We start from the raw sequence: 59,889 nt of genomic DNA, 5'->3' as shown, positions 1-59,889 counted from the left end.
TGAGGAAGACTTACTTCCAATTTTCTGAGAAACCGCCATACTGATTTCCAGAGTGGCTGTACAAGTTTGTACTCCCACCAACAGTGTAGGAGTGTTCCCCTTGCTTCACATCCTCTCCAACATAAGCTGTTATTAGTGTTTTTGACATCTAGGTGTAAGATGGTATCTCAGAGTTGTTTTGATTTTAATTTGCCTGGTGACTAAGGACGTTGAGCATTTCCTTAAATGTCTTTCGGCCATTTGAGATTCTTCTCTTGAGAATCTCTGTTTAGCTCTGTAGCCCATTTTTTAACTGGATTGTTCAGTATTTTGATGTTTAGTTTCTTATATTCTTTATATATTTTGGAGATCTTGCCTTTGTCAGATGTGAGATTGGTGAAGATCTTTTCCCACTCTGCATGCTGTCGGTTTTTCCTATTTACTGTGTCCTTTGCCTTACAGAAGATTCTCAGTTTCAAGAGGTCCCTTTTATTAATTGTTGCTCTCAGTGTCTGTGCTACTGGTGTTACATTTTAGGAAGTAGTCTCCAGTGCCAATGCATTCAAGACTACTTGCCACTTTCTCTTCTATCAGGTTTAGTGTAACTGGTTATATATTGAGGTCTTTGATTCACTGGTACTTGAGTTTTGTGCATGGTGACAGATATGGGTCTATTTATAATCTTGTACATGTTGACATCCAGTTATGCCAGCACCATTTGTTGAAGATGCTTTCTTTTTTCCACTGTAAAGTTTTGGCTTCTTTGCCAAAAATCAGTTGTTTATTGGTGTGTGGGTTAATGTCAGGGTCTTCAATTCGATTCCATTGGTCCACATGTCGGTTCTTCTGCCAATACCAAGTTGTTTTTATTACTATACCTCTATAGTAGAGCTTGAGGTCAGGAATGGTGATGCCTCCAGAGGTGGCTTTATTGTGCAGGATTGTTTTAGCTATCCTGGGTTTTGGTTTTTCCATATGAAGTTGAGTATTGTTCTTTCCATCTCTGTGAAGAATTGTGTTGGGATTTTGACGGGGATTGCATTGAATCTGTAGATTGCTTTTGGTAAGATTGCCATTTTTACTATGTTAATCATACCTATCTATGAGCATGGGAGATCTTTCCATTTTCTGATATCTTCTTCAGTTTCTTTTTTCAGGGATTTAAAGTTCTTGTCATACAGGTCTTTCGCTTGCTTAGTGAGAGTTATTACAAGATATATTGTGTTATTTGTGAGTGTTGTAAAGGGTGATATTTCTGTGATTTATTTCTCAGCCCATATATCATTTTTATACAGGAGGGATACTGATTTTTAAATTAATCTTGTATCCTGCCACATTATTGAAGGTATTTATCAGTTATAGGAGTTCCCTGGTAGAATTTTTGGGGTCACTAATGTATACTATCAATCATATCATCTGCAAATAGTGAAAATTAGACTTCTTCCTTTCCAATTTGTATCCCCTTGATCTCCTTTTGTTGTTTTATAGCTCTAGCTAGGACTTCAAGTACTATATTGAATAAACATGGGGAGAGTGGACAGTCTTGTCTTGTTCCTGATTTTAGTGGAATCACTTTGAGTTTCTCTCTATTTAATTTGATATTGGCTGTTGGCTTGCTGTAATTTGCCTTCATTATATTTAAGTATGATCTTGTATTCTTGTTCTCTCCAAGATCTTTATCATGAAGTGGTGTTGGATTTTGTCAATGGCATTTACAGCATCTAATGACATAATCATTTTTCTTTGAGTTGGTTTATATTGTGTATTACACTGACAGGGTTTCATATGTTGAACCATCCTTGCCTCTCTGGGATGAAGCCTCCTTGGTCATGGTGGATAAATTTTTTGATATGTTGTTGGATATGGTTTGTAAATATTTTCTTGAGTATTTTTGCATCAATGATCACAAGAGAGATTGGTCTGTAATTCTCTTTCTTTGTAACATTTTTGTGTCGTGTGAGTATCACAGTAACTGTAGCCTCATAAAAGGAGTTTGGTAATTTTCCTTTTCTTTCTATTATGTGGAACTATTTGAAGAGTATTAGTATTTTCAAAGAATATCTTCTTTGAGAATCTGGTAGAATTCTGTGCTGAAACCATCTGGTCCTAGACTTTTTTTGGTTGGGAGGCTTTTAATAACTGTTTCTATTTCCCTAGGGGTTATTGGTCTATTTAAATTTTTTATCTGGTCTTGATTTAACTGTAGTATGTGGTACCTATTGTCCATTTCTTTCAGATTTTCCAATTTTGTGGAGTACAGGTTTTTGAAATATGACCTGATGATTCCCTGTGTTTCCTCATTGTCTGTTGCTATGTCTCCTTTTTAATTTCTGATTTCGTTAATTTAGAAATTGTGGTGGTATCGTGTTCCCCGAAATATTGTGCACCCTAATAAACTTATCTGGGGTCAGAGACAGAACAGCCACAATATTAAACATAGAGGACAGGCAGTGGTAGCACACGCCTTTAATCCTAGCATTCCAGAGGCAGAGATCCATGTGTTCAAGGATACAGACAGGCATGGTGACTCATCATGCCTTTAATCCCAGAAAGCCAGCCTTTAATCCCAGAGAGTGGTGGTAGAAAGCAGAAAGATATATAAGGCGTGGAGACCAGAAACTAGAAGCATTTTGCTGGTTAAACATTTGGCGGGTTAAGCATTCAGGATTTTGAGCAGCAATTCAGCTGAGACCCATTCTGGATGAGGACTCAGAGGCCTCCAGTCTGAGGAAACAAGACTAGCTGAGGATCTGGCAAGGTGAGGTAGCTGTGGCTTGTTCTGGTTCTCTGATCTTCCAGTTCTCCCCAATACATGGCTCAGGTTTGATTTTATTGATAAGAACTTTTAAGATTCATGCTACAGGAAATTCTCTCTGCCTTTTGGTTAGTTTGGATAAGGACTTGTCTATAATGTTGACTTCCTCAAAGAACCAGTTCTTTGTTTCATTGATTTTTTTGTGTTGTTCTCTTTATTTCTATTTTATTGATTTCAGCTCTCAATTTGATTATTTCTTGGCATCTATTCCTTCTGGGTAAATTTGCTTCTTTTTGTTCTAGAGCTTTCAGGTGTGCTGTTAAGTCACTAGTGTGAGATTTCTCCAACTTCTTTATATGGCCATTTTCCTCTTAACACTGCTTTCATGGTCTCCCAGAAGTGTGAGTATGTACTATATTCATTTTCATTGAATTCTAGGAAGTCTTTATTTTTTATTTCTTCCTTGATCCATTGGCGATTCAGTTGAGCATTATTCAGTTTCCATGAGATTGTAGGCTTTCTGTAATTTTTATTGTTGAAATTTAAATTTAAGTTACTGTGGTCTGATAAAGTACAGGAAGTTATTACAAATTTTTGTATCTGTTGAGATATGCTTTGTGACTGAGTATATGGTCAATTTTAGAGAAGGTTCCATGGCATGGTGAGAAGAAGATGTATTCTTTTTTTTGTTAGGGTGGAATGTTCTGTACATATGTATTAAGTCCATTTGAGTCATAACATTTGTTAATTCCTTTATTTCTCTGTTAAATTTCAGTCTGGTAGGTCTATCCATTGGTGAGAGTGGGGTGTGAAGTCTTCCACTATTAATGTGTGGAATTTGATGTATGATTTTGCCCGGTCCCGTGGGCCAGGTTATTTGATGAGACTCGAGGAGGCACCTCCTGAAAGATCAATGGGGGCGAGAGAGAAAGGAGACCAGGCGCGTAAAGGAAAGACAGAGTCAGTCTGAGTTGCTTCGAGGTCTCATTTATTGACTGGGTGTTGAGGCTTATAAACAGGGCTTCAGGCAGGGTGGGGGAGCAGGGGAAGCACGGAGAGAAGAATGGAAAATTCCTAAGGAAGGGTGAGGTCACTTTGGTCCCAGGTCCCTGCAGCTGGCTGATTAGCAGGTACTCCAGGAAGTTGTACAGCCCAAGGTTAGGCCAGGAACTTCCTGCTTTTGTAAGGTTTGATAAAGTAAGGACACCGCTGTCCGGAATCGGTCCCCAACAGTTCCCCCTCTTTTCTCAAAAATGGACCAAGTCCATGTGATTGGGGTGGTCCGAGAGAGTCCCTGTCTTAGGCTACACAGGGGGCTTCCCACGCTTGGCAGCGTGCTGTGTTGAGCCGGTCTCGGGCGACCTCTGTACGCTGTTGTCTCCGGCGTGGGCCCTGTACTATTCCCATCATTGAGTACCCTCTAGCAGGACCATGGGGACGTTAGGGCCTTAGGACACTGAATCTGAGTCCTTGATGGGGCTCCTGGCCGGCCTCCTTGGAATCTACTCTGTGATAATGAATCGAGACGTGTAGTGGTAAGGCCGAATCAATCTGATTTTTGATAAACCGAGTCAACTGCTGAAAGGCCCAGGGACCAAAGGTCAAACCACCCATGCTGATTTTTAAACTCCCTTTTTCTTTGAGCCAGCCTTTCCCTTAATTTTTCCATTGATTCCCTGACAATACCGGTATGGTCGGCATAAAAGCAGCATTCTCCCTTCAAGGCTGCACTTAATCCCCCCTCCTTTAAAAAATAGTAAATCCAGACCTCTTATGAGCGAGGTTAAAGATTTCTCCAGAGCAGAAATGGATCTTTCTATGGCCTCTAGGTCAGTAGTCATAGCCATTTGTAACTGCATAAGTTGGTTGCTCTGCACGAGAGCAGTAGTTCCTGTACCAATTCCTGCAGTGATGTCCCAATACCTAACAAGAGGGCAATAGTCATAGACACAGGGTCTCGAGTGTATCTGCCTCTCTGCTCAAAGAATTCCATATCAGAGACTAATTGGACCAGAACATAAGAGTTTTTCCATTATCAATGGCAAAGCGAGCTTCCCCTTATTTAGTTTTTGCCATCTGCAAGTGTGTCATGGGTTCAGAGGTGGATATTGGAATTCTAGCATCCTCAGTTTAGTGGTACCCAGACATGAATCATCATTTAGTTAAGACATCAGTGATATAAGAGCCAACAGCCAAAAGCCTTGTGATGGCTGACAGAGTTCCTTATCCTCAAGGAACTTGGAACTTTATCTCAGGTTCCCTATGACAAGAAATTCCCTTTTGATCTAACATTCCAGGGTAGGGGGGGAAACAGGGGCGATGTTTTCTCTCTTCTGTAATTACTTCCTGCTGACATTGGGACATTGTTATCAAGGCCCTGGAAAGCCAGAATGTTAGTCAAAGACAAGAGGGAACGTTTTATTGACCAGCTGAAGAGATGGTATGCGTATCGGCTGAATTGGTCCATATCAGATTTCAGCAAGTTCAGGGCTCATAGTCATTTGCAGTAGGTTGTCACCAGCAAATGATGCTTGGATGTATCTGTCAGCCAAGTGGAAACCTGTTGAGACAGATATAAACTAGGAACAGGAGTTAAAACTTATGAACTTATTTGGAACTTTTAGACCCATAGTCTTAGTAATTGTAGTACTATCAATTTGCCCTGAAATCCATAGTGTCTTTTTTATCTAGAGAACCAAATATAGATTGGACTGAAATTTCCTTGGCCCAATGAAAAACATCTGTAAGTCTATATTTAGAACCTGTTTATCTTTTCTAAAGAGACTTATTAGCTTTAATTAATTAATCCATTGATCAATCAATTACTAAGCTGAGAAAGCTATAGCTAGTCCAGTCATCAATGTCATCAAAGATCTGAGAAGGATAAACTTTACCTGAGTGCAGACTTTTAAGTCTATTTAAAAAACAACATAGACTATCCATTACCCAGACTGCCATCATCCCAGGCTCCTATAGTCTTCATAGTGTTGGCAGGACAGGTGTCAGGACAGCATCAGTCTTGGCTGCTGGGCCCATAATGTGAAATTCTCCCTTATCTTGTCAGTGTCTCATAGGCCAGATCCCTGGCAGCAGGTGTTGAGTCAGAGTGTCTTGCCCAGTGGTCGGTGTTGTCCACAATTCAGGTGGCATCTTCTTGTCGTTGTTCCATATCTTCTTTGGAGACCTTGGGAGTCATTGCTAGGAGCTGGGAAGCTCGGAGTCTCTGTTTGCTATAGTAAGCTTTTTATCAAATAATGTAAATGCCATATTCATCAGACCTTGTACAGGTTTGAGGACCATTATCTATTAAATGTATCTGAGCCAAACAAATCTAGGCCTAATCTTGAAAATATCTCTAAGTTTGGTAACAATAACCAGGCCAATTTGTTCTCCTATAGATATATTAGTCAAATATACCTCTTAGTTTTTTTTTTATTTAAATAGAACAGTTTATGCTTTAAACTAGTATCTGAATAGCCAGATGACTAGTATTAACTTGTATTTCTTAACACAAAGGACATACAAACTCAGACATTCAAAACCAAACATACATGTGGCCACATTTTTCATTCATACCTGTAGAGTAGACAGACGTTTTTACAACTATGACCCTTTGGAGTCTCAATGTAACAGCAAAATAGCAAGACAAAGAAATCTGAAACATGTTTCATTCTTTTTTATATATATCTCAAGTCATTTTTTATAAAAACATTATTTTTTATCTTAACCAGCAATAATTTGAAACCAAGTCTCTTAAATGATGCAAGTATTTGTAACCCACTGAACTCAAATGACCAAAACCCATTGTTATGCCCAGATCGCCCCCAAAGAAGCCATTGGGAGACTTAGGTACAGAATGCAAAAAGCAAGGTTTATTCAGATGAAGTAAGTTTACAAGCCTCGGCAGGGGGCTCGTTCCAAATCTCTCACGCACAGCAAGGAGATTGGAAGGAGCGCCCCTTTCTTAGTGAGGCTAGTTCTTAAAGGCACAGACCACATAATTCATCTCTCACAGCCTGCCTTCCTTCTGGTTCACATCAGTAATTTTTCATATTATCTTTATTTCTTGTTTGTTAAACAACTGTGTCTAGGAGTTTTATGAGCTGTCTCTGGGGTTCGAGAAGTTTGGGATGTTTTATGACCACTTAGCCTCTGCCAGATGGTCATATATTCTGACTCTGTGTTTTTCTAAGTTTCTGTAGCTGATAAAGCCACCTGGGAAAAAGGGGTCTAACTTCTTATCTACACTTAGGAATCCTGGTTTAGGCTCCTCTTTGTCTGTAGGGGATAGAGGAAGGGGGGTTATTGAGGTTTCACACCATGTAAATTTTTATTTTTCCTGTGGAAACAAAAGCATAATTTTCCCAGTATCTTGAACTGGTAATTTAACATTTCTTTTTAAGCAATATCAGGACAGAGAAGGGTTAACAAGAGAAGCTGCTGGCCGGCAGAAGAGACCTTGAAGTTATCACAGTAAAGGAAGGGAGGGTCAGATTCTCTCTTTAGTGTTCACACAGTTTTTGTCAATTGCAGGCAGTTCCCCATTGCCTTGTCCAGAGCTCCCGTCTTTGCCCGCCTGTACCGAGAGCATGCACCCCCACCCTCGTGAGAGCAGCCAGCTGGCTGCAGTCCTGATAGCAAGAGAGCTACGGAGGGAGGGAGGTGGCCTTTGCTATGCCTCTCTCTCCTCCTCTTCCTCTAGGAAAATAAGGGAGGTTAGTAGACAGAAACAAATAACATTTACACAGACAATCCAAGAACCAGAACATCAGCACTGAGACAACAGCCTCATTCACAGCCAGCAAGCCCCTCTTGAAGTATGTAAGCCCCACCTGGCAGGAGCTACCTGTTTATCTCAGTTCAATCGGGGAGTGGGGGTGGGGAACCCAGTTCCCTCTATTGTGGCTCACACATCCTTCCAGTGGGCTAGGCAAAGGTCTAGTAGAGAAGAAGGGAACTGTCCCATAGCGTCCGTCACAATCAAGTCAACAATGAGAACAATTAATACATTACACACAAGACCAAGGGCACATGAAAAAACTTTGCCCCAACGAGACAACCAACAAAGCTCCAAGAACAATGACAGCCTGATGTGCTCTGGGGGGAGTGACCCTCCAGGCTCAATCACACCAAAAACAATCCAGACTGGAAGATCTCTGTCCTTAATCAAACAGACATCAGGGGCTTCCACATCCCTGTCAGTCAGACATGCACCTTTTTTTCTTGGAAGAGAAGGAGAGAGTAAAGTAACAATGATCACAACAAAACATACAAAAAAACCCACAAAATGGCTCTGACAAATTCCCGGGACAAAATACAAAGTGGCACTTCCTCCCACCATGGGGGAAGATACCCAAAGATGCTCCTAAACCAAATGGTCACCTCTGAGGTGGCCTTAGGGCTCTGGGACATCTCCCTTCGCCGCCAGGTTCACTGTCCAGACACGTCTGCCCCAGTGAGCCTGCAAAGTACAAATCGATCGACTGGTACAAAACAAAAGTAACATGACAGAGAGACACAGACAGGACAGAGAGCGCTCTTACCAGTAGATGTCAATAAACCTCTGGACCCTTGGGTGTCAGGCAGGGGGAGTTTGAGAGAAAATCCTCTCCAAGGGCTAGTAAATGTGAAACACGCCCATCTCCCTCTGCTTCCTTTAGAACATCTCTAATCACACCATAAAAACTAAAAAAGGCATTGGGGACATTTTCCCTGTCTCTGAGTAATTTGTTAATATTTTTTCCAACCTTGTTCCAAGTCAGAGGGTGAATTCCTGGTCCATTAATCACTAACCAGGGACATTTCTCCTCCGCATATTGGAAGAATTTTATCAAATCCTTTTTCTTAACTCTTATTCCTCTCTCCCTAAGATTACCTTTTCATCTCCTTTAGAAAAACAGCCTCTTTAGATAAATTTTTGCCCATGATCGATGGGACGACACACTTACCTCAAGACTCTCCTGCGTTGCACGAGTGATGCGGTCCGGGTGTCTCTACCCTGATCCTCTCCAGGGCCCCTTCTGTTGTCTGTCGTCCGGCAGGTCACCGTGCCTCGAGCCCCACGTTCGGGTGCCACTTGCCTGGTCCCACGGGTCAGGTTATTTGATGAGACTCGAGGATGCACCTCCTGAAAGATCAATGGGGGCGAGAGAGAAAGGAGACCAGGCGCGTAAAGGAAAGACATAGTCAGTCTGAGTTGCATCGAGGTCTCATTTATTGAGTGGGTGTTGAGGCTTATAAACAGGGCTTCAGGCAGGGTGGGGGAGCAGGGGAAGCACGGAGAGAAGAATAGAAAATTCCTAAGGGAGGGTGAGGTCACTTTGGTCCCAGGCCCCTGCAGCTGGCTGATTAGCAGGTACTCCAGGAAGTTGTACAGCCCAAGGTTAGGCCAGGAACTTCCTGCTTTTGTAAGGTTTGATAAAGTAAGGACACCGCTGTCTGGAATCGGTCCCCAACAGATTTAAGCTTTAGTAATATTTCTTTTACATATGTGGTACCCTTGTATTTGGGAGCATGAATATTCAGAACTGAGATTTCAACTCAGTTGATCTTTCCTGTGATGAATATGTAATATCCTTCCCAATCTCTTTTGACTGATTTTAGTTTGAAGTCTATTTTTTTTTTTTTTTTTTTTTTTTTAGAAACTAGGATAGTTACACCTGTTTGCTTCTTAAGTCCATTTGATTGGAAAGTCTTTTCATACCGTTTTACTCTGAGGTAGTGTCTGTCTTTGAAGTTGAGGTGTATTTCTTCTATGCAGCAGACAGATGGATCCTGATTTTGGATCCATTAGTTAGCCTGTATCTTTGTATAGGCAAACTGAGTCATTTATATTAAGGGATATTAATGAACAATGATTGTTAATTTCTTTTATCTTTTTGTGGTAGTGTCTGTGTATTTCCCTTCTTTGGGATTTATTGCTATGTAGTTATCTATTGCCTCTGCTTTTGTGGGTGCATCTGATTTCTTTAGGTTGGAATTTTCCTTCTGTTGCTTTCTGTAGGGCTGGATTTGTGGATAGGCATTGTTTTAATCTGGTTTTGTCTTGGAATGTCTTGTCTTTCCTCAATTTCTTTAAGGGGATTTTTCATTTCTTCTTTAAAGGCTTCTATCATCTTCATAAAGTTATTTTTAAGGTTGCTTACTTCTGCTTCTTTTACATTGTGATGTTTAGGTCTTGCTGTTGTAGAACTGCTAGTTTCTGGTGATGCCATATTGCTCTTTATGTTGTATGTATTTTTACACTGGCTTCTACCCATCTCTTTCTCCAATAGGTGCAAGAAATGCCTGTTTCTGAGTGAGTTGCTCTTAGTCCAATCTGTGCTTGCTGTGTCTGTGTCTCAGGGGCCACACTGAGTTCAAGCTTAGCTCTTGGTCTAATTGGAGCTGGTGGATTCTGTGTCTCAGGAAGCCTCTCTTGGTCCAATCCAAGCTGGCAGATTCTGTGTCTCAGGAAGCCTCTGTTGGTCCAATGAGAGCTCTTGGTCCAATGAGAGCTGGCAGATTCTGTGTCTCAGGAAGCCACTGGCATCACAGAGGAATGGGTATGTTTGGAATAGGGCATGGGTTTTTTAGATTGCAGGGTCTGATGGGGGGTTGTGGTGGGGGAGCCTGCCTGCTTGAATCTTCCCTGCTGGTGGGCAATTGGGCCAGCGATGGATGGAGGTTCTCAGGGACTGGTTGTGTCCCAGAGGCTAGGTCCTAGAGGCATGACTCTGGGTGGGAGAAGAGTCACTCATTTCTTAGTCCAATGAGAGCTGGCAGATTCTGTGTCTCAGGAAGCCACTGGGGTTACAGGAGGCTGGGTATGTTTGGAGTAGGGCATGAGTCTTGTAGATTGCAGGGTCCAATTGGGAGTTTTAATAGGGGAGACTGCTTACAGGATTATTCCTTCTGGTTGGCATTGGAGCAGTGATGGGTGGGGGTTCCAAGGGACTGGTTACATCCTCTAGTTAAATTTAAGTAGTAATTAAACTTTACCAGGTATCTTAACACCATATGCTATTTTTTAAATTTATATTCTTATTTTATTTTCTAGTCTAGTTAAATTTGAAGTATTTATTTCTGAGATTTTATTTCATTCACCAGAAGATTTTACATTCTTGCCATATATCAATTTACAAAAAAAAATAAAAGAACTAATAGAACTTCCCTAGTTTGAAGGTACAATAATAATTAAGCACATCATACAAATCAATTTCAAATTACTACAGTACATATGAAAAATGGATGCTAATATTAATGAAATATTTGCTTTCTACTTCTTTATTCTATTATTTCATTAGCATCCATTATTTACTATTTTTGTTTTATTTATTTATTGGCTTTTTCAGACAAGATCTTTCTACAAAGTCCTGGCTATTCTGGAACTCACTGTGTAGAGAGCAGGACACCCTTAAATTCACAAAGATCCACCTGCTTCTGCTTCCCAAATGATGGAAATAAAGGCACATATCAATAAGACTGGCTTATTAGCAACTATTAATTGAACAGAATAATAGGTTTCGTTGTCACATCTCACATGTATATATAATATTTCTTGATCACCTTCAATCCCCAATTGTCATCATATCCTGTATCCCTTCCACTATTTGCATTCCTTTACTTTCAAACTCTAACTAATTTCATGCATTATCCCTCTTGTTTTTTTTCTTTTTTCTAACTTATTATTATGGTGTGCATATAGACGTAGACATATATAAATACAAGCACTAAGTTCATATTTGAGTCTATAACTTTGCAGAGCTGACAATTTGGCATTGCGTAAGCACTTGGAGGCAAATACTTGGGAAAGACTGATTCTGTCTCCCTCTCCACAGCCTTAATTATCTGTTGTTCCTCATCTACAGGTGAGACCTTACAAGATTCCCCCCCCCCCCATGTACTGACAAGGCAATTGGTGTTGTCGTTGTTCTGGTCTTGTTTAGATAACCATATTGAGATTTTATGAGTAAAACTTCCCTGCCACACATATAAGACACAGTCTGTAAGCAGATGTCCTTGTCTTCTGGCTCTTGTAATTTGTAAGACTGTAGTTACACTGCTAGACTGAAGGGGTAGGAAATAAAGAGATGCCCGTCTTTCCAATTATTGACCATAAGCAAAAGAAAAAATCTGCATAAGCAGAGAAAGGGAAAACAAAACTTTATCTCCAAATTCCAAAGACCTGGAGAGCAACATAACTCTATGGGTGAGGAACAGGTGCTGACCTGCTGTGGAGGCTTATAGTCTGACCACAAGTAAGATGGAAATAGACAGCCATGTCATGGGTAGTTCCATATCAGAGCTCAGCCATTGAAATCCAAAGGGGAAAAGTGGAATGTCCCCACACATTTGTCAACTCCGAGCTGAAAGTCTGAAAAGTAAGCTGAAGAAACACTCCATGTTGGCGACTGAACAATTCCGTTAGAATAGATTTTGTTATTGCCTTATGATCTGAGGACAAGACCAACTTTGCTCAAAAGTAAAATTTATGGGGATCAACAAGAAACCTCACTTGCTCTCTTAGTGGTCTCTAGATGCCACTGACTGACCAACAGTGCCAATAATGCCACAGGCTCAGCAGATGCATGCTATGAGCCAGAGAAATATGAAGTAGGAACTCAGCTGGCATTGACAAGGTTGACCCATTAGAGCTAAGGCCTCTGGTGGAGGTTGAAGCCACATCATAAGGTGTTTTAGTGTTATTGCCTTTTAATGTATTAGTTGTTTCCTGTAGTGAATTTCCTATGTGCTCTGGTAGTCTTCCCATTTGATTCTTTCCCCAAGAACTTCTAATACTCTGAGTGATTATTTATGGGGCACAACTTTCCCTATACATTTCGGGGACATGGATAATTTCCCTTTCGTCATATGTGAAAATACTCATGCAAGCAAAAACCTATTTCCTACAACCAGGCCTTTGTTCCTTTCTCCAACGTAAACTTGGAGGTCTGCTTTCCTTCAATTATCCTTATTGGCAGACATTTGGTCAGTGTTAAGAGTCCAGGCAAAAGTATCTCATTTGAGACAATCTCAGACACCCAAGGACATAGATTTACAACGTCTGTGTTTGTTGAGTCATAGCCTTTAGATAGATAGGGAACAAGCATGCCCTGCGCTCACCCTGCCTTGCAGATAAGAATGTGCTGCCCCAAGCTAACCTCACAGTAATGAATTCTTAACACTTTGTACTTATTTTCACCTTGGTTTGACTAATTAGTTTGTTATCTAATAATACTTAGGAATGCAGTATTACACACAGATTCCCCATTTCCCCTTCTTAGATTTCCTTAATTGGTTTAAGTTCTCTCTCTCACTCACTTGACCCTGTCCCCTTTGATAGTTCACTGAGGCTTTTATAAGTCATCCCACTCCTTGAGTCATAATGAAAGCCTGACAGTCACTGCCTGGTGTAAACTCTTAACTGTTCTTATGGCCCTGAAATAATTCAATCTTTGCGACCTTGCTTTGGCCAGAGAATTTCTGATTGTATGTGTATAAAAACTGGAAACGTCAAAAGACATAGGATAGAACTAAGGTTGAACAAAGGGAGAAGAGCAGAGAAATGGATAGGTAGTCAGGCAAAAGAGGAGCTAAGTATGTGAGCTGAAAAGAAGCTGTAGATTTAGCAGAACTTAGAACCAAAGTGTGCTGTGGGATAATGCTGGTACACTGGTTTAATAAAACACTGATTGGCCAGTAGCCAGCCAGTCAGTATAAGCGGGACGAGGAGACAAGGAGAATTCTGTCAAGAGGAAGGCTGAGTCAGGAGTTGCCAGCCAGACACAGAAGAAGCAAGATATGAAGGCAGAAGTGACAAAAGGTACCAAACTATGTGGCTAAACGTAGACAAGAATTATGGATTAATTGATGTGTAAGAGCTAGTCAGTAATAAACTTGAGCTAATGACTATACAGTTCATACATAATACAAGCTTCTGTGTGTTTACTTGGGTCCAAGCATATGCAGTACAGGCGGGTGAGAGAGATTTGTCCTGATGGTGGGCCAGGAAGGACAGAAGAACACATTCATCTATAAAAGTGGATGGACTGAAAGAGCATGGTGTGGATAGATTTATTCATGCCCTCAAATAAGTAGTGATTTCCTAGCTGGTTGTAGATCTTTCCATTGACTCTAGGAGTAAGCTTTCGGGGCATGACCCTAATAGCTTTCACTAGCTGCCAGGAGGAGTTCCTGTGTGGGGATAAGGGGATGTGTCCTTTAATAGACTCTCTAGGGCCCTCTGGCTCACCCTTGTGCTGCAGGGGCACCCTCCACATCCTTACAGCCTTGTGTTCCTGCAGTTAACTTACCTGGGATGTCTGGCTCATGAGGTCATGGGAAAGTACCAGGTAATGGCAACCACTCTGGAGGAGAAATGGAAGTTAAAGGCCAAGATCCACTATCCGAAAAAGCAGCTCATTGAGGCTACAGAAACAGGCAGAAAAGAACATGGAGAAGAAAATCAGCAAGTTCACAGAGGTCCTCAAGAACAATGGATTCCTGGTGGGATCACAATAAAGATGGTTTGTGCCAAAAAAAAAAAAAAAGAAGAGAAAAGAAAAGAGAATAAAGAAAGAAAAGAAAAACATCGTCATTTGCAATTGAATTCATTGATTACTAGTTCACCAAGAGAAAAAGAAGGTCATCATTCTGGATGATATGACAACAAAATGTGTGGTGACAGAAATAAACCAAGATGTTTTCCAGGCCTTCACTTTTATTGATGTCTATGAGGGGGAGACCGCTGAAGTAAATCAAATTTTATTGCATATAAGAATCTCGAGACTATGCCTGATCATCACTTGTACTAATATCTGCATTTTCTCACATGTTCTAGAGATGGATATATTTATACATTGGTGACCTATTTGGGAAAATTGTCTCCAAGTTTAAAATAAGATATTTTTGTGTTAGCTTTAAGTTTCCTTGGAGATCAGTAAATACCAGATAGTTATCCTTTAATTAGAGAAATGGTAAACAAATCACAGGGAATTGAAATTTTAAGTGTTACTCATATTCAATCCACATTGTGATGTGCTCAGTGAAAAGTCGTATGGAACATGGAGAATGACTCTGGGCTGCTGAGAGTAAATAAGATGTAAATAAGATGAATCATATCTATGACATGGCACATGATACAATATCAGGACTGCTATTGCAACTGACATGGACTGGAAAAACAGGAAAAATTCAGAGCAGCCAAAGATCTATGAACCATATTGGTATGACTCATGAGTCATGGCTATAGAATAGTTACTAATATTTAAACAATGTACATTGCATTTTCACTGGCATAAGAGCAGGAGGGAATACATGTACATAGGATGCATCTACAGGGATCCAAACTGTGGACTCAAACGTGGGACTGCTGATATAAACCAGGGTTACAACTAACAACACAATGTTCATGTTCATGGGGAGACCTGGTTCTCTAAAGCTCTAGACATAGGCTTTGGCTTAGAGGAATAAATTGGATCTGACATAAACAATGCATCTGCAGCTTTGGGTACATAGGAAGACTGGACATGAAATCACTAAAGCATGATGGACATATCTAAAGTATGCTGACTTGGTGGTGGTCAAAACACAAATGTCAGATATATTACCACCTCTGGCCCCATCAGTTCAGTTGTCCTATACACATACATAGATCAATCTATCTGCTCAACACATGCAACTACACGTCAGGGACATCAGGAAAGTTTTCTAGTGTATGCATTGTTCCTATTAGAGGCAAGATAAGCACTACTGTGAGCCCACATGGCAACTCTTCCCTTGTTATATTGTTAATGAATTTTCAGCCAAAGTTGCTTTGGCATAACTTCTATCAGTTACTGTCTGTGTCCCATGTACTGCTTAATTCAACCAGGCCTTTTTCCTTTAATTGGTTTCATCTATGGCTTCTTTCTCAGGGATGTTGTTTCTCATAACTCTGCTGCTGCCATCTATGCTTACTGAAGGAAAGGTAAGTTTAAAATGATAATCATCTCAGATCTACCTGATAACTATGTGAAATGGTACACTACTTGAGAGTAGAGCAATCCAGAGGGCCTGGTATGTAACAGCATTTGCATGGGGTCTAGTATCACTAAACAGGGTTATGAAGATAAAAGGTAAGGCTGCACTCTCCACCACTGGCATGTATAGTACCCATCAGTGACATATGAAACAGGACACTTAAGGGAGGTGCACTACAAGGATGTGGTCCAAACCAGACATCAAATTGCACATTAAGGGAATTGGGATGTATGTCAGTCAGTGCAGCGTGAAGAGTGAGTTCAGATATGAAGATTGTCTTCAATTGGAATGTTCCCATTGTGAAATATGAGGTGGAGGCAGAGGAACCCAGCAGCTAACAATGGACCTTGTATCAAATAAAGTTGGATCTGAGGACCAACAGCCTAAACCATTTATTAAACTCTATAAAGTATGAAGATTGCCTCACTCTCAAGAGATATATAACCCCTCCTCATTCTGTAACATAAAGATGGTTCCTAATTAAGTTTGATGACATACTGTCCACTCAACCTGAACTCTTAAGATGTATTTTCTACATTATTCTCAATAACTTTTTAAATTTCGGGACTCCTAGCATAAGCTCCAAAAATACCCATTAGAAAACATCTACATTTTTTCAGAATACGTTTTATATACAAAACAGGATAGCATAAGAAGCAGAAAATTACCTTTACTTTTTCTCCTAAGAAAACTCATTTTTGAGTTTTGAAATGAATTTTCTTTATTCTTGGTTTTGAGTTTAATTGAAATAGGATGGGAGTGATAGCTTTTGTTTAGATAAAATACTGTGATTCACTGTTTTAGATGGTTAGCATGTGCATTTGTTCTACAAGGAATTGTTAAGTGTGTTGGTTCTGTTTGTTCAAGCACTCACTAATGCTCTTCTTCCTGGGAAAATAAAATAAGAGATAGATACACACAGAGAGTAGACAATTGCCATACTCTATGGTGAGGTCTATGAGGCTAAATCCCCAAGAATCTAAAGAAATCAATCTTTTGTTATGATGGAGTGAATAACTCACAAGAAATATCAGAGAAAATACATAATGACACTGTGTCTGTTTACATGTGCTTAAAATATAGCTCTCAGCCATAGGCAACCATACTGCTGTGTAAATCCAACTTACATCTTGTTCCAATAACTCGCAATCACTGTTCTACTCTTGCACTTGATGCTCACATACACACATCTACAGATAATGTGTAAGTCTGGACCAGTGCTAATAGCTCATCGGTTGCATTTCTACCACTAACCTGAACAAAATGAGAATCCCTTCGGTAGATCAATTTACTCTCCCCAAATAAAATGAAAGAATTTCAATGAGTTAATATCTGAAAGTTGGGTGTTGAGCAGTCCTGAAAAATGTACTCCAAATATGTGAAATACTCCTAGTACTGCATGGAAACTCTGCCCTTGCCCTGAGCCAAACTCTCTAAATGTAGATGATATGGAGGCAAGTATTCCCTGTAAAATCTAGGGTATTCCATGAGCATCCAGCTGATCCCATCTTACTGAATCTGGTGCACATGCAAAGGTTAGGCCTTATATTTCTTACTATAATTCTTGTGAGAGAAGTCATTTCTACTTCAGGTTTCTGACAGACTCAGAGATAATCTATCCTATCTGCCAAAGACAAGACAAATGTCAAGGCTGTCTTGAACAAGGTTGATGACAAAGGCACAGGAAATATCTTAGAGGTATTGAAGATGATGTTCTTGGGGGTTCTACTAAAACTAAACATCATTGGAAACCTGACCAATGTTACTCAACACATGATAGACTGTCTTGACTGCCCTGAGAAAACATTGTGCTCATGAGCATCAAGTCCACCCAATAAGTTTCAAGAGTGTGGCCATTAGGTTTCAATGAACCAGAGCTAGACACCTTCAAGACAGTTTGATTTCCACATTCATTAACTGGAGGCAGTGGTGGCCTGTGTCTTTAATCAGAGGACTCTGGAGGCAAAGGTAGGTGGATCTCTGTGAATTCACGGTCAGTCTGGTCTACAGAGTGAGTTCCAGGACAGCCTAGGCTGTTACACAGAGAAACCCTTTCTGGAAAAGCCACAAAAACAAAACAAAACAGAACAAAACAAAATATAACAAATGTTCAGGAATTCTTAGTAAGTACTGTATTGATTTCCAGATGTTAACTAGGAGCCACTTGGTGTCCTATTCACTGTGCCCATTATTATGTTCTCATTCAAGTCCTATACACTATTTAGTTAAATACTAGGGGAACGGAGACTGAAAATAAATATAATAAACTAAACTAATCAGTCTCTGTGCCTATAGGCATTGAAAAGTTGTTCTGAACAAGTTGTGGATGGAACAGGCATCTCGGAATTAGCATCTCTTCAGAACTCATGGTCTAACTTTTCTTTTCTTAAATCAGTAGTTCTCAGCTTTCCTAATGCTGCAATCCTTTAATATAGTTCCTCATGTTGTGGTGAACCCCAACTATAAAGTTATTTTCCTTGCTAACTCATAACTGTAATTTTGCTACTGTTAAAAAACATAATATAAATATCTGATATGAAGGATAGCTGATATGCAAACCCTATGAAAGCGTCGTTCAAATCCTGAAGGACTTTGACCAACAAGTTGAGAACCACTGTCTTAAATGTACATTTCATTTCATGGCATGATTCCCAGTAAAATTATCATGGGCCTCCCATTCTTCCTAACTGTAGTCTGATCACACTTAAATGGAAATGCTTTATGCATCAGACTATGAACATTGTGATTACAAACAGTATCTATAATGTGTTTTCTGTTATTTTTGGTAATTTCATACAAGTATTGATACATTTTTATTATGCTCAGATCTCAGATTCTCTTTTTTCCTCTATCTCCCATGAACTATAAACTCACTTCTCAATACACTCTCCTGCTTCGTGTCTCATGCTCTTTTTGAGCTCACTGGATTTAACCAGGGCTACACACATGATCATGTGTATAAAGTGATCCCGGGAGCAGAGGTAATCACCAATGGCTAAGCCACTTAAGACAATGATTTCCCCTACTCCAGCAGCTTTCAACTGCCAATGCCTTCCTAGAGAGCACTCAGTTCCTATGAGGCCCTCCCCCATCTATTACTAAATGTTTACAATCTCTGTCTTGTCGAGGTCTTGCAGTGACAAATATATGTCCCTTTCTTCCTGTTGAAAAGAAGAGTAAGTCTGAGCTGTAGCAAAGTCTTTGGGAGTACCTGTTCCAAGACTGCACCCGTGGTATGAAAAAAAATCCCCAATGTCAGCAAGAACCAAACTTCTATCTGATGGGTATTAGGCAAGAAACACATGCGTTTTGATGGTATCTTTTTTTTTATACTTCATTGTGTAAAATCTAATCTCTTTTTTGTTTTTGTCTTTACACAGTTCTATGTATTCCAAACAGAAAGCTTACATTTGAGGGTCATGTTTCATTTATGGAATAAGTAATAAGAAGTAGCCATTCTGATAACACACATGAAATCACATGGTTTTTCCTGGATTGAAATGTTACACTGCCCATAATCATGCCAATGCTTGGCTGTCAAGCTCCCTGGTGAGCCAGCAGGATGCACATAGCACTCAAGTTGTCCACATTTTCTTGAGGGACAGTGACCTTAAAAGCATCCCAGGGCCTAAAGAATAAATAGTTAGTTGGCTGAACTTTGAATCTTCTATCATAAAACTGAGATTTAGGAGTTCATGCAGAGAGTCAATTGTTGAGAGAATATGTTCAGGGAGTTATGTCTTTAATGTTATCAGCCAGAGTTTCTCAAGGGAAGAACTGGCCCTAAATTTGCTTTATGCCTGACCTTGGGTCAAAAACCAGACACCTGGGAATCTGTCCTTGTGCAATTCATTTGCACAGGCAACTAGTCTATTTTGAATTTGCTCTGAATCTTTAATCAGCTAATTGTGTAATAACCTGTCACTGTAGCTGAGTATAGTGTTATTTCCCTGTCAGCGTGAGCTATCAAAAATATCCTAATATTATTTCTATTCATCAAAATTATACAGCTTAAGAAGAAATCATCTTTAGACAGTCCACAGAATAAATGCCCAAGATTGAGATGTAATCATGAGAGTACATGTACACATTCCATGAAAATGCATGGTAATGGGGAGTTTCCATGACTGTTTTTGCACATGAGAAGTTACAGACAGAAGCAAGCAGTTTTCAGAGTCTGTGTCCTCGTAAGCCTTGCTTCATAAGGTTCTTCCATCAGAGAATTGCTCATCTGGTGGGTTGACCTTATGAATATAAGTTGTCATCTACTATAATATGCCATGGACCATGGCATATTGGTTCATATTCATTCAAGTCATTTAAGCATTTAGGAAATACAGATAAGGGACTGGTGAAATACTTGTTCTGAAGACAGGCCTTTGTAAAGAGAATAGCATTCACTCTTATATTTCGAAATTGCTGGACACCCCACCACCAACAACTTCTGGAGGTCTGGTAGGGATATTTCACCCTAAATTTTCACTGTTCATACCAAGTAGAGTACTTGAAGGAAAGCTATGAAAGTGTTGAGGTCTTCCTCAGAGAATGGATCTCCTTGACAGTCTTTTCCACAGAAGTCCTCAAAGCAGATGAAAGATTCCATAGTCTGGTACTGCTTCCCATGCAGCTTTGATGGTGGGCATTTGCTGTTTGAATTTGTTATCAACTATATCTTGTACCCAATTCTGATTTGTCATGATGTAGTGATTGTTGTGCCCCATGCAAGAGACCCCCAAAGAGACCACCAGAGACACAAACTAACCGAAATGCAAAAGCAAGGTTTATTTCAATTCAAGCCATGGTGGGGACCTTGGTCGAGTACCCCGACACAGCAGAAGCTGGAGGAGGTGCCTGCCCCTCTGCAAGCTCAGTTTTTAAAGGCAAAAACTACAAGGTTACATCATTTAGGGGTGCTAGTATGGGTACAATTCTGATTGGCTCAAGTTTTAGGGGCTTTCCAGAATTTCTGTGTTAACTTGCTTTGTAGTTTTAACTGGTTGTTTGTCAAACTTTATACATTACCTCTGGTATTGGGGCATTCTGTGGATAATCAATTATTACTAGATAGTCATTCAAACATTGTGACTTTGTCCTGGGACCTATGTCAGCAGTTCTGAGAATCTTGAAACTCAGGCCTGTTTCAAGCTGGGGTGAGGGGCTTGTTTGAAATGGGGGTGCTTTGGTTCTTCAGTGATTTTTAAGTTTGCTTGTGTTTTTTTTTTTCAATTTGGCAGGGCAGAGTATCAGCTACTAAACCTTATTATACAGAGGAAGACAGCAAAATCTGCTTTTAATTTTGTAATTTAAACTGTAGTTTCAAACACATTTTAAAATTCTAAACATAGACATCCACATATTGTTTCATGATAGGAAAGAAGGGAAAATAATGTCAAGGAGTATAAATCTGCTAATGCTGGCTTTTCTGTGAATAAACATGAAGCAAAACAAGTTTGGTCAGCAGCATTAGGTTACACCAGGTACTTCTCATTCTATAGCGTAACTCACACTCTCTAGACTGTACAAATCCTTCATCTTTTGTCTAAATACAACTCAGCCTCACCACCTTCCACTTCAATAACAGCAGGATAGTCTGAGGAACTCTTTTTAATAAAATTCTTTGTATTCCTCTCTTCCTTGAGCACATGAGCTACATCAATTCTCTCCTGTGGAAATATTTTGTTACCTCTTCCTGTGTCCGTTCTTTGTTGCTTAAAACCAAAGTCTAGTATTTAGTATAATTCTGAACCACTGGGTTTTGTTTTATCATTGAAATGTTTTCTGCTTTTATTTTTAATTCATTTTGAGTTGGTAATCAAGGAGCACCAGTCAGACTTTTTTCACCAGGACAAATAACCAACAACATTTTAGAAGCTATCAATTAATCTTTATTTGTGCTTATGGTTTTAGGAGCTTCAGTCCAGTTCTGTTACAATGGCAGTGTGAACTGCATCCCTCTATTGAAGGGAAGAAGCAGAAGGCAAAATTTGCAATTCTTCCCCCACTTTTTCTCTATTCATTCCTCACATTACCACTGTTGCCACGGACTAGGCCCTACTGGAAGACACTCCCCATTGTAAAGACCTGTTTTTCCACACAGTCATTCCCCTGAGGGCCTCTGTTTTGCAAGTAGTAATTCTCTTCATTTACAAATTAATACATAGACCAAGTGACTCTCTACTTTCCTGTGAACATTAAAACCATTTCTGCCCATACTACTCATGAGGAAGAGAATGACAAATAACATATTCTCCAGTAAAATGATACCTAGTTATAAACTTATTCAAATAGACTGGAACAGTTCACACACAAGAGAGTATTCAAAACATGTCAGGATAACAAAGGCAAAGACTTTAAGATCTGCAAGAGCAGAGCAACCTTACCTGGTTGCCATGAATAGGAGACAGCATTGAGATGTAGGTGGTCCCAGCCCATGTGGATTTCAAGAGACAGAAATGCAGAGAATTCCAGATTCTCCTAGAGAGTCTAGCTCACCTTATTTCCACTGCTAGCATGGCCTATTACACATGTCGAATCATCCACTCACCCATTGGTCTATCCAGATCTGACCTTTCTCACCTCTGGAGCTGAACTGATCTTTGGGGTCAGGTCAACCCTTTAGCACTTGGTTTAGCAACATCAAGACCTACAAAAATCTAGACATTTTTACAGGACTAAAGTTAGAGCAAGAAGCATCCATATAATCAGATTTTGTTATTTTGACATTCATGTAATGGAATGCAGCCTGTGATCATTTTAACTTAGTAGAATTTTACCAGGGAACCCACCTCATAGCATAAACAGCCTATGTTATCTTTGACCCCTCTGCCCAGTCTTTTGTTCTTCTGGGTGGTTACTGCCTCTCACTTCTATGACTCCAAGTTCCTGTATCTCACTTTGTCTCAGCTCTGATGCCTGGTTCAGTGCACTGACTTTGTGATTGATTCTGGAGTGGAATATCTCTCCATCTGGAATCATTAATACCTCATCTAAATATGGCAGTGGATCTCTTTTAGCAACACAATATTAGCCATAAGAATCAAGAGTATCAGATTATTTGAACCCCTTTAACTGCTGGGGCTTCCTTAGCTCTCTTTTGACCATGAGGTGTTTTGTGTGTGTGTGTGTGTGTGTGTGTGTGTGTGTGTGTGTGTGTGTGTGTGTATGTGTGATAGAATATACATAAAAAAGAGAGAAAAGTAATCTATGGTATCTAATACCTGATATAAAAATTATGTTAGTTACTGCTTTGGAATTATTTTTTTTTTGTTTTCAGTTCTCCTGACTACAATTTCCCCTTCTTCCTCTCCTCTCAGTCCCTCCCACCTCCTCTCTCTCCCAGAGCTACTCCTACTCTGTTTACTTTCAGAGAACAGTAGGCCTCCCAGACATATCCTCTCCATCTTCCATGGAGTTTCATGAGCTCCAAGGGGAGGGATCTGGTGGACATCTCCAATTTGGGCTCTCTCTCTCTGCCTCATGTTTGGGTGTGAGTCTCTGTATCTGCTTCCATCTCCTGCCAGAGGAAGCATCTTTGATGACCCCTGGGCTAGACAACAATCTATCAGTATATAAAGATGTCAGTAGGAATCATTTTACTGATTTTTTTCTGTCATAGGTCTCTGGGCTATCCACACTCCAGTTCCTGGTGTTCCAGGCAGTGTCAAGTATGGGATCCTTCTCATGGGATTCTTCTCATGGTCTGGGATTCAAATTAAACCAGTCATTGTTTTGCCATCCCACAAGTTCTGTTCCTCTATTGCCACACTATGTCTTGCAGGGAGGACAGATTACAGAAAAAATGCTTTGTGTCTTGGTTGGAGTTGAAGTCCCATCTCTGAAAGCCTTGCCTTTTTACACTAAACGGCTGGTTCAAGCTCTGAATCCTCTATTATCAGGAGTCCTCACTAGGGTCACTTTCGTAAAAACTTGAGAGTTTATACTGGACTTGATTTCCAATTCGCCTACCAAGTGCCCCCGAATTGCCACTCTCCATATTCTCCCTTTCTATTCCTCACTCAACCTGATCACTCCTGTTTCTGTTCCCACCCACACCCATTCTACTCATACAATTACCCTTTCCAAGGAGATCCACACATCCCCCTTAGATCCCTTCTTGTTACTTAGCTGAGCAAGCTAGCCACATCTTACTTCCAAAAAACCCTCAGCCAAAGAGAGAGCTACTTCCAGTATACTCATGCTTATATATCTTTCTGTGCCCTGCCATCTTATTTCTTTTTTGGCCCAACTTCATCACTTCCTCTTTCTGCCCAGCTCTATCACTTCCTGTCTGCCTGTCCAGACCTCCAGACCTCATGATTAACTAGCACTGGGATTAAAGGCATGTGCCACCAAAACTGGCTTTGTTCCCAGTGTGGTCTTGAACTCACAGAGATCCACATGGATCTCTGCCTACTAAATGCTAGGATTAAAAGTTTGTGCTACCACTGCCTAACCTCTATGTTCAAGATACTGGATGTTTTTTTTCCTCTGATCCCCAGATAAGCTTTATTGGGGTGCACAAATAAAATATCCCCACACAAAAACTCTCAGGGTCTGTGAATTGTAGCATGATTATCACTGACTTAACAGCTAATATTAACTTATAAGTGCATATAATCCATGTTTGATTTACTGGTCTGGGTTACCTCACTCAGGATGATTCTTTCATGATGGAATCTCAAAGTAGTTTTGATTTGCATTTTTCTGATGACTAAAGCTATTGACCCTTTCTTTAAGTATTTCTTGGCCATTTTTTTTTTTTACTTCTATTGAGAATTTTCTGTTTAGATCTGTACCATATTTTTGAATTGGGTTGTTCAGCTTTTTGAAAACAAGTTTCTTTAGTTGTTTATATATTTTGTATGTATTTATTTCTTCTCTCAGACATGGAGTTGGAGAAAATATTTTTTCATTCTGTAGGCTGTCACTTTTTCCAAATGATGGTGTCCTTTACAGAAATCTTTCAGTTTTGTAGCTGGGCAGTGATGCAGTTTTGTGAATTACCATCTATTAATTGTTGATCTTAATGCCTATGCTATGGTTGTTCTGTTCAGGAAGTCTTCTCCTGTGTTTCTCCTGTGAATCCAATGGTATTCCCTAGTATCTCTTCTATCAGGTTTAGTGTATCTGATTTTGTATTGAGGTCTTTGATCCTTTTGGAGTTGAGTTTTCTGCAAGTTGGTAGATATGGATATATTTGCTTTTTTCTGCATGCAGCCATAAAGTTTGAAGAACAACATTTATTGAAATTGCAGTCTTTTTTCTAGTGTGTATTTCTGGTTTCTTAATAAAAACTCATTTTTGCATCAATGTTCATAAAGGAAACTGGTTTGCAATATTCTTTGATTGTTGATTCTTTGTGTGGTTTTGGTATCAGGGTCACTGTCAACTTTCTTTTTTAAAATTTATTTAAAAGTTTTTCTTACATTTTACATACAACCACAGCACAGCTCCCCCCCCCCCGCCTTCTCTTACTCTCCTCCATCACCCCCAATCCACTCTTCATAGGGGGTAGGGTAAGGCTTCCTTTGCTGAGTCAACACAGGCTGGCATACCAAGTTGGAGCAGGACCAGGTCCCTCCCTACTGCATCAAAGCTGAGGAAGGTATCCTACCACAGAAAATGGGCTCTAAAAAGCCACTTCATATACCAGGGATAAGACCTGGTCCCACTGCTAGGGGCCCCACAAACATATCAAGCCACACAACTGTCACTCACATTCAGAGGGTCTAGTACAGTCCCATGCAGGTTCCCCAGCTGTCAGTCCAGAGTCCATGAGCTCCCACTACCTCAAGTCAGCTGTCTGTGTGGTTTTCTCCACCATAATCTTGAACCCACTTGCTCCTAAAATCCCCCCTTGCTCTCTTCAACTGAATTCCAGGAGCTCGGCCCAGTGCTTGGCTATGGGTCTCTGAATCTGCTTCCGTCAGTTGCTAGATGTGGTTCTGTGTTGACAATTAGAGTAGTCACCAATATGATTGTAGGGGAAAGCTAGTTCAGGCACCCTCTACACTATTGCTAGGAGTCTTAGCTGGGGTCATCTTTGTGGGTTCCTTGGAATTTCCCTAGCACCAGGTTTCTCCCTAACCTCACAATGGCTTCTTCTGTTAAGCTATCTTTTACATTGCTCTCCCTCTCTGTCTCTCCCCCAACTCAACCATCTTGATCCCTCTCCTGTAGCTCCTCCCAGTTTATCAAAGAGATCTTAACTATTTCCCATCCTGGGGCAATCCATGTATGTCCCTCTTAGGATCCTCCTTTTTACCTAGCTTCTCTGGAGTTGTGGATTGCAGCCAGGTTATCCTTGACTTTGTGTCTAATATCTACTTCTGAGTAAAAAGATAACAAGTTTACCTTTCTGAGTCTTGGTTACCTCACTCACAATGATTTTTTTACTAGTTCTATACATTTGCCTACAAATTTCATGATGTCATTGTTTTTTTACTCCTGAGTAATATTCCATTGTGTAAATGTACCAAATTTTCTTTACATTTACATTTGAAGGATATCTACGTTGTTTCCAGTTCTAGCTATTATGAATAATGCTGTAATGAACATAGTTGAGCAAGTGTCCTTGTGATATGTTTGAGCATCTTTTGGGTATGTACCTAATAGTTGTATTGCTGGTACTTGAGGTTGATTGATTTCCAACTTTCTAAGTAACCACCATACTGGTTTCTAGAGTGGCTGTACAAGATTACACTTCCACCAGCAGTAGAAGTCTACATACTCTCCAATTTAGGCATAAGATGGTATATCAGAGTCATTTTGATTTGCATTTCTCTGACTGTAGACTGAAGTTTTTCTGTATCCCACAGCTGCGTGGTCCCAAGTAAATACTCAGAGACTTACATTAATTACAAACTGTTTGGCCTATGGCTCAGGCTTATTATTATTACCTAGCTCTTACAACTTAATCCAGCCCATCTCTATTAAACTGTGTTTTGCCACATGGCTTTGTGGTATTACCTGTTCAACCGCATCTCTCAGTGTATCCTCTGACCCTGCCTATACCTTGTCTCTCTGCTTGGATTCCATGCATTGCTCTATTCTGCCTTGCCATAGGACATAGCAGCTTCTTTATTAACCAATGGTAGTATCTTCAGCCTATAGACCTAGAGTGTCTGGCAGACTTTTCAGTTAAGAAGAAAATTTAAAGAACTGCTCTGCCTAATGGCAAAGTTGATCAGTTGCTTTTCTCTGTGTCCTACAGAATGTCTGGCTGTTTTTTCTCTGAAGCAGAAACCCGAAATACCATCTCACCTTGTTTTGGCAAATGTTCATTGGTCACCTTCCTATGGGTCCTGCATGTCCAGTTCATCAAGCAGTCCAGACAAGAGCAGTTCCTTGCCCAAACATCTAGACTTTTCCACATTGTAAGCAAACTCTATAATGAGTTTCTTCTTTTTTTATTTTATAATTTAATTTAATTTTACATATCAGCCACAGATTCCTCTGTCCTCTCTCCTCCTGCTACCCCTCCCCCCTAGCCCACCCCCTGTCCCATCTCCCCATCATCCTTTCTGAAGTAATTTGTGCTGTCTAGAAAAGTCTAAGTTTTTAAACATTTTAAATACCATATTATGTAGGTCTTTGAAGTGTTTGAAGATTTCCTACCTAATTAGAATATATCTTTGTATATCTAGAAAACTTAACTAACAAGAGCATAAGTTTGATTATGATAGTTGACTAATAATTAATGCCTATTTCTTAATTATACATTATAATTTTAAATAAATTGCATAAATATAATACCTTAAACAAGAGTAGAAATACACATCCAGTATAACAGACTTGACCTTAAATTTATATCAATAAACCAAATTTATATCAATGTAAAGTATTTTGAGATTAACAGTTGAGTGGATACAGCCCCACTTCCTCCTTCAGTTTCATTACTTAAAAAATAAAATCATTTGTGTAGTGGTTTTAAGATTCACTGACTTGTTCTCTCCTGCCCTCAAAATATTGATGGTCTCAGATGTTCTGGGAAAGGAAATGTGTTGAATAAATTTATTGAAAAAAAAAACCTACGCATTTGAAAGTATTAATATTGATGAAATTGCTGAACAGAATGTTCCCACTACACCATGGAAATAGAGAAGAAGATCAAGATTGGGAAAGAAAAAAAACCTCAAAAATAAGTTTGGGAACATTTTCTGCTAATTTTGTAGGGAATATATTAGTGCTTTTATAGATATAAAATAAAAATATAAAAACTAAGAGTCAAGAAAAAGGATATGACTTCAAATTATGAGTTAATCATTAAAAGATTATAATAAGAAAGATAGGAATGTTGCAGAAATTATATAGATGTATAAATTAGGATATATATAAAGGTTTAAAATAGACTTTAACATAATTTGATAAGAAATTTTGTTTTGTATATTGTAGGTTAAGAATTAGCCTTTTAGATCCTAATTGTCTGGCAAGAGTAATCATGAAGAAACATTAAAGGCCTCTCAACCCCCACCTAGTTAAACTTTGTGTACTTGCTCAAAGGAACTGTGACCATTGAATTTTATGATTATGACTTTTTAAGGACATTTTGGTTCATGATGGGAAAATAGTCACGTAGTTGATATTTTTTGAAGTGCAAATATAGACTGGTGTAATCATTGTAGGATATAAAAATAAATTCTGTGTCCCTGAGAAGAGACAGACATATATTCTCTTTTATACACTGCCTCCTGAGCACAGTATCAAATAAAATATTCCTAGAGACTCAGAAAAGATTCAACTGCTGTCTGGCACAAGTTATTTATACTGCCTGCTCCATCCACGCTTCTTCAGTCCTGATCTCTGCTGCAGCTGGTCCCCAGCATAAGTGGCACCTGAACAGGAGACTTGAAGTAGGATAAGTATTAATAAGGTGTTTCTGGTGTAGTGAGAATCCCACAAGGGTGCTTCAGACTCTCTGTCAAAGAGATGGGCTGGGTGAGAGTGGTTAATAAGAAAGAATTAATAAAATTCTCCTGGTCATTGAATAGGGCTGAAGAGAGTATGTAAGAGAAAAGAAAAATTAGTACAATGGGACAGGTGGAGTCTAAGGAAAGGAGGCTTTTTGTTGATTTTTTTAAACATTCTTTAAAAAAGAATAGAATAAAAGTTGATGACAATCAAGTTTGTGAGTTTTTATAGTTTGTACATGAGATTTTTCCTTGGTTTCCTGATCAAGGCTCCCTAGATATTGATAATTGGGATAAAGTAGGTGAAGATATTATTTTTTGGTACTAATCCATTGGACCACCAGGCATGCCTGTAGATGTTTTAGTTTATTGGTCATTAATAAAGCAGGCTGTGGTGCCTATGGAAGTTGGGGATTTACCTAAATGTAAAAAATCTACAGAAACCTCTCCTCAAAATAAGTCAAACTGCTCCTCTTTTATTTAGAGATCCACTAGCAAAGGAGGTTAGTAATGAGGAGAAAAGATATAAGAAGAATGAAGAGTCCTTTCAAACAGAAAGTGACTGAGAGGAAGAGGAAATTAAAGTTTTAAGGAGCATTGGCCACTCAGCATCTCCTTTTCAAAAGGAACCTAAAAAGAGACCAAAAGTTGAAAAGGAGCCTGTAGGTTTTGCTGCTGCAGTTAGAGAAGGTGACAGAGCAAGGGAACCTTTGCTCAGGTGTTATCCTGTAATGTTTGATACAAATATTCAAGAGGTGCATGTGTTGGAACTCCTTGTGCAATTTACATAGTGAATCCATTGGTTCTTTATATATTTTTGAGAATAACAATGGTTCATTTAAAATAATGTGTAAGCATTGCTTTCTTTCTAATTGTATTCTTTCTTTATTATTATTACAAAATTTTCTGTTATCTTTACATACCAACCATAGATCCCCCCTCCTCCTACTTCCCGCCCCCAGCCTTCCCCACCCTACCCATCCTCCATCCCCATCTCTTCCAAGTAAGGTCTCCCATGGGCATAAACAGAGTTCCATTGAGAAAGATCCCAAATGTATTTCTTCTAATGTAACAGATGAGGCTTTTGTTATATTAGGCCAATCACGTTATATCTTATTTCCTGTTAATAATGCTGGAACTTGGTATGCTAATTCTGGTTTACAGGTTATGAATAATGTTGTACATTCTTTTTGCAGAGGTAACTATTATAAGGGAACTTTAGGAGTTACTGCATTAATTGCTATTGCAGCTCGTTTTGTTTTTTTCTACTGCTGCTTTGGTTAGACAAATTCATGCAGCTCAACATGTGAATCAATTATCAAAAACTGTTTCTATTGCCCTTATGATTCAGGAACACATGTATAGAAGTATTCAGGAAAGACTTAATGCTTTGGAAGAAGCAGTGCTTCATATATGAAATCAAATTCAAAATATTAAGGTTAGACTATCAATAGACTGTCACTCACAGTTCCACTGGATTTGTGTTACTCCTTTATCACACAATGCTTCAGAACATTCTTGGGACAGGATTCAACTTCACCTTAAGGGAGTTTGGGATTATTCAAACTTTTCTTTGGATTTTTGTAATCTACCTGAAAAAATTTCTGATATATGTAAAACTCATACTGATTCTTCTAAAGTGGAAAAAGTCTCAACTTCTTTTCTTAAGGCTATTAGGAAATATATAGGTTCCACTATTGTTTGGCCATTTTTTTTTATTAATTTGGCATTGATAATTTTTATTTTCTTACTTATTATTTTTCTTTTTCCAGTCATCTTTCATTGACTAGCATGAAGCATCAAAACACTGTCAGTGAAATTTCAAATGGATCAACTGAAAAATAAAAAAGGGGAAGATGATGGCACCACTCACCATTTAGCTAAAGAGACTGTATGACTGTTATTTGGCTAAGGAAACTGTGTGACAAAGTCCAGTTTCTGGTTGAGTGGATACAGCCCCACTTTCTCCTTTAGTTTTATTACTTAAAAAATAAAATCATTTGTATAGTGGTTTTAGGATTCATTGACTTGTTCCCTTATCCCCTCAAAATATTGATGGTCTGAGATGGTCTGGAAAAGGAAATGAGATGAGTAAATTTATTGAAAAAAGTAGTATAAAACCAATGCATTTGAAGTATTAATATTGATGAAATGGCCGAACATTATGTTCTAACTAAACTGTGGAGATGGAGATGAAGACCAAGATTGGGAAAGTCCAAAAACAAAACAAAACAAAACAAAAAACAACCCACAAATGAGTTTGGGAACATTTTCTGCCTTTTTTTTTTTTTTTTTTACTTATAAACTGAATGGCCATGGCAGGCTTCTTGGCTTCTTGCTATCTGTTCTTATATCTTAAATTAACCCATTTCTATAAATCTTTACCTTGCTATGTGGCTTGTGGCTTACTGGTGTCTTACATCATGCTTTTCCTCACAGCGGCTGGCTGCATCACTCTGACTCTGCCCTCTTGTTCCCCAAATTCTCTTCTCTGCCAGTCTTGCCTATACTTCCTTCCTGGCTACCGGCCAATCAGCGTTTTATGTATCAATCAATCATAACAACATATATTTACAGCATACAGGACATCCCACAACACTTCCCCTTATATGTTTTTTCAGTAAGGAATATTTTAACTTTAACATATTAAAATTACATATAACAAAACATTTAACAAGCAAGAATTACAGTTACAATATCTAGTCTATTTATAATATCCAGTCTATTTGTATTTGGCACAATGAAAGAAGATATCCTATATTTGTGAGCCTAAAGTTTCATATCTAACTTATCTTTTATCATAAATAAGGAATTTATAACTATCTTGTCTTCAACTACATCAAAGAACCCAGAAGGGTATACTATTACCTGAGAAATGGGAGAAGGACACAAGCAACTTTTGGGAGTCTTGTGAGAGTAGACTGAGACAGCTGGCAGCCTGGACAGTCATTCAAAGTTCCTTTGTAAAGTTGGGGCATCTCTCTTCAGCCCATAGGCCTAGAGTCTCTCAGTCACTTCTCTCTGTGTCCTGTAGAATGTCTGGCAGTTTCCTCTGTAAAACAGGAACCTGAAGGACCATTTTGCCATGCAAAGTTCAGTGGTCATCTTCCTATGGGTCCTGCATGTCGTGTTGGTCAAGCAGTCCAGGCAAGAACAGATTCTTGCCCAAATGGCTATTTTTGCCAAGAAGAAGACAAACTCCATATGGAGTGTCTTCAACGCCCATCCTCCTCTCTGAAGTAAATTGGTGCTACCAGGAGCAGACATGTCTCACTGTCCAGAAAGTCTAAATTTTTAAAAATATTATAAATGCCATATTCCATAGGTCTTTGAAGTGTTTGAGGATTACCTACTTAACTGAATTATATCTATATGTACCTAGAAAACTTAACTAACATGACTACAAGTGTGATTATCATAGATGACTAATCATTAATCTATTTCTTAATTATCTATTACAATTTAATTTGAGTTACATAAATATAATACCTCAAATGAGAGTAGAAATATATATACAGTATAAAAAATTAAGTTTAAACTTGTATCAATAAACTAAAACCTATACCAATGTAAAATATTTCATAAAAATTGTTGCTCTTTAAAAGTAGGTTCAACAATTTACCCTTTTATCCTATCATATCTATATCCTATATATCTACATCCTATCCCCTTTTCTTCTTTTAGAAAGACATTGTATTTATAATTAACCTGCTTTAAATAAAAATATTGTTTTTTCTCCGTCCCACACCAGAGGAGGGGTCTTCTGATATGGGACAGAAGAATCTCTTAACCTTTTCTTTAAACAGTATGCTTGGATTTAGAGAAGGAGTGAGCAAATTCCATCTCCAAAGCCAGCTTGGTATATTTGGGAATGTGGGCATAGCTTCTCATACTACTTCCTGCTGGACGAGGGTGCAGTGTCTTATGGGGACACAAAGAAAATTTTAAGCTTATGAGGTAGTCCGTGAGGGTGTATTGTCTGAGCCAGTTGCCTTGAAACCATTCTGGATGTTGGATCATCTGGGTCATCATGTCTTTGGAGACCTTTCAGGGGGTCTTGGATGGTCAAACCTGATGTATCTTAATCTAGAACAAACCCATAGCCTCTTGCTTTCTGTGAAAACAAAAGCAGAGTCTCCATTCCAAAGCAACATACCCTTAGATGCAAATTTTGAAGTCAAGGTATATATATATAATGTTTAATTTAGCTGCCTATACAATCAAATATCTATCTGCAGTTAAAAATTCCAAAGATAACACAATCCAAATTCTCTGTGTGATATCCATTTTTACATGGCTTATTTTTTATATTATTTTTTTTTAAATTTATTTTATAATTTAATTTTACATATCAGCCACAGATTCCCCTGTCCTCCCTCCTCCAGCCCCTGCTCTGGCCTCCCCCCTGCCCACCCCATTCCCATCTCCTCCAGGGCAAGGTCTCACCTGGGGATTCAGCTTAGCCTAGTAGATTCAATCAAGGTGTGTCCAGTCCCCTCCTCCCTTCACCCAGGCTGAGCAAAGTGTCCCTGCACAGGCTCCAGGTTCTAAACAGCCAGCTCATGCACTAAGGACAGGTCCTGGTCCCATTGCCTGGGGGCTTCCCAAACTGTTCAAGTTAATCAACTGTCTCGCTTATCCAGAGGGCCTGATCTAGTTGGGGGCTCCTTAGCTATTGGTTCATAGTTCATGTGTTTCCATTAGTTTGGCTATTTGTCCCTGTGCTTTTTCCAATCATGGTCTCAACAATTCTTGCTCATACAATATCTCCTCTTTCTTGCCATTTGGACTCCCAGAGCTCCACCTGGAGCCGGGCAATGGAACTCTGTATCCACTTCCATCAGTCATTGGTTGAGAGTTCTAGCATGATAGGGTATTTGGCCATCTGATCACCAGAGTAGATCAGTTCCAGCTTTCTCTCAACCATTGCCAGCAGTCTATTGTGGGGGTATCTTTGTGGATTTCTGGGGACCTCTCTAGCACTTTGCTTCTTCCTATTCCCATAGGGTCTTCATTTATCATGGTGTCTTTTTCCTTGTTCTTCCACTCTGTTCCTGATCCAGTTGGGATCTCCTGCTCTCCTAAGATCTCTTTCCCTCGACCCTTGCCTTTCATTATGCCCCCTCACATCCAGTTTGCTCATGTATATCTCATCCATTTCTTTGTCATTGGACGATCCCTGTGTCTTTCTTAGGGTCTTGTTTTCTAGGTAGCCTCCCTGAAGTTGTGAGTAGCAGTCTAGTCATCCTTTGTTTTATGTCTAGTATCCTCCTATGAGTGAGTACATACCATGTTTATCTTTCTGAGTCTGGGTTACCTTACTCAGGATGATTTTTTTTCTAGATCCATCCATTTGCCTGCAAACCTCATGATGTCATTGTTTTCTCTGCTGAGTAGTACTCCATTGTTTATATGTACCACATTTTGTTTATCCATTCTTCAGTTGAAGGGCATCTAGGTTGTTTCCATGTTCTGGCTATTACAAATAATGCTACTATGAACTTAGCTGAGCATGTGTCCTTGTGGTATGATTCAGCATTCCTTGGGAATATGTCCAAGAGTGGTATAGCTGGGTCCTGGGGGAGACTGATTCCCAGTTTTCTAAGAAAGTGCCATATTGATTTCCAAAGTGGCTATACAAGCTTGCATTCCCACCAACAGTGGAGAAGAGTTCCCCTTGCTCCACATCCTCTCCAACATAAGCTGTCTTCAGTGTTTTTTATCTTAGCCATTTTGACAGGTGTAAGGTGATATCTCAGAGTCATTTTGATTTGCATTTCCCTGATGATTAGGGATGTTGAGCAGTTCCTTAAATGTCTTTCAGCCATTTGAGTTTCCTCTGTTGAGAATTCTCTGTTTAGCTCTATAGCCCTTTTCTTAATTGGAGTGTTGGGCATTTTGATGTCTAATTTCTTTAGTTCTTTATGTATTCTGGATATCAGCCCTCTGTCAGATGTGGTGTTGGTGAAGATCTTTTCCCATTCTGTAGGCTGTCGCTTTGCCTTGTTGACCATATCCTTTGCTCTACAAAAGCTTCTCAGTTTCAAGAGGTCCCATTAATTGCTTGTTTCTCTCAGTGTCTGTGCTACTGGTGTTATATTTAGGAAGTAGTCTCTGGTGCCAATGTGCTCAAGACTACTTACTAGTTTCTCTTCTATCAGGTTCAGAGTAACTGGATTTATGTTGAGGTCTTTGATCCACTTGGACCTATGTTTTGTGCATGGTGACAGATATGGATAGTGAAGATAATCCTTTTATAGATACAAAATAAAAATTTGAAAACTAAGAATCAAGAAAAAGGATATGATTTCATATTATGAGTCAATCATTAAAAGATTATAAAAATAAGAAAGATAAGAATGTTGTAGAAATTATATAGATATATAAGTTAGAAGATATATATATATACATATATATATATATATATAATGGTTTAAAATAGATTGTAGTATAATTTGAAAAGAAATTAGTTTTACTTATTATAAGTTAAGAATTAACCCTTTAGATTCTAATTGTCTGGGAACAGTGACGATGAGGAAACATTAAAGACATCTCCTAATTTGCCCAGTTAAACTTTGTCTACTTGCTCCAGGAACTGTGATCATTGAATTTTATGATTATATCTTTAAAGAATGTTTTGGTTCATGTTGGGAAAATAGTCATGTATTAGATATTTTTTGAAATGCAAATATAGAATGATATAATCATTGTTGTAGTATATAAAAATAATCTCTGTGGCTCTGGGATACAGATATACATATATTTTCTTCTATACACTGCCTCCTGAACATGGTATCATATAAAATATTGGTAGATCCTCAGAAAAAACGTAAACTGTTGCCTAGTGCAACTTTTTTGTATTGCCTGCTGCATTCACTGTTCTCCAGTCTGATCTCTGCTGGAGCTTTTCCTCAGCAGGGCATGGGTAAGCTTTACTCATACCACAGTAGTTCTGTACAATTTGTACAGTTGGTGCTTTTTCAAAGTAGGAATTTTACTGGTCTAGTAAAGCGATGGTAAATTCTTCTGTAAGACCCATGACCTAACTAGCCCTGGGTAGTTGGCTAGGTTTCTAGTACCAAGCATAATGTACCCCTTATTGAGGGGTCTTTAAGTATAATTAGATGTTGTTCATTACATCCAATATAAGACTGCTACTATTGAACCTTTGAGGCTATCTTACCATGCTTGTCATTATTGTGGTTTATAGGCATAACAGCTGATTAGGACTACTGATTGCTATTCTCCACTGGCATCTTGCACAGCAACTTCAAGAAGGAAGCTGTAAAATGAGAGCAGTGAGACAGAGCTCTGTATTTAAAGTATGTGGTGTCTTCAGAAACCTACTTACCGCTAGGCAGTGGTGGCGCACGCCTTTAATCCCAGCACTCGGGAGGCAGAGCCAAGCGGATCTCTGTGAGTTCGAGGCCAGCCTGGGCTACCAAGTGAGTTCCAGGAGAGGCGCAAAGCTACACAGAGAAACCCCTTGTCCTGAAAAACCAAAAAAAAAAAAAAAAGTAACCTACTTACCTTTAACTTCTGGGTTGCATTGAAAGGCAACCACAAAAAGGCTATATTTGTTTTAAGAGTCACATGAACTCCCCTAAACAAAAATTCATCAGAAATTTCTAATGCCAGGTACTAGAGTTTTTGTCAAATAGTCTATGGCTCTTAGAGGGAGTATTGTTAGCCTCACTGGCAGAATTAAGTTTTATATACATATGTATGTATTTATACACACATATATGTAAGTTTGTGTGTGTATATGAGTATATATGTGTATGCATGTATATACACATATGCTTGTATGTATTATATGTAATTATAGAAAAATATCAAAAAACATGATTCATTAGAGTTTTTTTAAATATCCTTTCTGTTATTTGTCCCTCCTCCCTCCTTGTTCTTCTAAACTGGCCTACTTCTCCCTCTACTTTTTTCTCATTTCCTCTTGACTTAAATATTCAATAATTCAATATGCATTATTGAAAAAAAATTTTGTGCTCAGCTTTGGATATGATAAAGGGTGAGTCAAGTATAAGATAAATGTCTTAACCATTCAACATCACCTTTGTGATATATTCTTTTGTAACACTGCAAATGTCACACTATGGTAGACTCTATTTGTGTATCCCAAAGGGATTACACAGAACATAAGGAAGAAGAACTCTGAGAAGACTGTGTTCTCAACTGTTGTATGTGTTGGCTAGAAGGGTTGACTTCTGGCCATGATCAAGTGATTTCCTTGGGTCAACAAGTGCCACCTTCCCAGGAAGTCTCATCATCCTGTGGAAGACATGCCTACACACTGATATTTATTGTGACTTATTATAGTTTTAAAATTTTCTTTTCTCATCATAGATGAGAAAAATATCAATATGGCATGGTTTACTCATTCAGGTATGTATTTCTTAATGAACGTATGAGCTGTGCTTACATGGTTTCATTAAACAGCCAGCTGACTGGACCTTATCTATCCAGAAAGTAGCATTTGTTTTCTTCAGTGAACTTAATGTTCTTCCTGCCAGTTTTAAAACTAACACAAAAGAGAGCTTAAGGCCATAAAAGTTAAGGTCAAAGATTAGCAAACAAGTTACAAAATGCACAAAACCATGGGTCTTTATTTTCTTTAAATAGTTAAAAGCAATCATCTATGCAATAAAAAAAGTACAGAAAAAGAAATATCATTTGTACTGAGGCTATCTATACAGATTTGCAAACTGAGGGAAAATGATAGAAGGTGATTTAGTGGTATAGGCGCTTACGCCGATCTTGTTTCTTGAATCACTTATCCCCCAACAAGGGAAAAGACTTATCTCTGAGTCTGCTTAATGAGTATAATTTAATGGATTAAAAAACTGTAAATATGAAAATTATTTCTTCATCATTTAGATTATATATTAAGCCAATACATGAAATTGCTCTGACTCACTGTAACTCAATGATTCATAATGAGCAAAATGAGAAATGTGATGAAACTATGGAAGAAAATCCACTGAATATTTATATATTAAGAAAAATGCTATTATTCTCAGATTATACATATTAGATTGCCCGGCTGGACATGTCTTAGCTGCTGAGTAACAGAATTGTGAAATAATTCCTGTCATTTAATTACCTGTTCTATTTAGTAGCTAGATTGTCTTTTGTTGCGATTATGTCTCAGTATACCAAATATTTATTGTAATGCCACAGAATCTCTGTTTAAATATATTTATTAAATGTACAATATTTGATTAAGAGAAAAATCAATTTGAATTTAGAACAACTATCAAAGGCAATGGTGTAATGTTGAAGAAGTTTAGAGAGCATGACCTAAAACATAGACATGAATAATATGCTCTGATGTCTTATGGCATACAAAGGGATCAACATGATGACTGGCTATAGATATTAAAATAACTAGGAGATACAAACTACAAGTTAAAAGCATGAAGTCATAATAATAAAGAAAAAAATTGCTAACTCCCTTGATTTTATTATCTCACATTGTACACATGAATTGAGTTATGATGCATTATCCCATAGACCTGTAAATCTAGAAGACATTTTAAAGGGGTTGTCTAGAACATTAACCATTTTGATTCACATAAACTAGACCACCAAAATACATATTGTTTTCTAGATTTTTAACATTCCATGTCTAGATTCATTCCCTTCATTACAGCTTTTTGCTGAATTAAGATCTCTCAACAATCACATGTACTCAGTTACAAGTTTTATTATGACACTAATAGAAATATATATATATATGTATATATACATATACACACACATATATATGTGTATATATATGTATACACACACACACACACACACATATATAGTGTAGACAATGAATCAGTTTAACAATTTAACTTTCCAACCAAAAAGTAAACTGTAAGCTGTAGATTCTCTGGGGTCTACAATTAGGAAACACGGGTTATGAAAAATTAACATTTGCTATAATATATGTCAATGAAGAAGAGGTCACAAAAATAATGAGAAATGAGAAAAAAAATTGACAAACAACAACCAAATTGAAAAACTTATGTCACTTCATGTGTGTTATTTCACGAACCACAGCATCCTTATATATCATAGCATATTTAATGATCATAAAGTATTAAATTTAAGAAAATTCATAAAGCAGGAATCAATAGCCATATGTTTGCCTTTTAAGCCATTTTCATCCACCTCTCGTGGGAATTTCTCACAGAACCTGTTACTCCCCATTTGTTAGCAAAATCAACTTATTCTCTTGTAATTCACAGATGTACAGAGTACTTTTACTCAGGTAAAAAAGAAAAGAAGCGTTCAACACAGAAAAGAAAGGCCTGGAAAGTACTTGCTACATAGTAATGGATGATATGTACTCTATCATCTTATCACAAGTAAACTAAACAGTATTTCCCCACATATACATCAAAGTGGAAATCATTAAAAAAATTTCAGCAGTTTTCGTGAGAACTGAAATCTCAAGCTTGTGACAATGTGCACACCATTCAGCAGCCTTCAGGGTGAGGATGGAGACTATTCTGATCATGATCTTGACACATTCTTCATAGAAAGCTGGAGGTAGAGACAGCATATCTGAAGGTAATGTGATTCAGGAATGTTATTTACTTATTGAGTTCATATTTCACTTGTATATCTATTTTATTTATTTATTTATTTATTTGCTTGTTTTTTGTTTGTTTGTTTTGACTGGACAAACTTTCTCTTTGTATAGCTCTGGTTGCCCTGGAACTTGCTTTGTAGACCTGGCTGGACTAAAACTCACAGAGATTCACCTACCTCTGCCTCCCCAGTGCTTGGATTATAGGTGTGGGCCATCACCACTCAGCTCTCACTTGTATATTTGTAAATGACACATGAGGAGGTGATGAAAAATACTTAAGCAAGCTGTGAGCCTTTAATTTCTTATGATCAAGCCACCCTGACCTTTAAAGATTGTCTTATAACAGTGTCTAATACATAAGCCTACTATTAAATACATTTAAAACATGTGTTGAATATATTCTCTTCTCTGGTATATCTTTTTCACATGAATCAGTGAACTTAAAGATAAATAAGAAAATGAGAAGATGTTATTGAATTATGCATGACATATGATGATGTATATGACAACACGATCTTCCAGAAATGCCTCTCAGTGCTATGTATGTACTACTTGTGATGACTGAATTTATTCTTGCTTATTTATCAAAAAAGTTTTCTTAACATCATTGCCTAGGAAACTTGTTGTTGTTAGTCTATTCTGCTTCATTTTTCTGTTCTCAGAACAAGATAAGAAATCACAAAACCTTGTGTGGATTCGCATACTCAAATGATAACAATTTGATATGTTGCTCAATATTGTGTTCAACTTCATTCGACCAGAAAATAAAAGCTAATACTAGGGACCTTAAAATTACAGAAGGGCTCTGAGGTTCTTTGCCAATATTCTCTGTGAAGCACTATCATATTGAATTTACAAAGGTAAAGGACACCATTATTTTCTAAATCAATATGGTCCAACAATTAATCGGAGATGCTTTGGATTTCTGTGTAGACATCTTGAATTCTCTAGAGATCATGAAAAGTATAATCTAACACTTATTCTCAAAGGAATTATTTTTTAAAATTACGCATATTTATGTATATATTTGCTTCTGTGTAGAGGTATATGCATGTGGATAAAGTGTTCAGGGAGACTAGAAGGTGTCAGGTCCCTGGAGCTGGAGTTACAAGCAGCAGTGAGACAAATGACATGGGTGGAAGTGAACTCACTATTGTCTGTAAGAGCATAAGTTACTCTTAACCACTGAGTCGCCTCTGCAGCCCCATTAAAAGAGAGAAATACAGTGCTGATAAGATGCAAATGAGTTGGGTAGGAGCATCCACTGAAAAATATATAGATACGTTATAACACTGGTTGAGTAATAAAGAGCTATTAAAATTCTCCAACAATTTGTTTCTGATAGCCATATACAGAGTCACCACATGATGTCAAAATTTCAGTTAGATGACAGCTATGAAGTATGCCATGACAGATCTTGTGTAATACCTTGTTAACCAAGATGTGCTTGCACAACCAGATTGTGTCAAAGCAAGAAATAGATAGAGTACATATACACAGTTTCGACTCTTGTCTGTCACCACCTTTCTTCTTCCAGCAGAACATACACTTCATTCTGCTTGGACATCAGCAATACATAGCACTCTTTTATTTGAAGATGAATCTCCTGATGTCAGTGCATTTATAACTAACTCATCAGTAGTAAAAAGTTATACTTGGTGATTGCACATCTGGACTGTTGTCAGTCTCTACTGACAATTTAATTGAATACATTTATTTTTATTTAATCTCTAAATCTAAGTATACATGATTTAAATAGCTTATTTTCAACTTAGAAATGCTTTTTTACAGAGATGTGGGAATGAATTTCTTTATTCTAAAATCAGAAATAATATCTGTGATTTTCCAAAGTAGTTACATTAGAGGTATCATTTCTAGAACTACTATTTAGGAGTGCAGGGATTTTTCTGTGCACTAATGCAAATATTATTAGACTATGGATGAGAAGGTAGCCTTGCTAATGATTTTAAATTGTCCAACTCAACATTATAGATCTGAACTTGAAATAAATGTGTTATTGGTGATCATCAGAATATATAACTGGTCCATAAAATACATTCAAGACAAGCAGAAAACAAAACATTTCATTTTTCTTATCATAGGTGAATATACTCAGGTAGCTTGTAGGTTCTTTACATGTAGAAATTGTGTGGAATTCTTATATGGCAAAGCAATTTCCCTGATAGATATTTGTGTTTGTGGCAGACAGGAAATGATTCAAGAGAATATTAGGATATTATGATACTACTTTATATCATATAAAAGGGAATTATATGACTTTGCAGAAGATTGTAATCCCAAAGGATATTTATTCATTCTTTTCTTCATGGGTGTAAATGATGTACTCAACTAGTCGACATCTGAACATACAGAGCCTGCTAATCTGGCCAAATTTCTGATGTTGGATTAAAAGCAGTCAAAGTCACAATAAGTGTCAATCCCAAGAGCTATTTGATAATAGATTTTTTTTGTCCTAAATCTCAATCCTTGAGGTGAGACAGTTCATTTTAGAAAAGACAGAGGTAAGTTGCATAAGCCAGTGTCAGAAATTTCTTGTATTATAGATCAGGTGCAGCTCAGAATTCCAGTGCCACTGCTTAGCAAATTCAAGGAAGCAGGGTTATTTATTCTTGGAAAAAAAAGAATACTTCTCAGGAATTTTCAAGGCTGTTGTTCTTACAGGATATTTGTCCAGATTGTGTCCATAATGACTTCTAGCATTTCTGTAGTATTTATGTTCCGTGCTAACTGCTTCATAGCTCAGATAAACATGACAAAGCAACCTGAGTGAACACTGTATACGACACTGGAATTTAGAAACTATTACAGTAGATACTCAGGAGAATGTGACTAGTTATCATGTGATTCTACCAGTAAAGCACTCTCCCCAGGCACCTCTGCTGGAGTTTGATTGACATATTTCTTGTCTACATAATATTCTAAATCACCACAGCCTCTGGCTCTCAGAAGTGAAGGCTATGACGCCACACACCCGGTACTTAGATTTCAGTTGTGTTCCCAAAATTCTTCTGACGTGTCAGTATTAAATCTCTAACACTGAGATTATTCATGTGTAAAGTGGGATATTGAGTCACAGTATTTATCTGCTAGGTTTTCATGAATTTTAAACAAAGCCCAAAGAGAATCACATAACAACTGACACCAAACATAGTCTATGTTACTTTTGTGTGCCCTAATTGGGGCAAAGGGTGTTTTGGAACGTTTCAGGAAAATTACCTATTTATGCATTGCATCCATCTATATAGGCCTTTATTAATTGTAGAGTAAGACAAACTTCTTTCTGGTTAGGAGAAATCATTAAAAGCCCGCTGTAGATGCTGGCAGTATGACTCAGTAGAGAATGCACTTGCTATGCAAGCATGGGCACCAGAGTTTATGTCACCAGAACAGACATAAAAGCCAGGTGGGTGTGGCTGCATGCTAATAACTTCAGTGCAGGCAGGAGGTAGAGACAGAGAACACCCAGAGCAAACTGTGTAGACAGACTAACTGAAATGGTGAGTTTGGGGCTCCCTGACAGATCCTGTCTCAACTTATCAATTAGAGAGCAATTGGGAACACCTAATGTCTGCCTTAGGTCAGGTCTCCACATTCATCTATATCAATATCTATATCTATATCTATCTATCTATCTATCTATCTATCTATCTATCTATCTATCTATATATATATATATATAGAGAGAGAGAGAGAGAGAGAGAGAGTGAGAGAAAGACATACATACCAGCACACAATTTAGTGTGTATGTGTGTGTGTGTGTGCGCATGTGTGTGTTTTACTTAAAACCCTTAATAAGAGAATATGTTCCAAATTATTTTCCTGTTGTTGGACATGACATTAATTTATCATACATTTACCATTATATAAAATATCATGATGAAGGTTCAAGATTTTCAAGGTTCGGTCTTGGTATTATGGACCAGACTTTGAGAATAAATGTATTAAAACACTGGACAAATAAGCCAATTTATGGACATTGGTATAAAAATATGACAGAGTTGTGTGTGGTAATGTACAGGTATATCTCAGCACTTGAGATTCTGAGGCAAAGTTGTAAGTTTGAAGTTAGACTCGGGTACATAGTGAAATCTTGTCTCAAAAAGAAAAAAAACTTTTAATGAATGAATATCAAACAAACATCCTATAATAGAGTAGGCAGAGCTTAAAATATCCAACAAGGGTTAATTGTGTCATAGTTTTGCCCTGCCATGATAATAGTTGGGTGATTTTGCTACTCTTGAAAGGACAAAGGAAGAATTCCTAAATTTCTAGATTCTGAAGAGAGGACCTCTATGGATTAGAGTTTGACAGGAAAGGAGACACTAATCACCCAGAGCATTTGTAGGTGCAGCGTTCCAGGACCTTCACTAAAGCATTTTGATTTATTTCTTATTGTACCAGTTGGCAGCAGACTTCTTGAGTTGATTTTCATATCATTTTGATGATATAAATAGTATGTCCTCCTTGATATATTGCTAGTAAATCTAGGAAACGGATCTCATTACTTCCCCCAACCTCTGTGTTACTCAGAACTCCTTGTGATAAACATTTAAATGAAGATCTTTTTTCTCTTCTTTGTTTTCTAGACATGACATTATTTCCAGTGTTGTTGCTCCTGGCTGCTGTATTACCTCCATCCCTTCTTCAAGTATTTGTTAAAGTATTGGTAAGGTTTACTATCTCCTCAGAACAAATTAGGCAACCATGAAGGCAAGGAAGCTAACAGATAACTGTTCCAAACTGTAAAAAGTCAGAGTCTGGAGTAAGTCACTTTGATCCTTAACAATAAACACACACACACACACACACACACACACACACACACACACACACACACCCCTTCAGGTGACTTACATCCACATGTAACTCACATTCTAGGGAATCTGATACTCTCTTAAGGCTTCCACTGGCACTGCACTCATCTACAGAAACCTGTACTTGAACTCAAATGTATACACTTAATAAACATTTGGGGATATTGTTACTTTACATTAAAATAAAATGTGAGGATTTTCAAGCAAGGACTTTAACATGTACATCCTTTCTGCCTTAGAAATCACTAGCTGTGAGAGATTTCTTTGCACAAGGCTTTCAAGGTGCCTTCAGAACATAAATCATTAGGGAGAGATGAACATGTCACAGCCCCTGGCAAAGCAGTGTGATTAGATCCATGGGTGCAATGTCTGCAAAGTCTTGAGGGAAGTAAGACTGCAGGAAGGAGAAACAACTGATCCCAGCACTGAGATAAAACGTACGTGAGAGTCAGTCCATCAATAGTTATGTTGCAACATCTTGCTCTACACTACAAAACAGCACATTATAAAGTATGTTTGTATCAGCAAATGGCTCTTATATCTCTGCCAACTCACATAATATCACTCCATCCCCCTGTGCCACGCAAATGAAATATGTAAATTTAAATATCAGTATCTGAGTTAACTTAGTAGGCTTATTGCTGTCCATTGAAATGTAAAGTCAGTAATGCTCATTTATTTTCAAGAACCCATTGTCTCAAAATTGACTTGGATATCCTATTAGATAAACCTGTCTTTGGAGTGATCACAAAAATCTGTTACATATAAAATTCTCTAATGAACACATGTATTGGCTGAGGGCCTACACGTTATCTCACAAGCTTTGAAAATCCTGGTCAGATGGCTATTGCCTCTTAAGGTCTATAGTAAATTATGTTTTTTCATCCTTAGCACTTCCTTGCTACAGCCTAACTGAGTGTGAATGACTTAAGGTTCTCTACTTTGCATGGCTATTATTATAGATCTCTCTTAAATCAAAACTGACATTTTTAGCCTCAGAAGAAATTTTATTTTTACATGTCATAAATTCATTCTGTTCTCAAAATTTTTGTTTAAAGTGTTTCTAATAAAAAGGCATAGATTTTCTTAAATTTATTATAAAGGCTTAATGACCAAGATTGGCCTGAGTACTTTAAAAATGACTTTCATTCACCTTAGACAACATATTCACTTTTTTTTTTTTTTTCCGAGACAGGGTTTCTCTGTGTAGCTTTGTGCCTCTCCTGGAACTCACTTGGTAGCCCAGGCTGGCCTCGAACTCACAGAGATCCGCCTGGCTCTGCCTCCCAAGTGCTGGGATTAAAGGCGTGCGCCACCACCGCCCGGCCCATATTCACTTTTTAATGCAACCTTAACATACACTAACATGACTTTAATTTTATTTCTATTCAGGATATGAATTTTGAGGATTTGATAACCTCTAAAGAGTCAGTCCAAGAAGAGATTGTAAACAAGCACAACCAACTCAGAAGAATGGTTTCTCCACCTGGTAGTGACTTGCTAAAGATGGTGAGGGCTCACAACAGGACAGTGCATTTGGAGAGCTGTGTTTGGAGCCTGAGGATAGCATCTGGCTTCTCCTGTGTGCTTTAAGAGGCTCTGCCTCTATTTTACCTTCTATTTAAAAAATCAAAACCAGAAGTATTCATTGTTTTGTTTGTCTTCATATGTGTCTGTGTCTGTCCTTATGTTATGGCATGCATGTAGAGATCAGAGTTGGTTCTCTACCTCTGTGGCTTTAACTGTTCAATGATCAGAGTAGAATTCATTAAATTTCTTTTATAACAGTGACTCATTGGTATTATGGAGCTATGTCAATTATAGTGACTGAAATAAAACCAATTTTTTTTTTAATCTCTGGTCGCCTGTGAAAAGCCATTATGTCATTTTGGCTCACTCTTTTCTCCTAAGGTCAGAACATTTCTCCTTTAAGTCCAGTGACCTTTCATCTAAATAGTCTACTCTCTGGATCCAGAACCAAAGTCCATGTGTCTTCCAAATTCATTCAATGAGGGAAAAAAGAAGCTAGGATTTATGAGGCAACTTCTTACAGCTGTAAAAATAGTCTTAGTACTTTAACATGGTGCGTGCTAGTCGCTCTACAACAATTATTCAGTCTTTAATGATTTCTGCTGTGATTTCACTAAGTCATTAAACCATTAAAAGTTTTAGTATTTTTTGTGGCCTTGGGAGGACAGACTACTTGTATTTATTTGGTACAGAAGAGGCCATATACAAGTTGGAGAAACTGTGGACATAGGTTATGAAACTAGTAAGAAGACCAATAGGGTAAAGAGATGATAGAAGGCATGGGAAGTGGAAGGAAAGAGAACATGTGTGACATCAAATGGGGGCTGTGGGTGAGAGGGCATGCATGGGAGGATGGGCAGGATCAGGAAGAAGGGAAAGGGAAATTTACAAAAATAAACTTATTTGTAAATGCCACCAAGAAAGCTGATAGTATACTTGCTAACATAAAAAATTAGACATATACTATATTATATATTGATTAGGATGAAAATCAGAAGGTGCCTACAGATATTTTGCAATGATATCAGCCTGTCTGCAAAGATCATGTGACTCTGAGGTTTGAGTTATTCCATGGGTATGTTCTTTCCTTTTCCTCTTTAGCAATGGAACAATGATGCCCAAGTGAATGCACAGAAATGGGCAGACCGGTGCTATTACACACCCAGTCTTCAAGGAGACAGGACCACTGGTATGTAAACTCAATGTCACTTACAAATGAATGGAGAATTACACAGGAAAGCCCATCTTCTCATATCGTGCTAACCAGTGTTGTAAATAAACTCCAATTCTGATGCTGTCTTTTTTAACGTTAAATATCTCTGGGGCAGAGATGGCTCTGAAAGTCTGAAGTTTGTGCTTATTGAATGTTTTATATTTTACACAAACTGTCTTTCCTGATGCTAGCTTTATGCCTTGCAACCAGTTTACAATTAAAGCAAGGTATAGATTGTCTTTTTCTCTGCTTTAAAGATTAGAAACTGATGTCTTGATCAATATCATTACTAATAAAGGCTTTATAAACGAAATTTGAAATCAGAATCTCTTTTTTATTTTATCCTATTATGGTTTTATTTATGTGTTTGTGTGTCTCTGTGTATTTATGCATGTGTGCATGTATGTAAGAATGCCTCTAGAGGCCAGAAGAAGGCAACAGACCCTCTGGAGCTTACAGGTTACAGGTGTTTGTTACAGTGCTGTTGTTACAGGTGGTGGTAAGCTACACTGTATGGACATTAGGAGTCGGATGTAATTCTACTGAAATAGCAAGGTATACTCTTACATGCTCAGCCATTTCTCCAGCACTCTGAAATTAGAATTTCTGTCTTTAACCCACTATCTTAATGATGTGGCTTGTTGTGCTTCCAAGATATCTTTTCAATTATAGTATATTTAATTTGATCAACTAATTCATCATTTTTCCCTCAAGAAATATCAAATATCTTGTCATTTACATTTACTACTTCTTTTACTATTTTTGATGGGGAGGAGACAGGTCTCACTGTATAGCCCAGGATATCTTCGAATTTCTGATCTTCCAACCTCAGCTTCCTAAGTACTGGGATTTTGTGTCTAAGTCAACAATGTGTGTGAACCCAGCTCTTCCTTCATTTTTTTTTTTTTTTGAGATCAACTTATGAATGCCTGAAAGGACATATTATGTTAAATTAAAAATAAACTGTGAAGCAATATTTACATAAGGAAGTATATAAATGATAACAAAATTAATAAAAGGATCATGAGATAAAATATTTCTGAAAACATTAAGAATGATCACCTTTGGCCCAATTTAAACCTAGTAAATTGATAATCTCTTTTAAAGGTTTTACTTCTTAGACATTTCTAATTTAATAACATGACTAAAAATTTATTAAAAAGTCTACAATATTCAGTTAAAGTTTAAAGTAATTTTTTATTTACAGAGTTTGACAAAAATACTAAGCTATTGTTGGGGGTTAAAAGATGCTTTTTCCCATTCTCTGAAGGAAATATGGCCCATGATGTTTTAATTTTCTAGTTAAGACATGACTGTAACACAAATTGCTAAATGATGCTATTAACCAAAAACCAGGAGCCAGGTATTTGGGTGAAAGCTGAAAGATCAGAGAGCAAGCCAGCCATGTCTTGTCTCTAGGAAATCCTCAGCCAAAACAGAGCTACTTCTTGTATACTCACTCCTATATACCTTTCTTGCCCTGACGTCTTACCTCTTCTTTCCACCCAGCTACATCATTTTCTCTTCCCATCCTGTTCTATCACTTCCTGTCTGTCTGTATAGACCTCCAGACCTCTATGGTTAACTAGTGCTGGTTTAAAGGCATGTGCCACCATGCCGGGCTCTGTTCCCAATGTGGCCTTGAACTCACAGAGATCCGGATGACTCTCTGCCTCCTGAATGCTAGGATTAAAGGCAGGGGCTACCACTGCCTAGCCTCTTTGTTTAACATAGTGGCTAGCTTTTTCCCCTGATTCACAGATAAGCTTTATTTATTAGAACACAAATAAAATATCACCACACATGACCTATAAACTTTGAAAATATAATCCCTTTTGCTTTGTTTGCTTTGTACTTGCAGTTTTTTAAAGAATGACTGTAAAGAAGGCTCACACAGAACAATAATCCTAAATATGTAAAATTGTTACAAAAATCTCTAGCTACCCAGAAAAAACATGAAAGGAGTTCATCTTGATCTTCTTTAAGACTGCAAATCCACATTTGGAACACATGAGGCACAGCATGTGTGTGTGTGTGTGTGTGTGTGTGTGTGTGTGTGTGTGTGTGTGTGTGTGTGTGTATGTGTGTGTGTGTATGTATGTGTCCTGCTTTTTTCTTTATTCCTGTCTTTGTGAGTGTTCTGTCTTTTTTCTTAGACATAAGATGTGGTGAGAATGTCTTCATGTCCCGTTACGCAGTATCATGGTCTCATGTAATCCAAAGCTGGTATGATGAATCCATAGATTTCAGGTTTGGTTCAGGCCCAAATCCAACTGATGCAATAGTTGGAAATTATACTCAGGTAAGAAAAAATACTGTCTCTGTAAGTGCTAGGCAAGGAAATATTTTTAATTACTTGACTGATTTCAATGAAGAATTTCTGTGCAGAGAGTTTTTATTTTCTTTTTGAGACATGATCTCACTATGTAGCTCAGAATGACTTTGAACTTCCTGTCATCCTATCACATTCTCCCAATTTCAGGGAGTATAGAGAGAGTGCACACCAACTGTACACCTTGGGGAAGATCTTGAGTGGTTGGTTGTTCATTGGTCTTGACACTCATTGGCTATTTGAGCTGCCAGCTTTCAATGGCTTATCTAATCTTTGTAAGGGAACATACTTGATTTTTTTCTAACCATAATTTCTTGACTCAAGTCCCCAAACAAGGATAATGGCCTATATTCTAAGGCAACTTTACAGACTCTAACAGGACTGTACATCTGTTCTGTATGGCTCCTGAGTGAAAAGGGAAAAGGTATCTCCTGGACTTTTATTGTCAGAAACCCTGACAGCTAGCTTCCTGCCGGATCTAAAGGCCCGGGCCTTGGGCCCTTTCATTTCTAATACTATGGCTCTTTTCAGCAAGAATTATATTTAGCAACATTGTGGCTCCATCCTGTCCATTGTCAAAGAGGGCCTTCTAAACCTAGGAAGAAGGTGATGTGGGTATCCTGCCTGGCTGGGTAGAGAGAAGATACAGATGTGGTACAGGCATGCAGCAGCTCCAATTCCCTGGCCTGATCAGATCCTCCAGGGTGAGAGACTTGAGCTGAAACACAGTTTCAGGAGGGACCAGGATATCCAAGGCCAGAGCTCCACACAGAAGCACCTACCAAGTACAACTTCTAGGAAATAGGTTGAGTGTTGGCCTTCCACCAGGCTGAACCAGCAAGGCTTGCAAGCCACTCATGGTCCCTGCCCACACAGAAAAGAAGATACTCATGATCACAGCTTAGAGTATCAAACTGAACAGTCTCTTCTGTGCTACTGGGAGGAAGTTCTAGTTCATTTTCCAAGGCCAGGGCTCTATGGACATAGAACACTTGATTTTGCAAAAGGACTTCAGAGTAGTCACAAGCAACATCTTGGTCAGTTTGATGTCTGACCAGGAATTGACCTGATATCCAGGTTCCCCTCTAGGTGTTTATGGTCACATGCCAGTGGGGTTGGAAGCAGTGTCAAAGAAGTTATACATCACACCAGGGTCCTCCTGGTATCCATAGATTCTTTGATGCCTTCATTTTGACACCAAGCTTCTTGGCCTCAGCCAAGCCTTCTGCATCTTCATCATCTTGCAAACTCTCAAAGGTGACAAAGAAGAAGCTTCTCTGAGATGAAGCCACTGTCAGCCTCCATAAAACCTCCACTCGGTACTTCCCAAAAGTTTTCCAGACTAACTGACCCACAGTAGCCTCTTAGGGATGTTCTAACATCTGTAGTTTGAGTCAATCACTTAACTTTGTCTATAAGACATATAGAAACAAAGTATACCAGCGGTGTTTTTAATTTTGTATTTGTTTTTCAGCACTATTTTGTTCTCTGACCTGTGCCCTGTCTTCATCTCTGGGTGTATAGGTTGTTTGGAACACCTCTTTCCAAGTTGCTTGTGGAGTTGCTAAGTGCCCTTACCAATTATTGGAATATGTATATATTTGTCACTATTGTCCTCTGTAAGTATCTGCTTCAAAGTTCATTTTCAAATGCAATTTGACCTTTTTAAATTATCACAGTATAAAAGCAAATTAAAGATATTTTACACATGGAGAGGGAAATAAAAACTTCTAAATACTTCCTAGAGTTGAAACTTATTTAACTAAATCTTTGAAATGTCCATCTCATCAGTTCCATGAATCATCCTCGGAAGCATTTTCCTCATCTTTAAAATGATTTCTCTTCCCTCTTCCATTGCTGTTTTCTGGACTAATGGTAACCTCATGAGGACCCAAGTATAAGGATGGTGAATTCCTATTGTCAGTTCATGCTATGTTTGTAGGCTACAAAGCAAATTTTAAGAGTAGACAAGGAGTGAACATGAGTGAATGACACAGGTTAGTGATTGTGGGGCTTCTAATTAATTGATCCTACCCCTGATTATATAGGTTGTTGTATCTGTTTTTAAAATTTAATTGTTGAGGTGTGGTAGTATTTCACATCTTTAATCCTAGGACTTGGGAGGCAGAGGCAGTCAATCTCTGTGAGTTTGAGGCCAGTCAGGGCAACACAGAGAACCACTGTCTCAAAAATGCAAAGTTTGTTTTACATTTTGTGAATTTCATATAGGAGTACTGTATTTCCATCATTTCCACACTTCCCTCTACTCGAATCCTTCCTACCACACACTTCCTCACAAATTTGTGATCTCAGCTTTGTTATTGTACATGCACAAAGTCACACATGGACAAACACAGATGCAGATGTAATTAAAGCACTTTTAAAGACAAATTAAGTTAACAGATTATGAATATGTATTCATTTTTTTCATGGAAGTTTTTAAAGAGCTCAAACACAGCATAGAAGGGAAGTGAATTTCTGGCTTTAAAATCAGGATCTAGAGAATGAGTTTTTCAGATTTTTTTAGTAAATTCTAAGGAAAAAGTGTTACGATTTTAGCTTTCTTAACTATTTGAAATATATATAAGGACCTCTCAAAGAGCCTTTGAAGTTTAAGACTTAGTAAATTCTTACAGGTATAAGGCAGCAACACAGGGCTTTAAAGATAAATCTGTGGTGTAGAATTTTTTCTGTTTTTTCAGAGGATCCAAGTTTGGTTCTCAACAACCACATCAAGTAGGTCATAACTTTTTTATTTTAGCTTCATATTTTTTATTTTTATTTTTTTATTTTATTTCCTTTTTCTTTATTAAGAAATGTTCTACTCACTCCTCATGCTATCCACAGACCCTCCCCCCTCGTCCTCCCTCCTCCAACCCCCCAGCCCTCTTTCCCAAGCCACCCCGCATCCCCACATCCCCCAAATAGAGGTCTCTCATGGGGAGTCAGCAGAGCCCAGCTCACTGAGCCTAGGCAGGTCCAAGCCCCTTCCCACTGCACCAAGGCTGTGCAAAGTGTCACACCACAGGCACCAGATTCCCAGAAGCCTGCCAATGCACCAGGGACAGATCCCGATCCCCCTGCCTGGGTACCCCCCAAACAGTTCAAGCCAAACAACCATCTTCAGTGTCCAGAGGGCCTAGTCCAGTCCCATGGGGGCTCCACAGCCAGCAGTCCACAGTTCATAGGTTTCCACTAGAGTGGTCCATCATATCTGCACATCCTCCCATCATGATCTCGATGTCCCTCAACTGCAGTATCTCTCCTCTCCCTCATCAATTGGATTCCCGAAACTCAGCCTGGTGCCTAGCTATGGATCTCTGTATCTGCCTCCATCTGTCACTGGTCAAAGGCTCTATGATGACAGCTAGGTTATTTGCTAGGCTGGTCACCAGGGTAGACCAGTCCAGGGACCCTCTAGAGCATTGCCAGCAGATCAAGGTGGGGTCAACCTTGTGGATTCCTGAGAGCCTACCCAGCACCCTGCCTCTTCCTATTCCCATCATGTCCTCATCTATCATGGTATCTTCCTCCCTGCTCACCCACTCTGTCCCTGAGTCATAACTACTTTTAACAATACGACTAAGGACTTTTTCTGGCCTTTGTGGGTGTGTGGCTGTTCACTTACATAAATAAAGCAACAGAAATTAAGCTCGGAAAAATAGCAATCAGGCTAGTCCTTGTTATATTTTTGCAGAAAGTTATAACTATTGGTTATTTTCTCCCTCAGTATCTTACATAGCATCTTCTAACATTATGAGAGCTAATCTGCAGGAAGGAGGCATCCAGGTCAATGCCAGCTCAATTCCTCCAACTCCTGTGTCTGAAGTTGGTGATGTTTTTAACAATAGGCTCTTATCTTTGACTTCAGGGAGGCAACCAAGGGTGATAACAAAAGGTTGTATTGCCCTGGATAAGGAGCTATGGGTAATCTATGGGTGTTTGAAAGAATCAGTTTTCTTCAGAGAGGAGACTTCTGATAGGTTATCCAGTCCCAGTTTGTCAATCCTAAACACTTATAAAGACCAAAGTCATCAAATCCTGTGGAACTGGAGTTACAGACAGTTGCAAGCCACCTGAAGTGGATGCTGGGAACCAAACTCAAGTTTTCTAAAAGAGAAATACGCACTCTTAAGTGCTGAGACATCTCTCCACGTCTATTATCCTTTTAATGCAAGAAATTTATACAACAAGAGGCTGAGGGTCTTCAAATCAAGTCTTTTAAATGACTCATTTCTAATCTGTTTGTGGGTTGAATAGTAGGATCCTCAAAGAATTTTCAAGCATGTTTCTGTTGGCATTAAGTAATACAAAGAAGGAAGCCATTGGACTCAATCCAGCTGCCTGGTCAAGTAGGCATCTGGAGTCTGGTACCTAGAAGTGTCAGATGAGTAATGAAGAGGAGCAAGTGACAGAACTTGTACACTGCTTTATGACTTTTTCATTCTTAACATTGCTTGTACACCTAGAGCTGTGTTCTGCATATAGAGGAGAGGTTCTGCTGAAAGCCCTTGGGCATTTCACACACCACCCTGCCACCCTTAGTGCAATGGAGAATCTGACTTTTCTAATTTCCTGTGATGATCAGCTAAGTGATGCTCCTACTGAGGCGTAGGCTTGGCACTTTCAGAGCATTGCACTCTTCAGATAGTTTATATAAAGAGTTTTTCTCATTAATATTCTCATTTTGATAAGCATAGAAGTCTCAAATCCACATGCTAACTTCAGAAACCCCAAATTAGGATTTTCCCAGTTATACACTAAATACCTAAAACTCAGTACATCATCATCGTTACTTCATTCACACTATCAGAATCACAGCATTTTCTTGTATCTAACTTTCTCTATAGAAAATATCTTTTATACTCAAGCAGCATTCCTGTCTTATGTATTTTCCAGGTTATCAGGAAATGAAAGAGTGTTTCATCATTAAAACATTTCTAAACCTTTAGATTCTTATTTACTCTATTTCAGTTGCTTAGATTCTGAGATGATGGTTGAGGGAAAAAGTGAATGGATTAATTATCCCATCATTTCACTTCTATATCTGAATACTCTTAGGAAATGTTAGGTTTTTGTATAACATAAATAAAACTATTAATAGGAATCCATATATGTATGTATATTTATATATATATGTATATATATGGAAATATATAGAGAGGTGATATATGCAAGTATTTGAGTGTATAGGTAAAAATTGAAAGTATTTGATGTTTTCCATTTCATTTTCAGTGGTAATACTGTAAGAAGGCAATACATTCCTTACACAGTGGGAGAACCATGTGCCCTTTGTCCTGATCACTGTGACGATGGACTATGCAGTAGGTTTTATTAATATGCTAATGTAATAATATAAAATGTCAATCTGCTGTAAGACTTAATAGCATAGCCTTATTTTCAAGAGACAAAAATATACTTAATATCATTTTTGGAATTATAAATTTTCCTCTGTTTAGGATGTACTTTTGACATTGAAAAACAGGATACTTTATGTTGTCTAAGGATACATCTAAAAATCAGTGCATACTTGTGACTATATTGGTATTATTGTTATTGGAGTCTACAGAAATATCCCTGTAGCTATAATTCCATACATTTCTTATCCTCAATAACTTTAGGACAAATAGCTTAGCACAATAAATTCTTTTTTTGTTTTGTTTTGTTTTGTTTTTTTTGAGACAGGGTTTCTCTGTGTAGTTTTGGTGCCTGTCCTGAATCTCATTCTGTAGATCAGGCTGGCCTCAAGATCTGCCTGGCTCTGCCTCCTGAGTGCTGGGATTAAGGGTGTGAGCCACTACTGCCAGGCTAGCACAATAAATTCTTAAACTCCCCCAGAGCATCATTTGAATTTTGTGTTACACTTTTATTTACTTGTAAATGGGTATTTGTGTCGCTCATTATATGTACAGACACCTGCATTTGTAAAATGGCTTCTGTGTGTGGTTGTGTGTTGAAGTTAGAGGACAACTAGTGTGAATTGGTTCTCTCCCTTGATAATAAAGGTGTGAGAGATTTCATCATAGGAACGGAATGACATGAATGTCATAGTATCTTGTTTTTAGTATTATCATGGATATAAATCCAAAGAATAAATATAATCCCAACATTCTGGGGGCAGAGGAAGGAGAATCAGGAGTTCAAACACAGGTTGGATTTTTTTTTATCAAACTTCAGGTCAGCGCAAGCTACATAAAGGAACTGTAAAAGCAATAAGGTATTTATAAAAATGGAAAGTAACATCAAAGTTAATATAGAAAATTCTGATGGCAATTCGCTGGGATTTTTGTGCATTCTCCAGTGAATTACAGAATTCTTTATTGTGTATTTGTATAAATTAAGTTCACAATGCTAATGATATTAAGATTATAAACTAAAAAAGGAAGAACCAAATATCCACAGCTCTGCTGAAGTACTTTTAAAGGAGACTATCCTAGAAGCAACAAGCAGAAAATTAAAAAATTAACAAACAGAAATAGAAAGAAAATGATCTTTATTTTTATTTTTGTAGTTTAATTTACTTATTTGTGGTTTAGGCTGTTTTCAGTCTTGATATAGGGTCTCACTATGTAACTAAAGCTCACCTAGAACTGACTATGTAATCTAGTCTGATCCCAATCTTCCAGATCTTCCTGTATGTATCTCCCAGGTGTTAAGGAAATTGTATCCTCCAAAGAACTCTTAGACAAAGCATAATGAAAGAGCCAAGTAGAATATATCAATTCAGAACTAGTCATTTTGTGTTATTCATGCAAAAGTTATGAAATTGGCTTGCAGAGAGAGGAGGTAGAATACTAATACTTTTCCGTTAACTGTGCTTGTTCAGTGATGATGAATATATACAAGTATATGGAGACGTATAAAGGGCAAAAAGGCCTTGTGCACACACGTAACCACCAGGGAAGTCAGGAAAGTTAAGCATATAGCTTATCTCTTCAGTGGAATGAGATGCATAACTGCTCTTTCTGGAATGTCAGGAATTACATGGTTTTACACCCTGGTGACCCTTTGCTGTCTGATGAGACAGGCTCCACCGTATCTCCCAGAATTTGTTTTACTTATCCTAGACCCTTTATCTGTAATTCTTCAGCAATGATGTTAGGTCATAAAACCCCTTCTTACGACTGATGTCACTTGTGCTTTTCAACAGCCTAAGTGACTTCTATGTCATCCTAGGGCCTGGCCAATCCTGACACCTGCAGGGGTTATGTTTACTTCAGTCATCTTCCTAGACCCTAAATCCTGGGCACTATCTCTGAGTCAACAGTACCCACTCTTATGAAAGAAGCCAGATGTACTTTGTAAAGAATCTCCATGTAAACATGTCTTCAATTGCTGTGTACTTGGGACTGAGTTAATTGTTATCAGAATTTTTTTTTCTCCAAAATTGTGCTGGACTTGAACTTGGCTAATGTAAAATGGTCTGGGCCAGACTCTGGAATTCCTGGCCCAGCACTGTTACCATATAATCAGGCTGACTTTCATTCTTATCTCTTCATGGATCATATTTGTTTTTCCTCCTGGAGCTGGAAAGCCTGCAGAGAACCACCACACAAAGTGAAAGAGGACTAGCCATGTGCCTGTAGTGGTGCTTCTCTGGAGGTGGAATTAGCAGAAGTATGTGATTGTATGGGCTACATTGTAGCCTAGGCAACAAATAGGACTATGTCTCAATAAACATTACCAAAAGTACAGAGGAATAAAGAAGTTATTTTGAATGATTTGGTAATTATGAGTTTCCAATTCTCTGAGGCATGGGTGAGTTGAATGGAGGTTCATGAGCTGTCAATATACATTAAAGACATGACAAAGACTGTAGGGTGAATTTCAAATGAGTTTTCTTGAGTTGTTTGTCACTGCTGGACATTTGAATATAAATACCTAATAATCAGAAGAAAATTCTCTACTACCTACATTCCCGAGTCTCTGTTTTCACAAAATTAGCTTCTCTGGTACAAAAAAAATAATCAAACAAAATCTAAGGCAATCATGAACAACAGAACATTCTGGAATGATTTAATGGTCAGTATTTTCACCTAAAGAAGCTGACTGCTAGGCACAGTAGCTATAGAACATGTTAATGAAACTTGATTTGCTGAGAATATAGAGTTTAAAAATTAGCCGGGCGGTGGTGGCGCACGCCTTCAATCCCAGCACTCGGGAGGCAGAGCCAGGCGGATCTCTGTGAGTTCGAGGCCAGCCTGGGCTACCAAGTGAGTTCCAGGAAAGGCGCAAAGCTACACAGAGAAACCCTGTCTCGAAAAACCAAAAAAAAAAAAAAAAAAAAAAATTAATCATACTCAAGTTTAGAAAGTACTTGCATAATGTCTGACATTTTAAATATGAGATTCTATTTTAGTATTTATCTTTATTTCATTTTTATAAATGTTTGTGTGCACGTATGTATTTACGCACATACATTTGAACCCAGTGACCATGGAGGACAGGAGAGAGCATTGGGTCCTATGGAACTGAAGTTACAGGTTATCTTAAGCTATGATGTGGATTCTGAAAATCAAAACTAGGTTCTTGGCAAGAAGAGCAAAGACTGTTAATCACTGAGCCATCTTTCTAGTCTCTAGATTGTTTAGTTCCTCAAAGAATCACTTAAGTTAATTTTTTCAAGCCTTTTATGAATGAAGAAATTTATTTCAACACATCTCTAAAGCTCTAATTTAAAGGACATTCATTCATTTGCTCAATCCACTTCTCCCAATTCATATGTTTTATTTTGTCACTGTTAATAGAGTAAAATAATAACAAAGTAATAAATATCTTTGTTCTTTTTTTCAGCAAATAGTTGTGAATATGAAAATAAGTATGTTAACTGTGCAGAGTTGAAGACTTCACTAACCTGTGATTATCCAATGGTTAAACAAAACTGCAATGCTACATGCAACTGTGAAGGCAAAATTCATTAAATTTCCAGTAGAAATGAACAGGGCCATGTGAAGAAAGACCACCTCCTCTGCTTAGGCTAGTCACATTCCAGTAGGAAATTAAAGGTATAGATACATTGAAATGATTCCAAACAGTAAACATTCCGTTCTTCGGTATCATTCCATTTAGTAGAAATAATTTCACTATTATTGAAGATTTTAAAATAACATAATCAGTAATACCTTTGAACCTTGACCTCTGATTTCTGTGACACATTTATGGAGTTGAGTCAAGCCCAAGGCTATACTGTTTGTCTGTATGACTAAGGTCTCTGAAACTCCTTCCTGAAAATAAGAATCAGGTTCCCAGAGCACAATGGAGTAAAGGAACAGCATATACTTCCACTGTAACTGTCAGTCATCTTTCCTAGCTCTACCTAGCTAACTATATCTGAAAACAAATCCCCTTTAGCTTTCTTTGATTTTTTCCCACCATTTGCTCCTCTTCAGATGCACGGGAATTAGTGGTTCAAATTCTAAACTTCAATTTACATTTTAGTTTTTGGGTTTTTCAAGCACCTTATAAAAATGAAATGTAATGAACAGAATTTGCTTGTCCAGGTGATTGCACTGACCTTGATTGTTTTAAAAAATTTAAATAAATCTTACTATTTGCATATTAATCCTCCCCTAATATTTGTTTGAATTTCTGGTTTGGAGTTTGTTTATTCCAGTATAGTATTACAATATTTATGACACAGTTTACTTAATTTTTATTAACATTAAGTTTCTTAGCCTTTACAAGAGTTTGCATTAATCAGTACATACTTCAATTAATAAGTAATAGTAGAGTCAAGTTTGATAAATAATCCTAATCCTACCCTGGCATATCCAACTTTCAGGCCTAGCCAAGATCATATATCTGCTATGCCCGCACAGACTGGTGAGTCCAATGGACCCTAGATCACCTGTATAACCCCAACCTTAAGACATCCTTTGCACTGGGATAAATCTGATGCACCCTAGAATCTAACATCAGACATACAATCAGTGAAAGAAATCCACATTCCCTGGTCAAATTGCTAAATCACAATATGTAGAGCCCAGCAGTGTGACCCCATCCAACAAAATCAAATACATTTACAGAAACATTTACAATTAGAATGAAACTCAGGACACAAAAATCTTTAAAACATCATAAAATTTTATCAAGGAATTTGAAGATTTAAGGAAGACATTGTAGCCTGAAGGTTTTCCTATGTCCTGCTCAGCCAGCAGTTGGGAGAAGTCTTTCCCACTCACGTCCCCCAAGTAAGCACACAGAGGCTTATATTAATTAACACTGCACAGCCATTAGCTAAGGCCTACAACTGACTAGCTCTTACTCTTAAACTCAGCCCATTTTTGTTTTGCCACGTATTCCATGGCTTTACTTGTGTATCAAAGGCGGGCTGGTGTCTCCTCATTCACCCTTTCTCTTCCCAGAATTCTCCTTGTCTGCTTATCCTGCCTATACTTCTTGCCTGGCTACTGGCCAACGAGCATTTTATTAAACCAATGAACAAAAACATTATCCCACAGCATTTCCCCTTTTCTGTTAAATTAAAAAGGAAAGTTTTAACTTTAACATAGTAAAATTGTATATAATAAAACAGTTATCAAAACAGTTATCATAACCAAGGAAAACCGTAATTATCTAGTCTTCAACTACTTCAAAGACCCTAGAAGGATATATTACCTAAGTAAACAGGAAGAGCATTGTAAGTACCTTCCAAAAATCTAGAATGACAGAGACTGCTGGCTGCCTGGACAGTCACCCAAAGTTCTTCTGCAATGTCGGGGCATCCATTTTCAGC

General features: G+C 38.2%; 1 protein-coding gene and 1 long non-coding RNA gene across 2 annotated transcripts; both read left to right on the top strand.

The window, feature by feature from the left end:
* Positions 1 to 10,212: 10,212 nt before the first annotated feature.
* On the top strand, positions 10,213 to 11,195 carry LOC131926504 (uncharacterized). Its single transcript, XR_009383504.1, has 2 exons — positions 10,213 to 10,278; positions 11,068 to 11,195. It is a non-coding gene; the product is annotated as an uncharacterized LOC131926504 (long non-coding RNA).
* Positions 11,196 to 28,381: 17,186 nt separating this feature from the next.
* On the top strand, positions 28,382 to 58,716 carry LOC131926502 (cysteine-rich secretory protein 1-like). Its single transcript, XM_059282005.1, has 8 exons — positions 28,382 to 28,587; positions 43,852 to 43,931; positions 45,472 to 45,588; positions 46,711 to 46,798; positions 48,979 to 49,124; positions 50,679 to 50,773; positions 54,390 to 54,478; positions 57,948 to 58,716. Exons 2-8 carry the CDS (start codon positions 43,854 to 43,856, stop codon positions 58,073 to 58,075), a joined length of 741 nt encoding a protein of 246 aa, XP_059137988.1. The 5' UTR covers positions 28,382 to 28,587; positions 43,852 to 43,853; the 3' UTR covers positions 58,076 to 58,716.
* The last annotated feature ends 1,173 nt before the right edge of the window (positions 58,717 to 59,889 follow it).

The sequence above is a fragment of the Peromyscus eremicus genome, chromosome 16_21 (assembly GCF_949786415.1).
Source record: "Peromyscus eremicus chromosome 16_21, PerEre_H2_v1, whole genome shotgun sequence".
NCBI lineage: Eukaryota > Metazoa > Chordata > Mammalia > Rodentia > Cricetidae > Peromyscus > Peromyscus eremicus.
This window is presented reverse-complemented; position numbering and strand designations above follow the sequence as displayed.

Bases quoted from the DNA above. Each gene is read 5' to 3' on its own strand.
- LOC131926502 (XM_059282005.1), top strand. From the start codon at position 43,854: ATGACATTATTTCCAGTGTTGTTGCTCCTGGCTGCTGTATTACCTCCA. The intron at 49,125-50,678 runs GTAAGAAAAAAT...CTGGGTGTATAG, and splicing joins TAGTTGGAAATTATACTCAG to GTTGTTTGGAACACCTCTTT. The intron at 50,774-54,389 runs GTAAGTATCTGC...TTTCATTTTCAG, and splicing joins ATTTGTCACTATTGTCCTCT to TGGTAATACTGTAAGAAGGC.